Source organism: Poecile atricapillus, chromosome 4 (genome assembly GCF_030490865.1).
Source record: "Poecile atricapillus isolate bPoeAtr1 chromosome 4, bPoeAtr1.hap1, whole genome shotgun sequence".
Lineage (NCBI taxonomy): Eukaryota > Metazoa > Chordata > Aves > Passeriformes > Paridae > Poecile > Poecile atricapillus.
In genome coordinates, this window is record NC_081252.1 from 40,684,764 (window position 1) to 40,756,852 (window position 72,089).

The 72,089-nt window shown below is 35.8% G+C and overlaps 2 protein-coding genes across 6 annotated transcripts; one reads left to right on the forward strand and one right to left on the reverse strand.

The window, feature by feature from the left end:
• Positions 1–2,859: 2,859 nt before the first annotated feature.
• On the reverse strand, positions 2,860–17,497 carry FBXO8 (F-box protein 8). Of its 3 annotated transcripts, none has more exons than XM_058837209.1 (6): positions 17,281–17,497; positions 15,180–15,519; positions 12,865–12,991; positions 5,916–6,034; positions 4,268–4,464; positions 2,860–3,502 (listed from the first exon to the last, which is right to left on the reverse strand). In XM_058837209.1, the coding sequence occupies exons 2-6, from the start codon at positions 15,506–15,508 to the stop codon at positions 3,315–3,317; spliced, it is 960 nt and encodes a 319-aa protein (XP_058693192.1). In that variant the 5' UTR covers positions 15,509–15,519; positions 17,281–17,497; the 3' UTR covers positions 2,860–3,314. The 3 variants fall into 3 exon arrangements, with proteins under 3 accessions (XP_058693192.1, XP_058693191.1, XP_058693193.1); XM_058837208.1 differs by having other exon boundaries at positions 15,180–15,516; positions 17,281–17,457; XM_058837210.1 differs by lacking the exon at positions 17,281–17,497 and adding an exon at positions 17,070–17,247 and having other exon boundaries at positions 15,180–15,516.
• A 30-nt stretch (positions 17,498–17,527) lies between these two features.
• Positions 17,528–31,066, forward strand: CEP44 (centrosomal protein 44). Of its 3 annotated transcripts, none has more exons than XM_058837204.1 (11): positions 17,528–17,661; positions 19,152–19,294; positions 19,890–20,037; positions 20,993–21,139; positions 22,021–22,128; positions 23,460–23,603; positions 23,977–24,186; positions 26,842–26,911; positions 28,802–28,929; positions 29,182–29,219; positions 30,022–30,931. In XM_058837204.1, exons 2-11 carry the CDS (start codon positions 19,206–19,208, stop codon positions 30,128–30,130), a joined length of 1,191 nt encoding a protein of 396 aa, XP_058693187.1. In that variant the 5' UTR covers positions 17,528–17,661; positions 19,152–19,205; the 3' UTR covers positions 30,131–30,931. The 3 variants fall into 3 exon arrangements, with proteins under 3 accessions (XP_058693187.1, XP_058693190.1, XP_058693189.1); XM_058837206.1 differs by having other exon boundaries at positions 17,544–17,661; positions 19,187–19,294; positions 30,022–30,933; XM_058837207.1 differs by lacking the exon at positions 29,182–29,219 and having other exon boundaries at positions 30,022–31,066.
• Positions 31,067–72,089: the final 41,023 nt, after the last annotated feature.

Consider the following 72,089-nt stretch of genomic DNA (forward strand, 5'->3'; position numbering starts at 1 on the left):
ATGAGCTGCATTTGAGTGACACTTTACATGGATACAGGTACACTCATTTTCCCAACACGAACAGAAAAATTTTCGTTCTGCCACATCTGTGTACACTGAAGTTACCAAACTTTCAGAAATGGCCATTCAGAACAATTCCAGTGTCTTTCAGGACAGAACAGTGAATGTTTGCAGGGGATGGGCTGCAGGCTCACCTCTTCCTTCAGTGCTGTGTACAGTGCATACAGTTAAGAGTTAAGGCAACACCACGTGGCCAAAGTTCAAAGGGCATGCAGCAGTGGAATCACAATAGCTTGGGAATCACTTTGCAGCTATAAACATGATCATGCTCATGTAATTTGGCTTGAGATTCTGAGCCTAAGTCTTCTGAAGTGCTTGATCAAGTAGCTTTTTCCACATCACATCGCTTAGTGACACCTGGATCAATGAAGTATCATTATTTTAAAATGTGTGTGGAGACACCGAGTACATTGAAGAAAACACTGCCCAAAACTTTGTTTTTTGAAGTTTTTTGAGGACAACGAAGATAATTTTTGTAATTTTTTTTAAGAGTACTATTACACCTGATTAAGACTCTTTTTCTCCTTTTAAGACAGAAAATTGTTTACCTTCATGTAAAGTCTACATTGCTAAAATGCAAAAAATTACTTCTCAGCCACTTTAGAGCTAGACCCAAACTGGAAAAGAGACAGAAGAAATGTCTGTATTCATTAGTTGTTTTGTGGTTGCCTCTGAGGGAATTCACACGTGGCATGTTGTGACTGCTGTTTTCAGTTCCACTCTGTGTTAGTAACATAATGTACAGCATGAGTTGGGTGTTAATCCTCTAACACTGTTCAAAATACTGTTGTGAAGATCGGATGCTGTTATCTGCATGTCGTTAGGGTTTTGTTTTCCCCTGGACTTGTCTTATGGAAACTTGAACTGTATCATCCTGTTTCTAATTTATCTTCTTGGCTGCGACACTGGCCTTGAAGTTTTCTAAACCCTTGCTAATAGATGTACTCATCTATTCCAGAAAAAAAACATCTTCTGTCTGCCTGAAGGCTTTGTTCTGTATCAGGTAACTGGAAATTAAGAGAAATGCAGAATAAAAATTCATACTCTCTTTCTTATTAGTGCAAAATCGAAACTATCACTAATGTTAAACTAAGTCAGAAGAGAATTAAGCCTTGCTCTGCATTTGTGGTTTGAGGAGAAAATATTTTCTAACACGAAAAGTTCTAATTTCAAAATTCACTGAATTCTTCTTTTAAAGTGTGTAACCTTTGAGGAGTGTTTCTTAGAAGACTAAATTTTGCTGTCTCCAGATCACTTAAAAGAGTCCAGAGACAATTGTCCTTTATAGTTGGTTTTACAAATTACATTTAAAGTTTTCGTTTTTTTTTTTTTTTTCCCTGTAATACAGGAGCAGATACCTGTGCCTTGAACAAAGCTTGCCACTGTACCATATACTCTTAATTTGTGTTTGAGATTAATTGACCACTGCAGAATGCATCCTTGGACTTTCTGCAATACATGAAACAACACTGGGTGAGGAGTAGTTATCCTGAGCAAGGCAGGTGATACTGTAAACCTGTCTGGAACATGGCAACAATACTGCTGGCTCCTGGCTTTGGCTGTGTATGCTACATAAATGCAATGCATTTACACTTGATTAAAGGTAACATAATAAAAATGTACTTCTGCATGAATTTCTGTTTGTGGAGCAGAGCTATAAACACTTGAAATAGCAGTAATAGCTACATCTTTTTCTACCCATCATTTATGTAGCCCTTGTATGGACTGTCCTTCTCACATCTAAAATAAACATAACACTCCCTACGTGCCAAACAGAAAGCAGCAGCATAGGCAAAGTGCATGGCTGTGAGTGGTCATTCCTGAATTAAATTCTTGTCTGCAATAGGCTTTCTACATAAAAACTTAGATTAGTTCTGTTTTACAGATTAAGAATACCTTCCCACCTCACCTCAAGGTATGGTAGGGAAAAAGAATACACTTGTTACCATGATGTATCCAGGTGCTACTGATAGCTGAATATTATGTAAACATACATAATCAGAAACAGCTCTTCAACTTCATTTATGTCAACTTAAGAGAAGCACTGCTCCGTGAGTTGTCTGAACAAAAACTAGGCAAATCCTCATTCAATTCCTGCACATGGAACAGCAGTTCTATTGCTAATCTCCACACTTCAGAAAATGTCAAGACGCAACCTAACTAATTTTTGAAGTATTTCCACAAATTTAGAGCTGTTTAAAATTTAGCTACATGATAGATTTAGAAAGTAATTCAGTATCTGACTCTGAAGAGCAGCTCTCCAATCCTGCAGTCACTGCTCTAATCTTGCACTGTCAGTTTTTAACAGCTTTAGCAACAAGTCATCTGGTATAAATTTGCCAAGGCATTTCCATCACTGACACTTCTCAACCGAGGAAACCAGCTGAAAGCAGCAACATGTTACTCACTCCTACCACTTTCCCTGTTCAGTTTTTTTCTTGCTTACTGCGCTGAATAGGTGATTGTAGTTGCCCAGTTTCCCAAAAAATGGTATCTGCAGAAGAGGTTATGCATGTAAATATGGTAAACCTCTCTGTACACTGCATGATTTGCCCTGGCTACCCCAGTATGGCATCAGGATTCATCTAAAACCTGTAATCCTTAAAATTGAGTGAATAGCAGATTGGCAACATGCTGATTCAAGTTAATAAATATAGTATAAAATACCAGCTTAGATATTTTACAAGTGTTCTATTATCTCCTAGAATAAACTTTATTGTTCAGACCAATGTTCCTCTAACTTAAGTATCTGAGGTAGTCAGCATTGTAAAAAAAATGCAAACGAAAGTCAAACACTAATTTAAGAGATAAAAGGAGAAATTTTAGTTAAAATACTTTACAATAAAATAATTATGATTATAAATCTCTTTAGTTAAATATATACACATTACATGGTATTCTAAAAAGAATGAGCTTATTAAAGTTTCAAGCAGATCTAATGCACAGATTCACCACTTTTTCAGCTTAGACTGTAATGTCAGTTTAACATTCATAAATGGCTGTGTCAGACTAATGGCATTGTTTTGTGCAGAGCTAAAAAAAAAAATCATGAAAAAAAAAATCCTCCTGTTCCCACAGTAAACAGATAGAAAAGGTCGTTTACACATACACACACTTACACACACAACTTTGATTGCATACAGAGGTTAGAATGACCAGCACTAAAATAACCCCCATCTCTACAAAATAATCAATATCTTGAATTGATGTAGTTTTTGAAAATTACAAATTTTAAGTGCTAGCAAATTGTGCTTTTAGGCAGCCACGTGGCCAATAAGGTAGATGTTGTCATAAAGGTGCCCTACAAAATCTTCACTAATATTCTGTGCAGCTCTTCGCGTATTTCGGATGAATTCCCTCTTTGACATTTTGTTCTTCACGTGAGGGCTTGTTAGATCAATCGAAAGTAGAATCAAAGAGTAACACAGTACATAAACTGCATCTAGACAAGAGAGAACAAATAAACAAAGTTTTAAAAAAAAACCTGTAATCATTAAAAGTATTTTTCCCTAAGAACAGTATGGTCTTTATCATCTAGGCTCATATTTTTTTTTATCTATATATACATATATATGCACACATATACATACAACTATTCAGAAGGGTATCTCAGTGAAATAAGTTAAGTACAGCAACTTTAAAAGTAATAATGTCAGCACACTGACAAATGAGAATTCACAAATCTCTTAATATTTCTACATAATCCAAAAGCCACTCAGGGCTTTAAACATTTTCATTAAACAGATTCTTGAAGTTTGTGTAAACTAAAACAAACATCCTGCAAAAGCTTGTCTTTTAAATACGTAAGCAGTTGCACTGCTGAGAACTGCCCTCCCCAACCAATCAGAAATGCTTGTTAACTTGAATGTGGCTCATTATCCCCTTTCATTTCTGTGAGACTATTCACAAGGTAAAATACTAAGTGTGTAAGATTCTGCAAAAGGAACTTCAGAAAAGAAAAAAGCACAAAGTACAGACAAAAATAAAAGAAAGATAACATGGAAATAAACCCAACTAATCAGCTAAAAAGAGAATCTGTACGTTTGGTTTTCTTTTGGTTTTTTTTCAATGCAAGTGGAATGATAAGTCTATACTGAACCATTTTGTACTTTCAGAAATACTTGTTTAGGTGCTGATTTTAAAACTATCAGAAAGAGTAGCATCATCCAGAAGCATAAAGACTGATCCACTGCTCATTTTTGCTTACCAGGGCTAAGGCCAAGCTCTCTCATCAAGTCAGGATTACAAGCACAGAATCTGTGAGAGAACTTTGTTATGAGAGTTTCAAGGTACTCCCCACGCTCCTCAGGAGCGTGAATGTGTCTGAAGAACTCTCTCAGTGCATTTGGCAAGAACTGATTTCTGAAGTTGTGCAGCGTCACAAGGTCATCCAAAACATCTCTCCTGGCAGAACAAAAACCCGTATTATTAGAAAAGTTTATTTTAACTGCTTAAATATGAAAATGTGTAGATTTTGAAATAAAAATTAGAGCTTTAGAATAACATGAGCTTTTGATTTTGCTAAAAGGCAAAATTATCACAAACAGCACAAAGATAATATGAACACATGTTCTTTGCCTATTTGTAGCCAAATACTATAAAAACATACATGAATCAGAACTCAAAGTTTATATGTCCATTCAATAAAGGTCTACATAGAGGCTTTGCTTCCTTTAAAATTTGACAAAACCATTAAAAAAGACAGCAAAGAGAACAGATACAAGTATGTCACACATTTTGATGTCTAAGTAGCTGTTGCAGGAGTGTCTTGTAAAAACCAGGCTTCAGCTAGGCAAAATTTGCCCATGGAAGTCCATCAGGGTGTGCTGTTCTCAAGTGTTTTGCACTGAACACATACACAAATGAAATGTTCAGACCACATCTATATTGCCAGATGTGCAAAAGACAGTTGAAAAAAATTTGGAGGCAAATTTGAAGTGAACCTAAGAATATTTTTTTACCTGATTTTTCCGTTGTTTGTGAGTTTCAACATTTAAAAAATCAGTTTTTACATTTAGTGCCTGATTATACTCTGTTTATGAATCGAAGATAAATGGCAGTAGGAGTCACTAATGCAATCTCATCCGTCAGATGGTTTTTGTATTTTTATTATTGCCTAAAAAATTGATAAATCTCAGGTTTTACAGCACAGGACTGACAGTGGTAATAACACTACAGACTCCTTTTATTCCTTTAGTAGTACAGACTGAAGAAGATGAGAAGCAGGAGAGGATTCCTGCTAGAAGTGCTGTTTGCCGTCTGTTCTTCCTATTCAGGTGCAGTTACTGTTCTCCTTCTCCTTCATGCTACTGCCCTACGCCAACCTGATGGCATGAGAAAGCACTGCGGATATAGAACAGCACGCTACAGCAGGGAGAGTGCTCCCTTCTGCAGCTCCTGATGTCTCCAAGAGGATGGTCCTTTCCATCTCTTGAGGTCTGTGCAACCTTCAATCAATCAGCCAATCCAATCAGACAACCAAGTAATTAGATGATTCAACATTAGTTAAAAAGCTATCATCCCTTAGTAAAGTGAAAACTACTTTTTCTGAATAACACCCATAAGGGAAAAAAAAACATCAAGTCAAAAAAAGCAGCAAAATATCTATGTAATATTTTGTGAGGATGTTAATATTTATTATTTATAGGTGGCATTTTTGAGAATTCATATTAAGTGTTACAGTCACATAAATATTCAAACTGAGTAACTGTTCAGATTTAGCAGAAACATTACCTAGCTGCATTTTCTTGCCTTTTTACATCCTTGAAGTGGCCTATCTCTACATTCAAAGTATTGTTAAATGGGGCTGTACATTGAAAATTAATAGAAAAGGTCTTAAGAGAAGTTTGAATTACCTTTCGTCAAGATAGATTCTCAGCTTCTTCCAATTCAGTGTTCTTGTGCAAAAGATAAACTTAGCTATTTCTTTCGGTGAATCATCTAGTATGCCTTTGGACATAAAGTAGTTGACTCCCTGAGATAAAATACATGTACATATAAATATGTTTAATCCTCATAATGTATTTAGGAACAAGTATTGTACTTCACAATGTAGGAATGAAATCCTACAAATTAACTGGTTTGTTTTTCAGAATGATTCCTCCTTCTCTAAATCACATTTCAACATGCAGAATACACTCTAAAATTATAAATCAAATGCAAAGAAACAATTTATTGTTATGGTTGAGATTTTACATACAGTCATAGTAGAAAATTTTAAATTATGAACCCCATAATAAGCATGATGGTTCTTTGGTAATTTCTTTACAGTGTATATTGGTATTTTGCTTTTTATACTTTTGTAACAGTATTTAAAATGTTGCAGGGACCATAACTAGTAATTTCATAATTTTTGCAAATAAGAAAATCTTAGCCATAATGTGCTTAGTCTTTAACATCTATCATTGAAACAGTAATGTTTTCACATGTATACAATGTATCACATTCAAATAGATGCATTAAATGCATTTGTTTAAATGTGTAATAATGCAAATAAACACAAGCACGCTGATTTCAAAGCATAGGTAAGTATCAACATATATAAATATGCATACACATAAATAAGAACACTATGCCTAACATAAAAATAGTTTAAAAACACAGAATTGCATATAATTTATATTCATATTATGATTTCCAGAGTATTACACTTGGACCAAACACACATCTCTTACAGAATAAACATGATAAATTTAAAATATTTCAGTGATATTCTGGATTCTCTCTGGTCATTGAAATAGCTCAAAAAATAAAACTATTTGCCTTACAATCTCAGAAATCAAAACCCAACTAATGGATTTAAAAAATGTTCACACTTTTCAACAGTGAAAATCTAAACCTGAGTGTAACTAACCAAGTTCTTCCGATTATGTTTGGCAGGAGCAGGGAGCAATTCTCATTTGTTACAAAGAAGTGTTACAATACTTAAGTACAATGTATCTTGACTACACCAAAAGTTGAAATGTAAAATAAGCAGTATAGTGCATTTCTGCACAGAATAATGTACTGAGGCCACAACTTAAATCACCTTTAAAATACTTCTGAAATATTTTTTCAATATCTTTTGATATCAAACTTCACAATATTTTGTAAGTCTGCCCTTTTAGTTTAAATTACAGCGACAAAGATGTAGGATCAACCTGTCATTCAGTGTATAAATATAAGTTCCTAGTGCTCTTGAATTTTGTGTGAAAAAAATAAAAGAGTGCAGGTTTGGAACATTTTGTGAACTGACTTAGTACAGCAAAATTGTAGTTGCATCAAGCAGGAAAATAGTTAGAATATATGTTTAAGAACACAATTTAACGGCCAAGAAACACCTGTAGCATTAACTAGCAATTTTTACCAGTCCATAGTTTTTGCTCAGTTATTTATAGAAAAATTCATAAATTTTATAGAAAAATATATAGCACTTAATCAAGATACATTTATTTTGTTAAAATAGTGGTTTATTAAAATAAAAATATAAAGGTTTTTAGATAGGTAAAACAAAACAAAAAAATCTAGTAGCATTATGCCCTAATTCTAAGAAAAATCGGTATTTAGGATGACAATGAAGTCTACCAGCTTGCATTTCAATTCAAATTAGATCATATTTAAGCTCATAATATGTCCATTATATGGATGAACAACATAATGTTAAGTACTTTCTTGAACCAGAGCTAAATAAGAAATTAAAAATGGGAGATAACAAGGATTTTGGTAATTTATGTAAGATGAGCAGCAGAGTATCTCCTTTACATACATCCTGAGTTAATGAGATTTATGTGTTTGCTTCAGTAAGAAGTCTTAGCTTAAGGTAATACAAACTGAAGCCTGGCCTGAAGAGGAAGTCTTGTGTAGCATTCCTGCTGCAATTAACAAACACTTCTGCAACATATCCAGAAAATACCTGGCATAGTATAGAAGAGGCAGGATGAAAATAACACTTCTTTAAGATAGGCAGGGGGCTTGTTTCTCTGTGACAGTAAATGCTGCAGTTTCTTTCTCATGCACTAGCTCACAACTCAATGTAGGATCTCCATCTGATAAGCTACAGTCTTGCATTATTATTCTCTAGCTCTAATTACTTTTTCCCCCACCACACATAATCCTTGACAATATAGGTCCCTATGAATGCATTTTCCTCAAATCCTTCACAAGTAAACAGGCTATAAATTAAATATAATTCACCACATGCTGTTGTTTTTAGTTGCTTTTTATTTCATCCTAAGCTATCAAAACCAGTTTACAACAGTAGAAGCCTGATTTCTCTTTTAAGTTCTTAAATATTTGGTCACAGCAAATGAAATTTATTTACAAGATTTACAGCACGTCACTGAATCTGCTTTTCATAACACTGTAAATACTACCTCTCAGAACCCTTGCTTCAAATAAATCACTTTTGGTAGCTAAAATGGCTGCTTGTGGCATATATACTAGCTGAAATAAGTAGCCCTACACACTACTAAAACCTATGTTAAGATTATTTATCAGTCAGCTGGTGATTCTCTGAGGAAATATTTGACTGCAGTCAGGTAGGCTGTTCTGTGCCATGATCTACCAGCTCTGAAGGGGTCTTTTTAACACTTGAGAAACACTGCAGAATGAGCACATACAGTAGTTTTAAAATCCTGATTCAGAGCACTGTAATGTTCTTTGCATTAGAGAATTAGAAAAGATGCCTTAAGAATACTTGCCTACCCTGTTCTGTGTGGCTCTATGTTACCTCTGAATTTAAGACAGCTCAGAATAAAATATTAATGTATGGAAGTGTTAATTTAAATTATATATGCAAATAACAATTGTAAGTATAGACTAATAGTAACAACAAAAGTCATTTGTTATATTTTTGTATGTTATTTTCTACAGTTGCTTCTTTTTTTTTTTCCAGGCACACAACGCTTGTTTCATCAGCCTGTTCTGTTACAGCACTGATGCTCCTTGCTTGTTTTATACCTGTTTCCAATAGCCTTTGGATTTGTTTATATCCATACAAGATATCTAAAATGGAAAAGTTTTCCTTTTCACTGTTAGTTCCATTTCTGCATTGATTATCTTCTTTCCTAAGTGTAGTTTCAGAGCACTTCAGTACAGCAGTTAATATTCAAACTTTTGTACTTGTCTTTGACATCTTTGTTCAGACATGCATACAAAACAACCAGACACATCCTAAGTTAATGGTACAGGAATTTTGAGATCAGTATCTAGTACAGCAGGGTCTCAATTTCTGTTGGTGATTCTAGGTAACACTAACATTATTGGTAAATAATTAGATGTGTATGGCATTATTGTTCCCATTTTTCTAGGGAAGTACACTATCTTAATATATCTAATGGTGCATCTTCTGGAACAATGCAGAGTATTGATGAGATATTATATAATCCAAATTTTTATGATCGTTTTACTAAGTATCAAGTAATTTGGTGATAAATGTGGACACAATATGTAACATACATTTCAAACAGTCTCTTTCACTGTAAGTCTAAAATACAGTCTCAGTGATACAAACTTATAATGGCAGAAATCACAAATAGAATGTGGAAATATTTTTCATTTTACACAGAATCCATAATGAATAATTTACAAGATTAAAACTCTCTGGTTTTAATGTAAAATTATCAAAAGGTTTCAGCTCAATGTTCCTTTCCAACTTTTTGATGAATCACACAAAAGAATTTCCTCTACAACATACACATACTATTCTCCAGCCTGATCAATCAATGCATCTCAAAATCAGTTTGCTTAGTAGATCACTATGAAATTGGATAAGTTTCAAAGAACTTTGCTTAGAAATACAGCACAGTAATCATTCCATCATCTACAGACTGTCTATAATTAAATAAAGTCAGGTAGGATAGCTTTATAGAAGTAGCTAACAATTTATTATCAGGAAAAGGTCAGAAAAAGCTGGTGTCCCTGCCAAAAACTAAGGGCAGCTTGTAGAATGAGACAATCAGACGAGTGAAAAGACAGGCTCAGTATAAGGACTGTCTTACTGTACTTCATTATTATGCTATGTAAAGGAAATCCTAACTTCATTGAAGACAGTTTTGCTACAGTACAGATTCCAGAAGGTCCATAAAAATAAATACTATCAAATAGATCAGTTAGAACCAGTAAGGATGAAACAAAAAAACCCAAATCTTCTTTCCTGACCAAAAGATTCTTGTTTGTACCTTCAGTTTCAATTTTAGCTACATAGCATTGATCCAGGTAATAAACTTGAAAAAGTATTTTGTAGAAAGTTAGAAACTGGATACAAAACAATGGGAAATAATTCTGGTTGCCTACAAATTCTGAGTCATAAGCACACAAGATGAAATGCGTGCTGCCTGAGAAACATTTAATATATACCATACACTCTTTAAAATAAAATACAGCAGAAACCAGGTAGGCAGATTAAACAACATACTTATATTCAAGTGCTAATGCTAGCAATAAAGCACCCCTCTCTCTAAAGAGACAAGAAAAACCAGGTTCCAAAATCTTGGCTACAATGGTAGTGCCATATGAAAAAACTCAACAAAACCAATCAACCAAATTAAGAAAAAAATAGAAAAGAAAAAGAAAAAATAAATAAAGGAGAAAAAAAAAAAAAAAGACCACCAAACCAAAAAATCCAACCCAAACATGCACTGAAGGTTTTTTTCAAATTCCATGTCGTGTTTAGGCACATCCTTTCAGCAGAATGTGAGCACCTGCTATGAATTATGCAAGCTCATGCACACAATCAACACGTTATATTACAGCAGATATCACAACACCATGCACACAACAATGGCTAACCAGAGAATCCTACCACAAAGTGTGTAGATGCTCTTCCCTACCCCGTGAGCCACCGCTAGCTCTGGAGCTGTTGCTGTGGAGCCTGGTTACCCATTTTCATGACATGGGCGGTGTCCTTTGGAGAATCTTGCTCCTGTGGCTGTAAGTATTCCTATTTTTATAGTAATTTGATCAGGTCTGTTATCAAATGTAAAGCAGAGTTTGGCAGAAAATTCGGAGACGCAATTTGTAATAGTGGAATGTCATATCATATGTTTCAGTCACAGTGTCCTTATAATAATAACTCTGCCAATATCACAGTTGTAAACAGTAAAAGCAAGAGTATTTGTGAATTCTCCTGAAACGCAGGCCCTGAATGATTCCTACCAGGCTATGGCGCTCCACAGGGAGAGAGGAACAGAGCCCTTAGGAGATACCCTGAGGTTCTCATCTCTCATTGAAGCAAAGTGTTTGTATTTCTATTGTAAAATATAACCATAATGAAGAAGAAAGAGTAGCATAATAAAGTTAGTACCTAATTCAAGTATGCTGTAAATTAGCTCTAATTTGCAGATGTTAATTTCCTTTAAAAATAATGAATCTTCTATTAAGTGCCTTTTCTGAAGGCTCCAAATGCTTTAAACATACCAAGATTACTTTAAATAAGGTTGGAATATAATGGGACATTAAAATCTGAGATAGTTAAGTGAAAAATTATGTTAAAACAAATTCAAATACAAAGAAAAAATTGGACAGACAATACTGCTAGCAATATACTTAATACTGAAAACATCTAAGTTACCTAAATATTGCATCTCACTTAAAAACTTTTACATTTATTACTACATTTATGAAAATTCTGCAGAAAAACAATATTAGTCACTCAAGTGGTCAGGTGCTGATGGCTTCATGCAGTGTATCAGAGTTCAAGGCAGAGTTTTAACAGAGAAATTACAAAATAATCTGTTCGTGACTGATAAAAGTAATGGTCTCTTAATCAAGCAGAATATGAGCTAAAGCAAGAACTTAAACAAAATCACTTTATTGTAGTGATTCATCGAACTGCTTTATTTATTTTACCCCTTGGTAAAAACACAAGTTCACACTTTCTGTATCATATCACCAGAGTGAAATTTGCTTCTAGAAGTGTTTCGTTTCATATCTCAATCCTATTTCTACTTTGGATTTATTCAATTACCACTTCCATGTGTATGTGTAACTATATGCAGGAAGTTAACAGCATTTTTGTTCGGTACTGTGTACACTCTTTTCCTAGGAAACATGAAGCAGGAGCCTGGTTTTATACACAAAAGACTTTCTCTGTCACTTGGGCATTAACTGTCTATCTCCCAGGCAAAAGCTGTCTACTCTCAAACTGTTTTTTTCTTTGAAACGTGACAGACTGAAAGCAGAAACTGACTTTTCCAGTTAGTTACATGAATTTATAGATGGAAACCTTTCAGTTTGACAAGAGATTTTTTTTTTAAGATAAATTTATGTTGTTCTATAAAGAAAAATTATGCACAACAAACACCCACAGAAATTAAATCAAACACCTTCAGGATCGTTCAGCAGTGGATCTTTTTCATATTTTAAGATTTGCCCCTTCATAGTAGAAATAGGTAAAAATCCCCTACAAGAAAATGTGTTTGCCATAGAAGTGATCAGACTTTATACCTCATCCTGTTTTGCCTAAAGTGGAACCAAACTCACACTTTGCATTTTAACATTTTTATTTATGTAAGCCCATTTTTATCCTCTTACAGTTCACCACTGTCTCTTCAGTTAGGATATCTTAGGCTTTGTTCCTAAGTTAGTATGTGGTTATGAATTCCTGGCATCCACAGAAGTGTACAGAGCACTTAACAGGCAAGTCATGTAAATGATGTACACACGTACAATATTCAAAAAAAGACCAGAATATGGCTGTAGCTCAGTATTAATCATCCCTATAGTAAAACAAACACCTATTAGAACTTTGTTTTTATTTGCTATGATTATAAAAAACCAAACACAATTATTGTAACTGTTTATTACTGTCAGCAACAGTTCACTTACCTCATCAGGGTTGGCATTAAAGGTGAGACTGCCCTCATCTAGCTGCATATACAATTTTCTAAAAGAAAATCCTAGAGGCGGATTCTTATTGTATATAGAACAGTGACCCCAAGTGGATTTGCACAACCTATGAAAATAGAATTAATCTATTATAAAAATTCCTTTCTGAATTTAATGTATTTTACAGAAGCAAAATGTAATCAACACTGCAAAGCTAAATACTTAAACTATAGAAAAAGTTAGAAGTAGGTTGCTGTAACAGTTATTAAATATTTTGCCACTTTTTTCCTAAAATCTTCAATTATATGATTAATGTTTTCTTTTCATAGAGGTTTTTGGTGTATTTGAGTGCAACCTCAAAACATATCCCAGTAGGTGGTATTATAGTAAAAACCACATAGCAGAGACCTCTGGCACTCCTAGAACCTCGACATGGGAGACAAGTTATTCTCCTGCGGTACTATGATGGATTAAAACATTTTGTTTCTTTTCTTGTGCCCCAGTTGTGCAGTGAATTGGACACCATATCTGCACAAAATTATGCCATTAATTCAGCACTTTCCCCATCTGTCCTTCTTCACCCAACTCTTCTTCCTCTTGTCCTAACTGGACAGTCCTCTTGACCAGTCCTAATGACTAGATCCAGCCCCATCCTTCTCTAATATAACTTTACAGCTTCTTTCTCTTTTATTCCATCCTGACTCCGTATCTCAGTTTCATCAGTTTCTGTCCCTCATCTCGGTTCCTTTAATGTTACCATCTGCAATTCCCTTTCTATACACTGTAGATTCCTTATTGAACTGGTAGTTCTGCTTCAACACACCTGCCCTGTAACTAATTAGGAAAAATGTTTAGGACCCAACCCGTAGTCACTGGAGACATGGCAAAGATTCTGTTTTTTATTCTGGAACCTGGGTCTTATTTGGACTGAGTCTGGAACTGCAACAACAATACCTGCCAAAACTTAAACACACCCTTACATGTGTGGAATAGCGAAGATTTTTACAGAGATTATGCAAACTTAGATTTTTATTTACCACAGAATAAAGATATTTATTTATAAATCAGGACACATTTTCATTACCAAAAGAAATGTGGTTATGAATGTGAGTATTATTTGGAAAAATTTCACGAAAAATGACTGAACGGTTTTCCAGAATGAACTTCAAGGAAAATACACATTCCCACCCCACATGCTAAGAATATATACTTCATGCAATTAAGAATCTCTAGTATCTTCCAGCTTTGGTCTAGGGAATTTATTTGTATTTAGGGTGGGTTTGACACCAAGAACCAAGCACAGTACAATGCATATTGATACAGTTAGAAGCTTACTGGTATCCTTCACTAGAATTCCTGTTTCCTGTCAATATAACAGTCCCCAACTGCAGAACAATTGTAACTAAGAAGTTATGCTGCATTATCCTTTTGCTAGGTTCAAAAGCATGATAGGAAGGGAAGCTGCTTAATTCAAATGCAGCAGGGCAAGGAAGTAGATGAGAAGAGTTGTAGAGCATCATGAAAGGAAAACAAACAACCTGATCAGCAACCCAACTGTTACACTAGTAATACTGTCTTTTAAAGGAGAAGAAAATGTTGTGAAAGTTCTGTTGACTACCTACTCTAGAGATAAGTATGATTTCATGAGTCTTTCCTATTGCTGTAAAACAAAAATACCAAAGAATATGTTAATTACATTTTGATTACACTATTTTGTCTGAAAGAATGTTCCTTTATTTATTTCCCAGACATACAAATTGTGCATGTTATATATAAACATGTTTTAAGTGTTAGGCTGAAGAAATTTCACTTGAGAAAAATGACCTTTTCTTTCCTCCCTCCATAAACATCTTCCAAAAAAGATATACCTAAGTAGCTACCAAGTGTAGTAGATGAGTTATCATCTCTCCATTTGGAAATTTGGCTGAATAGGTTTGCTTGCTTAAGCTAGACAACTGCTTGAACTTCAGAGAAGTAATGATACAAACACCTGAGATGTACTTTGAACTAATACAAAAAGTGAAGACAAGTCCCAGTTTTTACCCCATGCTATCTCAAACACCAGGTGTATGATAATACCCAGGTATACTTGCGCCAAGCACACTTGTGTATGTAGTGATCTCCAGTAATCTCCCGTACTAATTAGAAATCCAGAATAACACGTTTTTAAATGATATATATATCCTCTATATCAATCTCATTTAACTTAGGAAACCTTTGCTAAGGTTAGAAAGACAAAAAGCACTTACTGAGACAAATTTAATATCTAATATTTTTTACTATGTCCAGGTGAAACTTCTTTTTTTCGTGCTTACCCTTGCCAGAGGAGCTCATCATTAGCAAGATCCTGCCAGACACATGATGCTAGACAGAGATCAGTTGCATTCAGGTATGACAAAATGGTAAAACTAAGCTCTGGTGGCAACATTTCCAGGTTAATGAATCCTTCTTGTTCTTTAGATTTTCTTGTCTTCAGCAGGTGGTAGATGTCAATGCCGCCTTGGGCTTGTTTGCGATGGCTTGTATTGGAAACATTGTTAGCAGGTATCCTCCTACCATGGTCCCTGGTAAGATAGCCTTGTCCACTGTATCCTTGCTGTTGCAATTGCTGGTTTCTAGCAATTCTCCAGAGTCCCTGACCCATCTGCGAGCCTGCTGGACATAAAATTCAAATTAGACTTTGACAGCTATTTGTAAACATTTGAAAGACAGACTCAGCACATAAGTAAAATTTTAGGACCAATCAGAATAAACAGAAAGTGAGTTCTGTCAAAGTTATGCTGACCAGGTAATCAGTCTTTATGAGGCAATACTGAAAACAAAGCCCACTAAAAAAACAAACAAACAGATTTTTTTCAAGTTTCCATGCTTGAAGAGCTACAAAATTAACAATAAGCATATTATCTATATCCCATGCAAGTTAAGAAACCTTAGGCTTCAGAAAATTTTGACTCTTCAGATTTCCTTTAAAATTTAATAAAAAATCCTTACTTAGAGTCAATAAAGTACTATAAAACATAGGGAGAAGCAAAAATGTATTGGGTAGCACAGTGACTGAAACAAAGTTTAATGACTTCAGTGATAATGCAGTAAGGATTTTTAGTGCTCAGAAACAAGAGAATAAGAATCTTTTCAAGCTTTCTTACCTAGCAGTGTAACATAAAGCCTTGATAATAAGATACTCACATACTTATTCACAGAATATCACTGCAAACATAGTATAAAAAGCCTTTCTATAATGTAAAAAAAAATATATATATATATATATATTTGCTATTTTAAGGACCAACTGAAGAAATTTCACAGAAGAAACAAAATGAGACAGAATTTAAACCAGACTAGAACCAGCTGCTGAAAATGCACAAGCTCTGCTATTTGTGTAGCTACTCAACAGCTTATATGCCATTTATTAGAAGACACACAATTTTCCCAATCATGTAATTACTTTCAGCTTTGTAGTAATCCAGGATGAACGCTTTCAGAGCCCATCATAATAAAAGATAAGCAAACCCATTGTTATAAAGCCCTTTAAGTAATGGCGTCAAAAACTGTATTTTTAAATTATTTGAAACATGGATTTCCAATCTGCAGATTCAGTATGCCTCTCAAATGCATGTTTTCAAACTTAAAATATAATTTTATCTAATAATTGAAACCTCTTGACAGCTTGGCTGTAGTAACTACCGCAGTAAAAATAATATCAAGCTTGTTTACAAATCGCTGATCTTCTCTAGCTCTGTCTGCTATCTATCAAAGCCTGATTTAAATTCTAATCGTGTCTTCCTCATGTTACTTTGCTACTGCATAATAAATTCTTTTGCAGCGTTGACAAGCATGATAGGACGCTAAAAGTAATCTATACTAATGCTGCATTAGTGCTAGATTCTACTTCATTAAATAAAAAAACAACATGCACTCTAGATATAAACATTCTCCACTTCATCGTAACTGAGCCCTACAGCCCCAGCTTTGCAGCCACAATTATCCCAACAGGAAAACGTTCCTTCCTTCGACGCAAGTCTATGCAAGCTGAAGCTTCGTTCACAGCAGCTGCATTTCAAGCGAGGCCTGCAGGTCCTCCGCGTAATGTGAAAGCTCTTCAACCTCGACTCGGGGCAAGCAGGCTGGCGGGTGGAGGCACAGCCCGCCCCGCAGGCCCAGAGCCGCTCCAGGGAGCCGCGGGCCGCAGCTGCCTCAGGCCGCACCGCGTCCCGAGAAGCTCCGCAGCCGCGCCGCGCCTCCCCTCGCAGAGCGGCACCGGGACCTGGCCCGGGCACGGCCGCCCCTCTCTCGGGGCACCGGCGACCGCGGCCCGGCGGGTGCCGCCCCCCGGCCGCGTTGGGCCGCTCCCGGAGCCCCGGCTGCCGATTGGCCGCGCCGCCCGTCCGTCCGCTCCGCGCCACCCGCGGGCCCTACCTGTGCCAGCTCGGCTCCAACCGCCGCCGCGACGAGCCCGGCCCGCCTCCGAGCGAGGGCCGCGCCGGGCGGGAGGGGCTGCGCGGGCCGGGCGGCGGGGACAGGCGGACAGGCCCAGGGAAGGAGCCTCGGCAGGGAGGCCGAGCCCGCCGCCGCCGCCGCGACTCCTGCCAGGGCAGCTCTGACGTCTGCTGTTGTTGCTGGAAGTGACGTCCGCGGGGCGGGGCGCGCGGGAAGCGGAAGTGCCCGCCGGGCTCGGCGGCGGCAGATTCGGTCTGAGCCCGCCGCGCTCCCGAGGGAACGGCGGCGATCCGAGAGAACGGCGGCGATCCGAGGGAACGGCGGCGATCCCGAGAGAACGGCGTCGGTCCCGCCGCGCGGGTGAGCGCCAGCATCCCTCTCGGGGCGGGGGTCTGTCCCCGCCGTGCGGGCCGGCTCCCGGCCCGCGGCTCTCCCTCTCCTGGAGACGGCGAGCCCTGGGGAGGTCCCGGTGTCCCGTTGTTGTAGGGGCGAGGAAAGGCGGGTGGGGAGCCGGGCCCCACTCTTGCGAGTTTGCCGCAGCGCTCTGGTTCCGGGCCCGCAGCCAGCCTTGCTTCTCCTGGCTGGGACACGCTTTTTTCCCGCTGGTGCCCAGGGCAACCAGCCTAGGACGCGCAGTGCCTTGTGCCGCTCGCTGGTGTACGAGTGGCCTCTGCGCCAGGGGAGTCGCAGCTGGCAGGACGGCGAGGTCCCTTACTTTGTTGGTGACGTGCGATTTCCCCCAGCTCCCGCCCTGTGCAACAGGAAACTGTAGATCCAATTAGAAGAAATGGAAAATCTAGTTGTTGGGTATTTCAAAGACGATGTTTACAGCGTGAGCATGCTTGGTAACTTACATGGGATAGTTTCTTTAGTTTATCTTTGTTTTGGTATTTTTGTTTAGTATTTAACGCTGGTCCTTTGACTGTCATACGCAGTTTTCAGAGTTGTTCTTTGAGCCACTTGCTCAAATTTCTATATTATTGTATCTTCAAACTTTGTCATACTCGATTTTATTCTTGATAGCCAACGCTCCATAACTTCTGTTATGAATGTCTACGGACAAAACCTGTTTTACTGGGTTGGCCTTCCCAAGATTTGCTTCCAACTTGACTGTTACTTTTATGATTTCTTAAGCTATTTTGTAGTGACAGTAGTTACCAGTTTTTCCATCCAGAGGTCTGATGTAAAAAGAAAGGATTGTTGATACTTTTTGGAAAGAGCCTATATGTTTAGACAAAATCCTGTGAGAGTGACTTCTGTGAGTATTTGCATTGCGGATTAGAGCGTCGATTTTATGTCAGATTCTTTGAGATTTGTCTTAATAGCTATTTAAATTTGCAAAACCATAGAATGGATCGCATTGTAGCATAATGCAGGAAGAATAGCTGCCTCAATTTCCAAATAAGTAATTAAATTCTTCCAACAGTAAGTATTTTGTACTTCTGTTTAGTGCAACTAATAATGCAGAATCTAATGATTAAATTTAAGGAACCTGATGGTTAAGTAGGAAGAAAATTCTCTTAACAAGGGCAGAACACATGGGAAGAGCTTAATCTTGAGGAGTGCTGATTAAACACCATAGAAGCACAAGAAGAAAAACACCCACAGCAAATCCAGCCCATTGTAAATGCAAGCTTTGACTGTCTCTTGAGACCATTGCTTCATTTATAGGCTCTGTGACTGTGCCTCTTCATTGCTTGGATTGGTAGGCTTCAAAATACTTGTTTCATAGAAAGAAAAGAAATTTAGTGAAGATAGTGGCAGGTAATTATCTCCCAGCTTCTAGCAGAAAATTGAATTTAAGTGATTATTGCATTTTGTAATTTTTGTGTACATAATTTTTTGAACAGACATACATTTTAACTTTTATTTCATAATCTGAAAGGAGAATAACATTTGGAATAATGGCAACAGGAGACCTAAATGGAAGTTTAAGAAAAATAGAACAAGGACTTCGCTTGTTAAATTATCCAAGAGGTGTGGATTATACAGTGTAAGTGGCAGCGTGAAAACTTACGCTAATGCATGATGACAGCATGATGTGTAAACAAGATATGTGTAAGTAGCATTGCACCCAGTGAGAAGTGAGCAGAACATAGCTATGGGAAGTTGGGGTGTGGTCTATGTGAACTGGAATATAAAAGTATGAAGTTTTGTTCTTCTGAGCAATCCTGAGCTGTATTACTGTCTTGCTCATCTTATACTGTTCTTGTCTTTGTTTTGGTTAGTCTCAGCTTTCTGATTTCTTCAGAAGTGCTTGCAAAACTTCCTTCAGGAAACTTCATCCTGTAAAGATTAGAAACAAACAAAAAAAAAAAGTCTGGATGTTGAGCTGGAAATGCTGGTGTGCTTTAGACTTGAAAATATTTAGATTATGTGAAGATCACAAAAACATTTTTTTGAGCATTTTACAGGTAGCAGAAAAGATGGCTGAATGAGAGAAGCCTGGGCAAAAAAACCTTAAAATTAAATATATTTGAATATAACATGCTGGCTGTATTTATTCCTTTCAAGTTAAATGTTTGCATTCATGTAATGAAAGGCTTTTGTTACCTTCTGCTGTATAAAATACTTCTGTTTCTTAATAGGTTAATAAAGGGTGATCCAGCTGCATTTTTACCTATCATCAGCTATTGTTTTACATCTTTTTCAACTTGCATAGCAGAGCTTTTGGTAAAGTGTGATGTGGAACTGGCAGCCAAGAGTGACTTGCGTTTTATTGAAGCCGTTTATAAGGTATCTCTTGTTCTTTGCAAAAGACACACGGGTTTGAGTACAATTTCATAAAAATTAAACATTTACTATGAGCTTTACTAGAAAGCAATGAACATGAATTTTAGTTCTATTAGGATTTAAGATGAGTAGTAAGTCACTGTGTGAAAGTTTTTAGATTTTAATGAAAATAAGGGTGGGTGGTGGTAGCCAAATCTCAATTTTGAGACATTTGCAGGAACAGTAATATTGTTAGATGTTAATTTTGAAGAACACAGAAATGTCTATTGGGCAATAAGATTTATAGAAGTGACCTTGGCAAAAAAAATCTTAAGCACCAAAAAAAAAATCACAAGAAACTCAAAAAATTAGCATGTAAGCACAGTTAAGAAATACAGCTATTTTGAAACACTGTGCCATTTTTAATACATAAAGTCAAATACTTAACCTTTTATAAATCAGAGTCAAATTCTTAACTGATTGAAAATAACTCTGAACTATCCTTAAAATATACAAAACCACGTTTTTATGAGAGGTGGATTGATGAATTAACAGTGGCTTATTCAGACTAGTTTTCCATCTGAGAGGCTGCTTTATAGGGTTCTGTGGGAGTCTTATGTAGCCCTCTGATGCATTTGCTGAGATTAAGACAACTTTTTATTGTACATTCACTTTAAAAGCTCTTAGTTTAAGTTTTTTAGTATTAATTTCTATAGTAGTTTATTTCTTGAATCTTAAGACTGAGTTGAAGTTTACAAGAGTGATGTGAATGAAAGAGGAGGTATGTTTAAAATCTAGTTAAAAGAAATAGCTGTATATATATTTTTATATATAAAAAATAATCAAATGAGAAAAGTCTTAACTGCTGAAGTACAGAATGAAAGAAAAGTTTCTAGTAAAATAAGTATATGGGCATGCTATTTCTACAGCAAATTGTGAGGTGATTTTGAAAGTGAAGTAAACTCTTGTTTTGTTGCAGTTCCTTCGTGATCAATTTCAGTATAAACCAATTTTAACAAAAGAGCAGTTTCTTCAGTTTGGCTTTGCGGAAAGAAAAATGCAAATCGTTTGTGACATTATCAATTGTGTGGTGAAGAAACATAAGGAGTTGAGTAACTCTAGTAAGGTACTGATCAAATGGTTACCTTTATTTTAAGTTTCTTTTGATATGTTTGATGCTGCAGATAAACTGGTCTTCAGCTTCTATTTGAAGATGCAGCACTGTTAATGGACTAAATAATGGAAAGTTAGTATGAAGTTCCATTGTAAGATGCTTGAATGCTTTCATTCAAGACATGAAGCTGCCAATATTTTGTAGTATAAAAAAAATAGAATGAAGATAAATTTAGTTGATGTCTTTACAGTAAGTGATATATTTTCTTTTACACTACTTGATACAGTGAACATGTGAATCAATAAACATTTCAGATAACTTTAAAGGCAAAGCAAAATCATCTCATATGTTGAATTTCTGTAACAATTTAAACATGACACTTGTATTTGCTTCAAAAATCTGATTATTTTCAGGAACAATATTTGTAATGGCATTTCTTTTTTTTCAGTGTGTGTTGTGTATCAATCTGCATTAATGAAAGGAATTTCCAGTCTTTATATTTTATAGGATTTTGTTTCCTTTGGTTTTTAACAGGTCTTCAGGACTTCTGTATGCTTAATTTGTCAGTTTTGAAGACATAACTACATTTTTTTGTACTTACTTTACTTTCACCTCTGGTGCAAGTTGTCTTTTCTATTTATAAACAGCTTTGATGCAACCTAGCATAGGCATTAATGAGTGTAAAAGTATGGCATTCACTTCTGGATCTGTGTTATCTATAAATTCTGGTCATATTTAATTTTTTTTAGACACTATTGTACTACAGAGGTTTAAGTGTGTTTGTGTGTGTGTGTGCACTGTGAAATGTTCCTGACTGTCAGTGATGGTGTTAGAAAGTGGGGTGTGGAATCCTAAAAATTTGCCTGTGTTATTTTCTTCTGTTCACTTTGGAGGTTAAATCCCAAATGAGGAAAAAAATCAGACCGTTTAAATTTGAAGTATGGTCAAATTGTGATAAAGGTCTTGCTGATCCTAGTGGCAGTGCTCTGAATTCCAAACAGGTATGAAAGTAATTTTTATGTTTTATATCTAAAAGTTAATCTCATTTGTAGCAAGTCAGGCTCTTGCTGAAATTTTTGCTTTCATTTAGGTTTTAATACTTAATCAAATCAGTTTTGAGGTGGGCGGGTGTATGTTTGTTTTTACCCAAAGTGTGGTTGGTTGAAGTAATAGCTGAAATACGGTGGATGTTGCCTCTCTGTTTTACTGAGTACTTTTTTAGATCTCAAAGTCTTGGTGGTAATGACCTAGTGCTGTTACTTGTGCTATATTTGAATTATATAGAGTGTTAGGGAGACCAGTGGAAAAAGATAGAATGGGACAAGGAAGCTGTATCATGCTTGAAGAGTGAAGTGTGCTTGGCCTAACACATTTTTTCAGCTCACCTTTCAAAACACTGTTTGGTCTTTTGTCTGAGTCTGTTCAGCAAGTTTCTGAAATGGAGTATTCCTCTGGGCTTTGGTTTTACAAAAGTAAAATGATTATGCATTGAGTAAAAATGATTATACATTGTGCCACTCTTGACATGTGAAGGAGGCAGCTTTCCTAATATTTTCTGCTAAAAAGGTGCAAAATAAAATTGTAGAAAACTTTTAGGACTATGACTTCTTGTTAATAGTTGGTGATTTCTGCTTATAAAGAAAATACTGCTTTTATCAAGGCAAGCTTCCCAAAGAAAGTAATTGGAATGGTTTCTCTGTCTCTTCTAGTTGTTTGATAGTATCACTGAACTAGTAATTTTGCATTCTTAATTATGAAGTATTTCATTTTGTTTTGTGCTAGTGTCATAGGATTTAATCCACCTAGAAAGAATTGCAAAATTTCTCCGTTTTCTCTAAGAAAGCCTTTAAAGGAAACTGATAGGTAGCTCATGGGGCTATTTTGCTGACAGTTGTCAAGAAAAAGGAAGAATTCTAATCTTCCTAGTTAAATCTTTTTTGTTCTTAATGTTTTAGTCATGGTTTTGATGTTGGAACTGTCTATACATAGGAATTTCACTGTATGTAATAACATATTTTCCGGTCCACACTTAGAAATCTAACAACCTTTACATTAAGGGAAGACATTCAGGTCTTCCTTACTGTTTGTGGAAAGGAAACAAGGTACCACAGTATATATGGTAAAGTGTGTGCATATTTGTTTTACAGTTCCTTCAAGACTGTATGATTTTCTACAATTTAAGCTGCCTGCTATTGTTTTCTGTAAATTTTGTAAGATAGTTAGATTTAAATAAATATTGAAATAATAGGTCTTACATGTTATTACTTGGCTAATGAATTGAAATGTTCTTGTAACAAATAACGCCTGTTTGTTTGTTTTTTTAACAAAAAAGAAGCCTCAAAAGAAGCCTCTGGTTGAACGGCACTCAGGAAATGAAGTTAGTGGTGACCTTTGTTCACTACCCCTTCCAGCACAGGGAGGGAATGAGGAAGAATTGTGCCTAGATAATGATATTGTGGAAGTTAAATGTGAACAAGTAAGAACTTCTATTTTAAGATGTTGTCTTTTTTTTTTTACAGGATTTTTCTAAGCAGATAAAGATTTTTACATTATCGTTATACCTCAGGAGCATGCAGTTGTTATTTAATAAATGTATTAAAAAATTGGAAAAAGGAAAAGTCAGTTAAATTGTACTATCTCTTTCAACACACAGAGAGCTTCTATCAGCAGCTTCTTTTAAAAGCTGAGTTCCCTGAGTAGGGATATTTTGGTAATTCTGGGTGAAAAATAATTTTCTAATGGAGCAGGATGTGGTTACTGAAATTGAAGGTTGCACTTAATTTGTTTGATCAAATGATGAATTGTTTCTGTTTTGAAGTCAGAGGACATGTTCTTATCAATATTTTCAGGTCATAGAAGAAAATTCACAAATTGAATTTTTAAAGAATCAGCTTGCAGATTTCCAGGAAAAGCTTCATAAGCTAGATTGGATGGAAGATAAGCTACGAGTTTTAGAAGAGAAACTGCAAGGAAAGGTGATCATAGATGAGAAGGACTGGAATAACTTACTGAATCGAGTTTTGCTTCTTGAAACAGGACTGTTGTTACAATCCAAAAAGGTGTGTTAACTTCTCTTTAAATTCTATAACAAAAATTGCTCAAACACAATCTTATTGGTCTGTTTATGCCCTCCCTGCTTCCTGACATGTTTTTTTCACTGGCTTTAAAGTCATGATCTGAATGCAAGTGCTGTTTATGAAGTTGATGGTATTTTTTTTCTTAACTGTTAAATTCTATTCTCTCATACTCTATGAACCAAAGCTCTCCATCTGTTCTCATTAATAATGATTCAGTGTAATTTTATTTACTACTGAAGTTATAGAAGGAAATTTTTGAACATGGAGTCTACATTCTGTACAACTGACAGTAACAAAAATGCAGAGTGGAATGTACAGGGTTAATCAAAAAGTTTTCTTATTTTAGTCCTATGTTTAATTTATGCTTGCTTGAAATTTCTAGCCTAATCAATGGGGTTTTTCTCCTATTCCCACTCCCTTCCTTCACTTCCTATTTCTTGTCAGTGATGTTCATTGCATTTTAGGATGTGTAAAAGCACTACAGTTGTGATGAGGCTACATTTGGCATAGCAAATAAAGCCTCTTGTTGCATTAAGACTCTGGGTTATTTTTTGTGTTGAAAGGTCCTTGTGTGCGCATTATGTAATTTGATATATGTACACATGTAAATATTTTGCAGTGAAACATAGCATCACTTTGAAATTAATCATGTAATTAAAAAAACTTTATTCTCTCATGAATTACATGTATCCTTCAGATACTGTCAGATGCTTTCTGGAAGATAGTTGATCTGTGTTGCATTTTTCTTTGCAGTTGTAAAACTATTGAATTTATTCATAACCAGGAGCTCTGTGCCTGTTGCTGACCCCACAAATTTGAAAATGTTGCTAATACTTGTATACAAGACCTGGTTTACTGTGTGCCTTGGAAATGTGGTGGTTATGCAAAGTCTTGAAATGGACAGGTGTTCATACTGATTACCAGGTCATTTCTAACGGCTGTAGCTCAATAAGTAAGGATGGATATTCTCAATTACTTAATAAAAAGTTCAAGTGACTTACCATCTGAAATCAGATTCTTATGGTTCAGTAGACATATGTCCAAATAATAGCACCAATGATTTTTTTTTTTGCAGCAGTCTCAAGAGGCCTTCAGGTGAACAGCCATAGACAGCTTTTTCTCTTGTTTCAAATATACTCTTTTCAAGAAATTACTGTAGCACATGGGAATGCTCCTGTTTTCAGACTAGACTTGTTCTTTGGTTTATGTAAATTTGGTTTATTACTGCTTCAGTAACGTGTTTATTGCAGTTGTTCATATTGTTGGAATAGTATTTGGAAAATACTCTGAAAAATATTGCTCAGAAATTTCCAGTGAGCTAATTATATTTCTGTACTGCATGTTACTGAAAGAATGCACCTACAGAAACAAGTTCAGCTATAGTTTCTCTGTGGCATTGTATATACAAATATATAAGGCTATATATATATGTATACATAGTCTTCAAAACTGTTTTGCAATAGACATTTGAAAACTGCTAAGAAATAATCCTTTGGGACACAGAATTGCTGCTTTTTTTGTTTAATGAAATCGCATCCAGGACGTGCTTCACACATACAGAAACAATTCAGAATTACTCCTTCCTTACTCTTGCACTTTTCAGGGACTTTTTGGCATCTAGCCAACATAGCAGGAACACTCTAAAATCTGTTTTCTGCTGTTGCCAAAGTAGCAGCAGCTGTGCATTTAGCTCTGGGAAAGTCTGAAAGCTACCAAATCCATTTCAATGAAAGGAATTGACCAGACATAGTCTGTGCAAATTTGATTTTTGTATTTTTTTAAGAGATAGTCATTATTATGTTTTTTTCCAGCTCTTTCCCATACAATACCTACTATTTCTCCTTCATTTGTTTATTTGGGTGCAGTATTCCCCTGTTAGCTGATGTAGTTAGTTACTCCAGTACATAAAGTGATGTATTTTAAAGGCTGAGATGTCAAATCATAATGATAACTCGTTATGTAAAAAAAGTTTAAATGTTTGAGTGTTGCATTTTTTTATTTTGAAATTAGGAAATTGTATTAAAAAAAGTTATTGTTTGCTTGCTTATGAACAACCTTTTTCAAGTTAGATTAAGTTAAACTGACGATGTTTCTTAAGAGAGCCCTCTCATTTAGTAGCCTGGAAAACCAGCTTAAAATAGACTTCTGAGTTCTAAGCATTTAGGTGGAATGAATTTCAGTTAGTCTATAGGCTATTTTTTTAGAACTAAGGACTGTATTTTTGAGTATCAACCAGCGGTAGGAGAAGGCACACTTACTTTAAGCTAATGGCAACCAATGTTGAGATGAAATGATTAGTACAGGCTAAGACCATTCTGCTTGTCCATTCTACTCATCACTAAGTTATATATAACTAAGTTATATGCACTGTATTTTGGCCTGGTTTTGACCTCTTTATGAACAGCAATATTGATATTAAGAAAAAAAGACCCATTAAATAGACTAGTTTTTTAATAAAGTGCATTTATGGAAATGTTGAATTTTTTTAGTCCTGTGAAGATATTTGTGCAGTGCCAACATATCTGCATGGTGTAGCAAGCGAATACATACATACCTAGTACTTAAATATACTTTAGTTCTGTCAGAAGATGATTTAAACAGGGTATATGGCTAACATGCAGTAAACTTGTATTTCAGAGAGACTTATCTAAAGAGTTCAGCAATATAAATCAAGAAAGTGCTTCTAGTAGCATTCCAGTTTCTCTTGGTGAGTATTAATAATTTTCCTCTTAATTAACATAAATATGCTAAATACTTCTTGCTGACCTTGACTAATAATAGTTTAAGTAGGTAACTGAAATTTAGTGACTTGTGAATTTAAAACCATACTGCAGGTTAGAAGTTAACTTCAGCATTTCATGTTTCTAACATTCTTTAGATGATTTAGTTGCTATAACATAGTAATATTAGTTACAAATAGCTACTAAAAATATCAAAGATGGAAATTTAATCAACTTTCTGTTGCTAAAGCTTTGAAAAATAATACTGTCATCTGGACTTCAAGCAGTTATCATCATGTTTTAAAAGTGTGCTGTTCTTAAGCACAAATGGAGTTATTTTTGCTGCCACTAATATCTTTTAGGTTGCTGTTTACTTCTTTTTAATGGGGCTCAGACAAATCATGATTCATAATCTTTGTTGGTTTTCAGCTCACTACTGAATGTTTTCTATATTTCATCTCTGAAGCAGTTAGCAGCTCTCCAGCTGGCATTTTTGATAAACTTTCTTGTTTTGAAGAGAAAGACAAAATCTTTTTCTTCCATTTCCAACTTTGTTTAATTTTGATAACATACAAGAAGTAAACGAAGCAGACTTGAGTGGGAAAGAAGTTAAAAGCACTGCCCAGGCCATGAGTAATTCTGTTTTCCTCAATGGCAGCTCTCTAGCCCTTAGCTCTATTAGCTCCCTTAGCTCCCTCTGTTCCCTTACTTGATTTGGCGTGTTTCCCTTGTGGCAGCTGTTATTCCTACCACCAGTGGTAAGGAGGATATTCTGTTTTCCATTCTCACATATTAGGCTTTTTTGTCCAGTGTTGGGCTCTTGAATTGTAATTAAAAGGGAGTCTCAGTGATCCAGTTTCCATGGAAATTAGGGAGACAGTTCTTGATTATGTCAAAGCTTGTTTTTATCTTGGAGTCTCAGAAATGGGTCCTCCATTTTATAGGGCATAGAAAGCTTGTAATATGTTCAGTTCCTTTGATAAGTTTAGTGGTATGTTACTAACACTTGAGGATTTTGTAGTAAGTAAACAGGCATATGGTTTTTGAAAGAGAATTTTTATATTTTCACACTCCCTAGATTCTTTTGAATGTGTTATTCCTACTTTTCTAAAATTCAGGAAATTTTAGGTGTAAAAGTAACGGGGACAGGATTAATTATTTTATCTGGGAGTTTAATACTTTGAATACTTTCAGGCTCTTTTTGGTTGTAGCACTCTTCAGCAAGTACAGCTCTACCAAATAAACAATTTTTAATTTTAGGTATTTAAAAGCAGTTTAATATGAATTTTAGGTACAAAATAGTGTAGGTAAGTATGTTCTAAAGGTATGATGTATAGATGGTGACATTACTAAGAAATGGGTATGGGAACATGTGTTTTTCAAGATACTAAATTCTTTTCCCTGACAATAATAATCTAAAATTACAAAGAATATCACAGCTTTCCAAATGCAAACAAAAAAGAAAAAAAATTCTGCTACTTATAAGGCAGGTTACTTAGCACAAATTAAAGACATGTTTGAACATGCAGTTTACAATAAAAATAATATAAACTATATGAAATTACTATTAAATATTTGGCACTGTAATCAGATGTTCATAAGCTTTGATTTTACTCTAATCAGGAGAAAATAGTCTTCTTAGTAATCTTTGGAATTTACTTTTTTTATTTTATATATTATACATAGTGTAATATTGCACTTGTTTTTAAAAAAATGAGAAACCTGTTTTGGACTCTCATAGTAGCTTTTTCTTTTCCCTCTCTAAACAATGCATTCTCTTCTGTTATTACCTACTGTAAATCAACTTATTTGATAGCTGACCTTGCAAAAGAGAGCAAAAAGGCAAAGGTGACATAAAACTGAGCATTTCTCTATAGATACAGAGAGGAATGAAGAGATGCCAGAGAGTCATCTTCAGTCGTCTGGATGCAGTTCTCTGTTATCCACAGACCAATCTCCCAAAGACGTGACCATTAATTCTCATGATCTGACAGACATTTCAAAGGTAAGTAAAACTGGTGAACGCTCAGTTGATTTCCTTTGAGGTCAAGAGAACAAGTAAGCATTGGTTTTAGTTGTATATACTGATAGAAAAACAAGGAAACTATGCTAAACTACATCTTGGTCTGTCTCTTAAAAATACTTTTCATATGTAAACAGTGCTTAAAGTCACATTTTCTCTGAATTTAAGTTGAAAGTCCATCTGAAGAATGTCAGCTTTGAAGAGTTCACTAACTTTGTTGCTTTTAAATTGTAGGAGACAATAAGACAAAGAATGGAAAAGATAAGTAAAATGTAAGTAATAGGAAAGGGCAGCAGGAATTTATTTCCCAGGGGGGAGTTGTACTGGACTAAGGCACACAGAGAATGTACATATGTGTTCCAAACCTCAAAGGTCTCTACATCAGGTGTGGCATTTCCTTATGGCTCTACTGGATAGTAAATCTACTTACAGTTTTGTATTTGTGGGATATGTCACTCTTTTGATTTCTAAAAAGCAATAGAAAGCACTCTTAATAGTGTTGACTAAAGATTAAAGAGTGTTTAAAATTTGGTTGATAAGAAATACGAATATTATTTTTTTCCTGGTTGAAATTCCCTGGTACTTGCAACTTTTCTTCCTGAAAAATACCTGTTATTTTAACTGTGTTTTATTATTTAAGGAAAACTAAAACCAATTTCAGCCTTAGCATTATAACGGCTGTATTGAGATGTATTTGATATTAATTCTGTGATCTATAATAAATTTTTTTGTTATATTTTTATTATACTTGAAGAGAAATGTGCTGCTCTACCATGTTTCTCTAGCAAGAGATTTTTATTCTCTAAGTGCATGACCTATAAAATGCTCTAGCTTTTTCTGTGATTTTAATTTTATTGTTTGGGTAACTTCTTTTTTTGTGTACTTAAGGTTTATTGATATATGGTAGGCATTCAAAATAGAAACCAATTGCAGAGGAAAAGGACAGGATGAGAGAAAACTTAATGGGGTCATGCTGCTTGTTGGCATTTTGGATAATTAGGACATTAAAAGCAAGTCAGTCAGTTATTTTGTACCTTATTTTATTAAGTGTATGTAAACAAAATTTATTTTCAGAATTGAAGAAACCTTCAACTTGTTCAAAACACCAAGCCCACCTCTGGGAGTACCTGAAAGCAAAAGTCTTCAGACCTGGTCTCTGCAGACTTACGGATATCAGAAATAATATGTATGTTTGTACAGCATTAAATTTTTAATATATCGAATTTGTAATGATCACCAGTGCTTTTATTGCTTTGAATAAATATTTTACTCATATATCTGTGTATTGATTTCCCTCCTCATGACCACAATTTTTGGTTTTAAAGACTGTTCAAATAGCTTCTTCCCCCCTTGTTGCACTTTTGTAAATTGAAGTCATTACAGCAGTGTATTCTTGTGTTGACATTTGTTAGCAGTGTGCTAAGTAATATGTTTTTTAAAGTGTGGGCTTGAGGACCGTGGTTTACATCCTGTTGGAAACATTCCAGCTGGAACTTGAGTATTACACCCAAGAGGCATTCTTACATACCATCTTACCATCTGTACTGTCGAATAATCTTAATAAAAAACTTACATACACAGTTTCAAATATGTACCTTTTTTGCTGTTGTTTTATTTTGAAATATAAGTTTTCACGCTGAGCTGGAGAGTACCAACACTTTATGGCTTCCATTAACACTGACAAAGTGAGGTTCAGTTTGATCCTAAGCACTAAAATGTGCAAGTAAGTCCACAGACTTTGACTGCAAGAGATGTGTTGAGTGTTTTAGTGCTCTTACCCAACACATTTTAAGACCAGCAGCACAGATGGAGACCAGTCAGTATACAAAGAAACAACATTTTCATTACTTGAAGCCATATTAAGATTTCTGTTTAGAGACATAAGTAGATGTAAGACTTCCATAAACATATGATCAAACCAAAGATGTGTGAGGCTTGATTAGATTTATTTGTTTATTACTCTTTGTAAACTGGTAGCCTATCATATCAAGGTTCCTTTGTGTTTTAATACTTCACTTTAAAGGATATTTGGAGTTTAGTATTACAAACCAGTTGGAATTTTTTTGGAGGCAGAGTTTTCAGATGAAGGCAAAAGCAGCTGTTTGACATGCTGTAAAAAGTGATTTCTATTTTAGCAGTAATTATGATTTATTTCTATAACCATATGGAATATAAATCGATTTTATTTTACATAGAAACAGAAGAGCTTACGGCTATCTGTTATTTTATATAAACTAGTTGTGGGTTTTTTTGACTTTTTCAGTTGTTCAAAAATAAAAGAACCTAGAAAGATTGAAAAATTACATAGTAGGAATGTGTTATGCCCCTTAATTGAAAATAGGCCTTGCAAATTACTGTTCATTATTCTAACAATGAAATGAAATGAGGTTTTCTTCTAAATGTTAGAGCAAGTCATGTCTTAAAATAGGACTACAGCACCATCTTGTGGAAATCTTTATAAAGTCATCAAAGAAGTAAAAATTATTTCTGTCTGCTTTAAGTTGCTATGGTAAAATATTTTGAATTATCTCTTATTTTTCCTCTTTGCCTTGGAGTCAAAGAAGATTTTATGCTCAGTAAGATATTTATTCTCTGTGATATTTGATAATGCTTGTGGCAGAATGAAAGGAATGATTGTTGTTTGTTGATGTCATGGCAAAAATGAGAAGTGTCAGTATACTTTATTCAAGTTACAGAGACTTATCATTGAATGCAGTGAGTTTTAGAAAAAGCTCTTTCTCTGTGTGTGAAATTCAATATTATCTCTAATGCTATTTAATCCTATATATAGTAAAAATCCCAAGTTGTTTAACTATTTCCTTCTTCCAGCAGCTTATATAGTAATGAAAAGCTAAAATAGGGATATGGACAAACTGAGGTTTGAGAAGGGCATTATTGTCTTGTAAAGGTTAATTTTTCTGGAGAAACAGGAAGGTAAGATGATCAAAATATGTTAGAAGCTACTAATTGTGGAATTTACTTAGTTACTTTGTATTACAGATGCTTAAAATTCTTTACTAATCACTAGTGAACATGGTTTGAAAGCAGCATTTTTCTTTCAGCTACTTGTTTTGACATGTCATCATTTCAAACAGTTGCAATTGTAATATATTCTATCTTAAAATAATTTATTTGGTAATTATTTACAGTTATATTTTCAAACACTATGCCGCATATAGTTTGTTCAGGATTTTTATTTTTTAGGGTCTTTTTTAACTCTTTGTGGTGAAAATACATGAATTATAAGTGAATGAATATTTACTTATAATCCTCAGACAGCAAATTGTGCTTCTTCAGGAAAAGTATAACTGCAAAAAATGGTTTAATGATAGTATTTTGCTTTTGTGGTCTGTAGGCAGATTTCTGTGTGGTAGAGATGTGTGTTGTGGTCTTTGTAGGATACTGGGGACAATGCACCCTGTCACCTATGCCAGATGAGCAGTCAATACAATGATGGTGATTAAAGCACTTTTGAGTGTCCCAAATGGGGAAAAGAAGTTGTACCAAAACAATGATATTCCTTCCCCTGAACATCCTATGACTTATTTAATGAGGAGTTAGTTAGTATCTATATTTATATTTAGATATAAAGTTAGTATCTCTGTTTAGGTAATGTGACCTTATCTGAGAGAAAAATGTACTACCAGTCATAGCAAAAATCATTCTCTTTGGATAATGTAGAGCAGATGCTTTATTTGGAAGTGGTGAGGCATTCTGCTCTCTAGGAGTAAACTGCTCTAGTTACAGGTTCACAATTAGCAGTAGTTACAGTCACAGCAGTAGTGTGGAGCACTGATGTTCTAATACAGCATTGTGTGTTGGTTTTCCTCTCCCCTTTCCCTTTGCAGTTATTGTAAAGAAAACTTACGGTGTAAAGCAAAATCACTTGATGATAGATTCAAAATCAACAGAAATATAATTTTGCCAGTGTTAGGTTTATAATGATCAATTTTTAGCATAAGCAATGTCAATATAATATATATAATATAATAATATAATAATATTATGCCTCAGGGTATTTTTATCAAAGGTGCAATTCTATTTCTAAAACATACTGCAAGGTCTTCATAAACTTTCACACTTGTGGGTCTGTTCTCTTACCTGGTGTTGCTGCACTGCATTGAGTGCATGTTGAAATATGAACTGGGATTAAGAGTTGGAGAGCCTTGAATACTTTCCATGAATGCTGAGAATAGTTTCAGAAAGCTGAAGTTTTTGGCAGCTTAAGGGATTTCCTCCCAGCACTGATCATTCCCATCTGTCTATGTTATCAACTGTGTTTCGTAACTGATGTGACTTAAATATACTCTTCTGAAAATAAAGAGAGAGGGGTATTGATTGTATTTTTTGGGTGGTCTTGGTTTTTTTTATATTTTTTCTCATTCACATCAGCTTTGTGATCAACTTATGACATTGCACACAAATGTTTGTGACTGAACTTTCAGTTGGAGCAGCCTGCTGTGCTGTCAACAAATAACTGTGCAACATGAGAGAGAATGGGTCAAGTTGGTGTTTTACTGCTGAAAGATCTCTTTCTCTGAGTGCAGAGAGCTAGAAGTGAAGAAGTTTCTGTACAAAGTCCCAATGTACATATTCATGAAAACTTGTTTAATTTATCTTAATTGATTGAATGAAAGGGCAAATGTGTCAGAGAAAAACATGGAAAATAGGATTAAAGGAAATCTAAATCTACACTTTGAAACTGGGTCACTTTTCAGGAGTTGAAATAGCTGTTTATTACATGTGCTTTTGTTTATTTTTTTTTTCTTGGCCTTTTTTTTTTTTTTATTTAGAGGCATATTTTTCATATCTTCAAAAATATCCAAAAAACTCAACCATTTTTTTGCTGTGTAAAATGACCATAAAATATACAGGCAAATGCAAACTCAATCCTTGGGGAATATTCTTTGTAATCTTTTGTTTTATGGAATAAATATGTATGAATGTGTAACACATTTAAAATATTTCACATAGATAATCACTGTATTATAAAAATAGGAAACATGTTCTCCTTACAACCTTAGTTTAACTGCAGTGGAAAACTAGGCAATATAGTTCATGGACTTTGAATCATTTAATTTCTATCAATATAAGTAAGTTTCAATATGCAGGAAGACTTCAGTTATTTTTAGCAATGCGTGTTCATTTGCTCCATAGGTGATCAAGTAGAAGGCACAATGCCTTTCCTATGATACTCACTGATGGTCTGGCATTGCATAGTCTTTGTCCCTGTATTGTTGCATAAAACACTGATAGTAATTTCTTGCTCCAACTGCAAAATTAAGAGATTCTCCTTGTTTTTCTCTTGAATATGATGTGGTTTGGTTCATTGTTTATGCCCGCTTTAAGAACTACTTAGGAAAAAAACTAATGCAAAAAAAGTATTTTTTTCTTGTAATTGAAAACATCCCATTGGAACCTATTGAAGGAGCTAAGGATAAGTTCATGAACTTACTTGGGCTTATGTATTCATGGTAACAGGGTCCAGCTTATTGTAGTTATAAAAGTGGTTGACAGCTGTGATAACTTCAGTTAAAATAGTTGTGCTTTTGTGTGAACTACAGAAAAATAGGTGCTGATATGGTGTAAGATTACTAACCTGAATACTTTATCAAGCTTCATTTTAAGCTGAGACATAACAATTTAAGAGCAGTGACTCAAATTTTCTGTGGCTTTTTTTCTCGTATCACTGTTGGAACATTTCTGTTTTGTCTATATTATATATAGTCTTTTTCATGAAGATATACCAGCAAACAATATATTGCTCTAAATGTTTTGTGATTGAATGTCATACTCAAAACATAAATCTTTTTGTTTGAAACTGACTTGGACTTGCATAATACTGTGTTGATGCGCTGATCATAAATTGTCTTGAATAGAAAATATACAGCAGGAAAAGGATACAATAATTGCGTTACTGTAGCTTGGAAAGAACAAAAGGCAATTATTCTAGTGACTGAGAACGCACTGAAATTGTTATTTCATTGTTGTTTTAAAGGCGTCAGCCTTGAGTGAAAGTATTTTTGTTACAGGAATGTCTTTGATAAGTGTTTGGATTTTAAGTGAGTTGTCTGTTGGTTTTGCCCTCATATTAAAGATTGACATAAATATGCGCTAATAGTGGTCTAGTAGTACAAGAGCAGCAATGATCTGTAGGTGTTCTGGTAAGGTGTGTGAGCTTTGCTGTACAGGTATAGTTTCACCTTAGCAATAAAGGGAAGTTATCTGTGAACCCCTTTTTGCTTAAGGAGAGAAGCTGTCGAGTAAAGAGCAAACTGAAGTCCTCATAGAAGTGAGGCCTTGAGCTATCAAAACCCAGAATATTGAGGACTTTCCTGGCTATTGAAGTAAGGTCCACAGGAATGCTGTCTGGAGGAGGTAAAAGTGGAACTACAAAGGAAATAGGAAAAAAGCTCTGGGTGATCCAAAAGTGGGTACTAGCAGGACATATTTTATTTAAGTAACACTTTAAAAGTTACTTCTAGAACGTAGCGTGTCTGACAATCAGGCAGCACAAAGTACCAAGGCATTTAATTAAGAATATACTCATGTTGAGAACCATTTGAAATTAGAACAACTCAAGTGAGTAGGAAAAATACGCTGTGGTCATATGCATAAGACGGGGTTAGGCACCATATCCATATGAACAAACCAAACAACCTTGTGACCAGTGGCTCCATACCTAATACACAAGTGCTTAGATCAAAATTGTTTCCAACCTCCCCTGGGTAGATTTGTTTTTATCTCAACTCTTCATGCCCTACATTGGGCACCAATTAAGGTTGTCCTGGTTTAGGAATAGTATTCCCCAATTCAGTGCCTTCACTGTTAACTCTCTAAAACCACACTGCTGCTTGCTCTCTCTGTTTTGCTCTCCCCTTTCCTGCTGGGTGGGGTGCAATTGAGAATTGGAGGCGAAAAAGGCAAAGATCATGGACTGAGACAAGAACAATTTACTAGAAACAACAATGAGATAAGAAAAACAGTAATAGCAACAGGATTAATAACAAAAGGGTTCAAAAGAGAGAGTGATTTCATGCAAAATTCTCACTGAGCCCAGGAGGAACCCATTCTCCTTGGACAAGCATGTCCCTTTCCCCTGCCCTCAGCAAGGAGGTGAGGTGATATAGAATAACCTCCATGTCCTAATCACACCCTCTCCCTGCTACTGCAAAAAGATTAACCCTGTCCTGGCTGGAACCAGGATAGACAGCAATATTGCTTCAGCAAATGGTTTCATAAACCTTTTATCAATAAAAGGAGATGGAATGTGGTGGTATCTTGAATCTTGTACAAATCAGAGACCTGTAAATAAGAGGTGAAAACTTAATTTAGCAGATTATCTAAAACTGCACAGGTGTCAGAGAGGGTTTTTGAGCTTTAAGTAATGTACCTTCAGACCTGTGTTGACAGCAGTACACTTTAGCGGGTAGCTAACTTTAAAATGTCTGCCTAAATTAAGCTGTCTTTAGCTCCTCATTTACAGCGTGTCTTGCATTTTTATCACCATTTGAGTCTCATCAGGCATGCTAACAGTATTTATTTCTGTTATGCTTATGTATTTAATGTCTGGGGGGGAGGGGAGCAGAGAATGATTGGTGGGGTTTTTTCTGTCTACCTGAGTGAGGTTTAATGAGAGCGCTTGAACCCCAGCTGTACTCAGGAGCACAAGGTAGCTCAGGTAATCACTCCAAGTCCATGTAAACAAAATTGTTAACTGTAGCCAGTGCGAGCATTCCTAAGTTATCAGTAACTTGAGGAGCTCAGGTCCTGACTTGTTGCTGGGGCTGGTGTTGGGGTCAGCACAGGCTGCAGGACCCGGGAAGTTTGTGAGTCAGAACACGCCAATCTCTATTGCAGTAACTGCACTCTTACTGATAACCGGGCTAGTTTGGTGACTGCAGGCTTAACATCTTGGACACCAGCACATACATCATTAGCTGAATGTGGGACCTGAAGTTAAATGGTGTTTATGTTGTGCAGATATAATTCATTAATTATCTCATGCATCCCACCATGACTGTTGTATGCATGCTTTTGTGTCTAGCTATGGGAGCTGAAGGGATTAATATGTTTATAAATATCAGTAAAATATTCAAAACATAATTAATACTAGTTTTTAACAGAAATGGTAAAATCAAGTAAGGATAACCTGAACTGAAATTTCAATTTTTAATGGGCTCAATGCTTTCCTGTTAAAAATTGAAGTAGTATTTGGAGTGATTTATGAAATAATATCCTATTTTCATGTAAAGTAAGCTTGTAATTCAGGCAAAAATAATCACAGAATATACTGGGTTGGAAGGGACCCACAAATATTATCATCCTGGCCCTTCAAAGGACCATTCCTAAGACTCAAATGTTTTTAAATCTGAACATTGTCAGACAATTTGGTAAGGGGTCATTATTTTTTGTTGCTACTGTGCTAGTCATTATACAAAATTAAAAGTTGACTCTTACCAAAGAGACCCTAAATGAAGCATATAAAGTCGAATACATATTTTCTATTTTGGTGTATTTTACTGGAAAATATAGACAGACTTGTCTATTATAATATAAACAATTTAGTCTTTAAGCTACATTTTTTTCATAGAAGATTGACATTTGCTGCTTTTTCCAGATAACAGTAGCCAATGTTGTCTTATCAGGAAACAGATTAGCTGCAGTTCTGTAAGTCATGGAGAAGATAAGAACAACTTTGAATAATGGAGCAATGGTGCAACAAGGTCCTTGTATTTGAGAAAGGATTAAACACTAAACTTCCCAATAAGCTGACCATCAGACTTTTTCTCCCACATAAAATTTCTCAGTCACTTAGAAATATGAACTTCAGATATTAAATTATAAAGATTTATATAAAAATCTTAAGATTTTAGTCTTTAAAATTATAAAGCTGCCTGCAATAGAGAGAATGTTTCAAAATTATGTGTTTTTTATAGGAGATATTCAATTTAATATTCATGAACAATAATTTTTATTGTTCATGTGGGCCCTTATTTGTAACATTGAGTCTATGTTTCAGATATAATCCCTCAAATTTAATATTTTACAATGTCTAAGAAAAGATATCTAAGAATATGGTCTTAAAATCTCCACAGAAATTTCTGGGTTACATTTATTGCATCTCTGAATGTATATCTACTCCCTTGCTAGGCAAGATTTTCTTTATGTCAGTGAGAAATGCATGATTGTACATGATTTCAGCTCTCTTGCTATTATTAGCATGTATGCCATTTAGTCCTTATTGTATGTTCATTTAGAACTGGTTTTGTAGCTGAAAGGGAGTTTTACTCCCTTTTCATTTCCCTTCCTTATATCTGGCCTGCTAATCTTTTCCTTCTTTACAAACTGAAGCTATGCTTTTCTGTTTCAGAAACTTCTTCAGTTTAATGTCTGGATTACATATCTAGGAAAGAGAGAAGAGCAAGCTCATTGCTTCTGCTAACAGCGCTAAAGATGATTCTCCTTTCTGGTTTTATCTTCAAATGTTTGTTTTTTGTTGAAAAAGAAAAAGATCAACACTGCCCATACTCTAGTATAAAAATAATTCATTTTGTGATTATGTGAAATAAAAATAAAAAAAATCCCAAAGCAGGAGCTTTTAGAAATGTCAGAAATACCTTTTTGGCTGTATTATTGTAATATGGCTTTTAACATAGCTGTTACTCCAAGTCCTTGTATTATCTTTGTTTGAATAGCATTGCCCTTGAGAAAATTTTCTCTCCTTCAGTAAAGAAGAAATTGTTATTGGTGTTTATTACTGTGTCAGGTCAATCTGTGACTATTTTACTTGCTGATACTTTCTTTTATGCCTTAAATTTCAGAAAGACACAGCTATTGTTGTGGTAGGTTTTGTGTTCCAGTGAATGTAGGAAAAAGGGAGAGAATAAATTAACAGGTTCAGTCAGGTACCATGACAAAAGTTTTGTTCGTGTTACCTCATTCTATTCTATTGGTAGAGATTCTGTATCAATTAGGATAATTTTTCAAAAATGACTGCAGGGGACATTGTGCAGGCTCTTGCAGAATGTGAACCATGAGAGAAGTCATGGTCCAGAAAAGGTAAATCAGGGAAATATTCCATGGAAGCTGTAGATAATCAGAGTAGTAACATTGTGACTACATTTGTATAATTTGCATGATTGGAGGGAAACAGTAGACAAAATACATAAACAGTAAACTTCAACTGTGAGAACAATGTTTGCAGTACAGAAACAGATCAATAGGAAAGGAACCTGAGTATTTCCAGTGTTATTTGCATAGGTAGACGTTAGCTTGAGATTCTGTATAAATCATACAAATACATTCTTGTCTCCTGTTTCCTGTTTGAAACTTAGATTCTTCAAAGCAAAATATAATGTCTCTGATATTTTCCAAGGGGGCTATTTTGCCTCTGTGCAGTGAGATACTGTGCATCCAGTATCTCACTTTTGCATAGGGAGACTCTACTTAGAACTCATTGCAAAGTTAGGTTTGTCATATATCTTGTTTAATGTTTGTCAGCATGGAACTATTTCAGCAAATTATTTTTTCACTCAGTATTTTCAGTAAATATTTTTTAGCATTTATGATCTTAACAGCCTGAATGTTAGCCAAAACACATATCACAAGATAACCATCCTTTCCAGAACATTTGTGAGTAGATTTAGATCTGCTATTTCTACTTTATAACAGTAGGAGCAGTACACATTAAATCTTTGTCCTAACAGACTCTTATAAGTTTTCTTCAGCTTTTTCTTCTCTGACCCTTAACAAAATATAAATTTCAGAGAAATTTCTAGAAATTTCAGAGAACTGTCTGAATGAAAATTCCCCAAATTCAGAAATGTCTATGATCATCAGAACCTCTTTGAAGTCACAGACTTCTATATCCACATATTTCTCTTTCTTTACTTGTTCCTCCTGATTTATCCAAGCAAACCAGTTTTATCTTTTCCCTTTCTTTTTTTACCTTCCTTAGGTCAAACATTGGGTTCTCTTTGGAATGTGATCTGTAATGGAGAATATTGGAAGAATAATATTAAAAGGAAGTTCTCACCTAAAAATCCCATTCAAAGGAAGATGTTGAAGAAGAGTTCTGCTTCTCCTTTTGAGTCCTTTAAGAACAATTAAGCATTGTATACCTAATGTTTATATAACTTTAAGAAAATTACGCATTTGTCACAGAAAAAATGGATGGACTCTAGGGAATGAACATAGCTATCACATAATTGCAGCACAACTTTAAACTGACTGCAGCATCCTTCAAAGGGAATTGAATTTCATACTGTCAGCAGTGTAACATAACTTATTACTTGGTACTTAATAACAACTTTAACTTGGAGGTAATGATGTTACATTTAGACTTCCATTACAAAGATAAACACCTTAAACTGACCGCTCAGCTCACTTAACCACGGTGTCTGTTTAGTATGAAAGACTTCATGAATTGTTTTCCTCTTTCTTTGGGTTTCTGGAGCTCTTTCTGGTACTAAGCTTTAACAACTTTTCTGCCTGAGACCTTAGGGCCACACAGAAAGGTTTGATGAAATTGAGGAAGATTCAAAGCTCCTCACATAGCTAAAATTGCATCAGATGACCTGTGAGAAACAGGTACCACTGCAAATTCTAGTTAATGTTAAGATTCCTGTCATCAAAGGCAATCATTTAAGTCCTTTCTTGCAAAGCAACCAAATAAAGTATTACTCAAACATCTGTCAGCAGAGACTTGAGGTCTAACCCTCAGCTAAGCTAGAAATCCATAATGAGGGACACCTGGTCCAAACTGCTTTTGCTTAGACAAAGCTTCAGCACTTCTTTGATATATTGGTAGGCCACATTTGTGACAATAAAATTTACTAGAAATAATCTGTCCAACCTTATTTATGCAATCTTCTTTATTAGGCCTTGCTATTTATCTTTACATTATTAGAATTTTGTATTGTGCCTTTTTTAAAACTGTTCAAATTGAAAATGCTAGTTTTTACTTGCAAAGCAATTAAGTATTTAATAATTTTGAGATAAGTAGAAGCCTTCTGATCTCCTTTCCATGTCCATGTACTGTAGTGAGCCAGCAGAACCCATTTCCTTCCTTTTCTAAAATGGTCAATATTCCACTGACCATTCCATTATATTCCCTGCGACTTCTTCCTCGGCTTTAATGTGCACATTCTTTTGTTACAGGATGGGTTTATTTCCTCTAGATTCCCCACCTTTTTAGGTACTCAGATACTTCTATAAGTCTTTCAAAGCTCAGGTTTGTCTGAAAGCTGAGAAATAAGGCTTCACATTGCATTTCCAAATAGGGCAGAATGGGTAACGTGAAGGGCTGTTTTTAGCAACACCGTGGATAATCATTGTTGCCTCAACACAGAGTTTAATTGCTACTCTTGACTTGAAATTTACTTGGAAATTGAACTTGAGTTTATTTACTTGGAAAAAGAATAAGAAAGGCCATTAAGAGTTTATAGAGCATGATGGATGACACCTTATAATTACTGATATTCTTCTAATAGTAACCTGAATCTTAGAGTTGTCTTGGGAAATAATAAAGTCAGAGTCCCACAGAAAACATGATCTTTGTCTCATTTATTTTCTTCTATTAAGAGGTGCTACTGTTAAAAAATTTTAAACCAAATACCTGGTTGTTGAAACTATTGCTGAACCAGAAGACATTTTACACTTGTTCATTTTTTATTCAAATTTGAATTTTATGGATTTCTTATCTTGAAAAAAAAAAATCTGTGTTTTCTCTTGTAGCATTTTTGTAAAGATCCCTGCTTCTTTGTTTCAAGCACTATTGAGAGACTCTTGAGAACAATTTAAATTGCCAAATGCGTAAGGAGTGAATCTCTCTTGTGATATCACAAGGCAGGATTTCTTATGAAAAGTGAGTATATACAAAGAGAATTCTTAATTTCTCAACCATGTAGATAGAAATCCTGAGGGACCTTAAAGATCATCTAGATCCAGCCCACCTGCCATGGACAGGGACACCTTCCACTAGACCAGGATTCTCAAAGCCCCATCCAGCCTGACCTTGCAGGGATGGGGCATCCACAGCTTCTCTGGGAAACTTGTGCCAGTGTCTCACCACCCTTAGAGTGAAGAATTCCTTCCTAACATCTAGTCTAAACCTGCCCTTTTCGAATTTGTAGCCATTCCACCTTGTCCTGTCACTACATGCCCTTGTAAAAAGTCCTTCTCCAGCTTTCTTGAAGGCCCCCTTCAGGTACTGGAAGGCTGCTCTAGGGTCTCCTCAGAGCCTCCTCTTCTCCAGACTGACCAACCCTAACTCTCTCAGCCTGTCTCCATAGGAAAGGTGCTCCTGCCCACTGAGCAACCTTGCGATCTCCACTGTACTTGCTCCAACAAATCCATGTCCTTATTTTGGGATCCCAGAGCTGGATGCAGCATTCTAGGTGGGGTGTCACCATAGCAGAGCAGAGGGGCACAATCGCCTCCCTCAGCTTGGTGGTCCCAGTGCTTCTGACGCAAGCCAGGGTGTGTTTGCCTTTCTGGGCTGCAGTGCACATAGTCTGGGTCATGTTGAGCTTCTTGTCAACCAGAGAAGGCAATCTCTGATCAAGGAAGGTCTTGGCAAACAGTTTATCAGCATTATTCAGGAAGTCTAACACAGCACCATTTCTGTAGAGCATTTAAGTTAATTTTCCTTCTAATTAAGTAAACCTGAAGTATATCAGTGAAGGTTTACTTTCCTGGAATTGAAACATAGAACATAATGTAAGTGACTGAGTTGCTCACTAATTGAAGCAATCAGTCAGTATAATGAGGAAGGATTTTCTAGTGAGTGGTAGTGGTAGTTGGGGGATAGGGGAGACATTCAGAAATTCCTTGAAAGGAGAAACATGATTAGTGGGTAAAGACTCAGAAGGATTTGTGTTAGGGTTGGCAGTGAAGAAGTTGTGCACTCTGCACTCAGGAATGATATTTGAAAAGGTTGTTGCTTATGTTTCTTGTACTAAACTGTTTTATTCTCCCACAAAGCAGGTTTTTCTGATATATGAATATATTTTTCTGATATAGAATAACTACTGGCTTAAAATGGAAGAGTAACTGAAATTCTAACTTAAATTTAGCTGTTACTTAAGGGTGGAAACTTTACTTGCTTCCTGTAGTTCTTACAAGTAAGTATGTGATCTGGATGGTGTTCAACACTCATTAATCATGTTTGCATACCCATTTTGCAGCTGGATTTTCAAATCTGGTATTAAAGTTCATTTAACATGCCTTCCCAAAAGTAAATATGTCAGTAAGTTTTGGTTTGTTTTACATATGCATTCTTCAGGTAGTTTAACTTAGTACAAATCTATGCTGCCTTCAAACTTTATTCAGAGTTGGTCAAGACTAGTTTTCATTTCAGATTATGGAGTGATTCAGGAACACCTGGGGCCAAGATTTATGGCCTTACCTAAATTTTAAAAGTACTGTGTTTTTATAGCTCTTTAGAGGAAAGGCAGGAACTGCATTAACACTTGTTAGAGCAACAGTTAATGCAATACTGACTAGAACTTAACCCCCTCAAAAATTAATGTTAAAATGTCAAAAAAAAAAAAAGGGGGAGGGAGAGAGGGAAAATGTTTAAATATTTGCTATTGGGAAATTACTTATTCTCCTTTAGTTAAAAAGTAGTTAAGTTTTAAAGTGTTTGAGAGACATTACAGTAATGTGAACAAGGTTTGCTTCTTTATTTGCTGCTGATCTGGTATAAAAAGTAAAGACCTCAAGTCCCCATAGAAGTTATTTCACTGATATAAGTATGTGAATATTTTAAAGCCTGACAGGTTATGTAAAGTATCACAGACTTTGATATATTTCTCCACTGAAATATCTCATTGAAAATTATCCTTTGGTTATCTTTTTCTTGTGCCAGAGAGATTCAGACCCAGTATGTTGGAAATGTAGATTTCAAGTTGCAAGGTTTTGAAAACATCTAGCTTTGACTGCTTCTGTATAGCAGTGCTATATCATTTAGAAAAATTGTGTCTGTATAAAGTTATACACATATTTAAATCCTTCCCCAGAGATGGTGAAAATTACAGCCTGTAGCCTCAGGTCGCATAATCTACACTGTGTAATTCCCTTGCTTAAAGTAGATAGTAGAAGACCACGAGTTATAGAAGTTATGGCAGGTTTCAGCACTCCAGCCTGCTTTTCCAAACTGCTAAATAGTGAAATGATACCATCTTTTGCTTTCTTTAGAAAATTTCCATCAGCTGAAATTGAAATTCATCACTGACAGCACTCCATTCAGTATCATTTCACTTGAGTCAGGGTGATAAATCATACTCTGCAATTTCTCCCAAGAATATAAAACCATTCCAACACTACATCTGTTAAGAATATAATGCTTGTCTTTCTATGCAGCAGAATGTAGATTTAATCACATCAGCACCATTTAGAGGCATCCATTCATTTATTTGAATATTTTGACTGAGCAAGATGGGTTACTTTCTGACCAAGAAACAAATATATTTTGGGATAATCTCTTCTATTCAAGATCTTTTCTCTCTGAAAAGAGAGTCTGAGATATACTTTTTTAAAAATACCTTCAGGAACTTGAAAACAAGTGTTTCCAGTGTTTCTGCAGCTGTGGGAAATGTTTTGCACATCAAAATGAAGGTGATGAATTATGGTAACACAAAAGGGGCAAGAAAATTCTTTTAAGACAGTCAGCAAAAGTTGGTTTTATAACTTCCTTGAAAATGATAAAACTTTTCATGTTAAAAATCACCACAAAATAAAAGAAAAGGATGTATTTGAATTTTCATTTATTTTTATGACAGTACTATGATGCATTATTTTTGTCTGTCTGAATAAGTATGTTCTGGTGAAAAAAAGCTTTTTCTGATATTACAGCGACCTGACAAAAGTTGACAAATATTATCTAAACAGACTAAACACTCTTCTTTTCTTGCCTAAATTCCCGTGACTCATTCATGCATTATCTTGTCTCCTTAACTGATATTCTTTCTGCCCCTATCCTAGTATGTGCTCTGGACAGGTGTTACTCCTTTGCAGCCAGTGTGACCCTACAGTGTATAGTCTGCATGCTCTGATTTGGGCTAGACCAAATCTGTCCAAATAGACTGAATGTCTGTCAGTAGTTTGAAGATTTTAGCACCCCAACATCCAGCAGCCGGCAGCAGCTGGCAAACTGTTGTTTTTGTTAAATCTGACCCATTTAATGTTTCAGAGATATCTGTAAATTTGCCAAATAAGTGACAAAGAATGAAAACAAATCTAGTTCCATTTGTGAGACTAGCATGCAGTTAGTGCAAAATTAATTTGATAGTACACATTATAATGTTATAATTATTTTTACTTTTAATTATACATTGTGACTGTAGTTGGAACAAAATTTCGATCAACTGAAATAAGGATGCCTAAGCACAAAGCTGTCTCTCAAGAGCCACCAGAATTCAAAAGAAATATTAAAATATAAATTCATATAATCTAAAGCTCCATAAACGTGAACATCTCTTTTTGTCCAGCTCTAACCAGTACTGAGAAGCTTATCACCCTGTCAGTATCCACAACCAACCAGCTTATTTACACACGTTTCCTTGGGGACTGGTCTGATAGATGTCCTCGGAGCCCACTTACTGCACTGGTGAAGCAAGACTGATGGCTGGATTACATGAGGGAAAGGCTGTGGATGTTGTCCACCTGGACTTCAGCAAAGCCTTTGATATTGTCTTCCACAGCATTCTCCTGGGAAAAAGTTGGCATCCCACAGATTGGACTGGTGCTACATCCAGCTTTCAGCCAGTCACCAGTGGTGTCTCTGCTGAGGCCTGGCCTGGCCTGTATCTATCTGGATGAGGGCATTGGGTGACACTGATTTGTGAGGGGATATTGATCTGCTGGGGGATAGGTATCTGGGATACAGAGGGATCTGAACAGACTGGGTCATGGGCCAATTGTCCAAAATTCACTAAGGCCAAGTGCCAGGTTATGCCGTAGGGTCACAATGATGCCCTGCGGCGCTACAGGCTGGGGCAGACCGGCTGGGAAGCTGCCCAGAGGAAAAGAACCTGGAAGTGCTGGTTGCCAGCATCTGAACGTAAGTCAGCTGTGCCCAGGTGGCCAAGAAGGCAATGGCATCCTGGCCTGTATCAGCAGTAGTGTGGCCAGCAGGAGCAGGGCAGGGACTGTCCCCCTTTGCTGGGGAGGACTGGTGAGGCTGCACCTCACGTGCTGTGTCCAGATCCAGTCTTCTCACAACACAAGGGACACTGAGGGGCTGGAGCATGTCCAGAGAAAGGCAACGGAGCTGGTGAAGGGTCTGGAGGACAAGTCTTGTAAGGAGTGGCTGAGGGAGTGGGGTTGTTTAGCCTGGAGAAAAGGAAGCTGGGGCAAACCTTATTGCTCTCTAGGACTCCTGGGAAGGAGGGTTTAGCCATGTGGGAGTTGGCCTCTTCTCCCAAGCAAAAAGTGGCAGGACAAGAGGAAATAACCTCAAGCTGCATAATCAGGGGTTAATGTGAGGCTTCAGAAGGAATTTCTTCATGGAAAAGGTTGTAGAGCGTTGGACCATTTAACACCACCAGAGAGGTGGTGAGTGTTCAAGAAGTAACTGGATGTGGCACTTAGTGCTCTGGTCTAGTTGACAAGGTGGTGATTGGTCAAAGGTTAAACATGATGATCCTGGAGGTCGTTTGCAACTTAAATGATTCTGATTCTGTGACTTGCCTGTTGTGTTATGGCTTTGGGCATGTAGTAGTTTTCTCAGTGGTGGGAATGCAAATATGCCTCTCTACTTTCAGGAGTTGTTTTAACCACCAGTCTGGAGAATAGTTCTTATAAGAAATGTGGTTTGGTGTTTTTTTTCCTGCTTCACAAAACTTTTCACTTCTTATTGCATTATATGTACAGCTACAAGGTAAGCAGTCTTGGGAAAAGCAAATGGAATGTAAACTGTCTCTCTGAGAGCTTCCTGATGACTAGACCAGAATTTCATGGATTTTTTTTTTTGTCATTGTGGCCCAGACAATTTCCTCTGGATTACTTTATAGATGTCATCACCACATATGTTTTAAGAGAAAAATATCTTCTTTCCAATAATAAGTAGATACTTGTAACTCTTTCTTCTGTGATCACAAGTAGAGAGAAGCATTTAAGTGTAGGTAAAATACCAAAGCACCAAAGGTGGTTTTTTTTTTTTTTTTTTTGCAAGGGTTTTCTATAATTGGCTTATTTCAGGGAGCAGCTTCAAGGAAGCAAGGAATGGCTGGGGTCAGGGAGGAAATGCATGGGAACATCTTAAACTGGCTTTTCTGTCTGAAGACATGACAATGAATCATGTAACTACACTCTAATACAGATGTTTGTATTCCTTTGAGGGAGGAGCTGGTTAAGTGCTTAAGTGGTTCTGCAGCACCTCTAAGCTTTTTAGATGTGAAATGACAATTTATTGGACTGTGGAGTGCTTCACAGTCCCTATCAGAATTATGTAGTCTCAGCAGTACAAAAAATTTAATCATTATTATTTAATACCTTTGCATATAGTTCCAAATGTAAAGCTGCATATTTTCATAACCAGCAATTAAGGTACTAAAATATAGATAATATAGATAAAAAACCACAAACAAACAAGCAAACAGTCTCTACAAAACCCAATTTACATATAACCCAAGAGATAAGAAGCACTTTGGATACAAGTCTGTAGGTTATTTTTTTTCTTTTTTTCCTTTTCCCTCCAATAACAGTTTTAAAACAAAAGCATAAATTCATTACCCTTGGCCAAAGAGTTCATATGCAGGGAAGACATTTTGTGGGAATGAACTTTTCTCCAAGTGCCACTATGCACTTGGATCTCAAATGCTTTCCTGACTTGGGACCTCTGTCAACACATAAATACAGAGGAAAATGGGCAAGATTATCAAGCGAATTGTAAGTAATTGCTTAAAGGAGAAGGATGGGAAAATGGGGAAAATTACTTAAGGAATATAATTTTATGATAGATACTAGCAGGTGGCAAGTGTATATATTTGCTGTTCTTCTTCTTGAGCAGTCCTTGCCAAGGGAGATTATATGCATCAACTACTTTCCCTGATTTAATTTTAATTTAAACTGTTTTACTAATTTTGTCTCTGTTCAAATGGCACAGAATTCAAATGAGGATACCTTTATTGGCAAAGAGCACACTTTGTTCTGCTTTTCTCTGAACTGTTTCATGTTTTCTTTCTAATGTCTTACTTTTTTTTTCAGTTGTCTTTTTAACACATGCTCACCTGTTTTAGAGGATCCAAAGCTACTAATAAAAACACCCCATAATATATAACAGATGCAGAAGTGAATATAAGTGGAAACAGTTGAATAAGGGGAGCAGACCCAGAGCTGTCATCAAGCTCTTCACAGTCACTAGATTTTTTTTCACCTGCTCATGCAGTGCTTGCTCAAGACCTGTTGGCAGTGACTATGTGTTCCATCTCTCACCATTCTTTTCCCCCTCCACCTCACAGGCTTTTTCTGAGAGTTTGTGAGTATATTAAATTCATCTTTAAATCCTGCTAAATGTGCTAAACAATGTAAAGTGGTTGCCATTAAAAGGGCAAATTTATGTGCTGCCAATATTTTAACTAAGACCTCCTTTTAAAATTTGTCCTTGGAGATTTTCTGGAATCCTTCCAGCTTGTGCGAAGCTGGTGTGGAAGGGTATATGTCAGCTTGGTGAGGAGACCATTGGAGGGCTAGGAGATATTTTGATTATTTTTCTCTATAAACAAAATGCATTTTGGGAGAAAATTTGGAAATGCCATTTGACAACATTTTATGAAGTACTTTGAATCTATGGCCTATGATCATGGTAGACATACATGACCTATTGAAAATACCATGGTTCTGTGTGTAAACTTGAGAGTAAAGTAAAATTTATCTTTCTTCAAAAATGTTTTTGAAAGCAATTGATGTTTGCTGTTCTCTAGCCACATGTGAAAGGTGTGTTTATAGAATTTTTTTCTAGATGTGTGAAGAAAGTTTTGGGAAAGATGGCTTTAAACATGATGCAGGAAGCTTTGATTTGGATACAAAATTAAGTACTCCAGAAACTAATTTCATGTTCATTCCTTTCCTTCCAAGAGTGCTTCCAGATTCTGTTAAACACACCAGGCTATGTTGTCTTATATTTTTTGTGGATACAAAAACTCAAAGAAAATAGAGGCTATTAAAACAAGCTTAGAATCTAACAGCTGATACGTAATAATAAAGTCAGTCACATTTTTCATTGTGGACTTTATCTTCATTTGTTGGTTGTAGTAATGTAGTTGGACAGTAAACTTATGGAAGAAGGACATTCTTGGTGGCAAACCAGCATAATTCTCTTGTGTTAAACCGGAACATTTAAAAGGGATTTGTCAATTTGGTTTCATTTAAGTTCTGCTTACATATCCTACAGTACTTGGCAGTACAATGCTGGAGTGTGAAATAAACTACAGAGGCAAATATCTTTTTAGAGGACATGTGATCTGACTATCTCTGTTGGCTGCACAGAGAACACATCCCCAGTTCCACACCAGAGAGTACAGAGAAAAATAGTTTTGGTCTCCTTCCCTTTCTCTGTCCTCTTTCCATTATCCCATATGAAATGAAATGCAGTGCTCCTAACAAAAAGTTATAGCTTTTTTTTCCAGCTAAATTAAACAATAGCATTTCTGTGATTGATTGTTGCATATTCAAAGGAGTTTTGTGGTGTTTATTGATTTGATCTATCTGTGTCCAATATGACTGTTGGATTTTCTTCCTAGAACTGAGCTACTGGGTCTTCTGCTTTCTATTCCACAGACCTCTTGAAATCACACATCTTTCTTTGTTATGCAATCTAGTGTCACTTGCCTGTTCAGCAGGCCAGCAGTGAAAGCCAGTTTGTCATTTTGTGTTATACTGTGCATTTCCTTTCTCCCTGCTCAGTATATGCCTTTAAATATAAAATTCAAACTTGCTCTTCTGTAGAGAGACTTGTCTCTCTGTTTGTTCACAGATGCTTTGTATTGGACATACAGACAAATTATAAGTGGAAATTCATTCTCTTTTGTTTGCAGCCTCTTTAGTTCTATGTGGTTGATAGTTTTAAGTATGCATGGAAATAAGCATGCACTAAAACATATGGATCCAAGTGCTGACCTCAGTTACATCACTGTAAATCTGGACAGGAACTGTTATCATTCAGTTTTATGTTGGTGCTATTAAGATAAAGAAAGGGAGTGATTTATTAGTGATGAACAGAATTTTTATAGCCATCTCAGTCTTGCACAAGTTTATAAGGTTGTTTAAGTACCAATACTCACAGATTTAACTCCTTCTTTTATTATGTGTAAAAAGCTCTAAGGCAGGTCATTCCTTGCATAGTAAGTGAATGGTATGTAAAGGTATATTAATTAAAAGTCCTGTTTTTCGAGGAAATTACTTGTTGGATTTTCTTTAAAGTCTCAGAGGTCTTGTACAATCCTTAATTCAACTAGTTTTTTATTTTTTACATAATGTTTTTGTTTGATATGTATCACTATTGCATGAGCATATCCTTGGCCAAAAAGAGGACCATTAACAAGACAGTGGCTGTGTCTCTAATTTCTTTCAGGGACACAGACATATAAATGTGTTGTGAGACATTTTCTGGACACCTCAAGAAATTTTAACCAAAATTCAAAAACAAGGGAGGCAGGCACTAGGAAAACTTTTTTCAGGGGTATTGATTGTGATTAGAATTATCACTGCTGCTTGGTCTCTTTTTGTCTTTTCATTCACAGCTCTCTGTATTTTTCCAAGCTGTACGTGGAAAGAATAAAGAATAATGTATGTGAAGAAAAAAACTTCAGTCTAAAAGCTTTTGTCTTGGCTACTTTAAATATTTAATGAGCATAAAATACTGTGATCTTATGTATTTTGAATGGTGTCAAATTAACATAGTGGGATATACTTAATTATTTTATTGATGAATGTTTTGAACATTTTAAACATTTTTTAATGCGCAGAAATGAAACTTTTGTGAGACTACCAATAAAATAATTATAAAGTCACAGAAAAGGCAGGAATGACTGCTGTTTTAAGGCCTGATACTGCGCCAGTGAAATCTGTGCTGATATTATCTTGTTCACTAATCACTGACTCTGAATAAACTTCTCTTTACAATTTCTCTTTAAAAGGGCACCACAGTCATTTAATATTTAAGGGAATTGGCAGACTGAAGATATATTTATCAACCTCATCAAAACAAAAATAAACTTTTAGGAGGAATGCTTAAAAAATAAATATTTTAAAGAAGGTTTCTGGTTTCTGCATTCTGAAAAACTGTTCAATGTCCAAGAGTATAGCGCTGAAGATATTGAGTGTATCATTTTTCCATTAATATAAACAACACATAGGAATTTTCCTGAGCTGCACATATAAATAAATGCAACGTCAAGCCCAGAAATGCTTAGCTCTCTTGATGTCTGCAGCTTTTCAGAGCAGGCACTACTTTTACTTACCTGAACGTGGTTATTGTCTTGACATGCATATATAAAACTTTTATGAGTTCCCAAGAATCTATGAGAAATTATGTGAGTATACTCTGGGGGTAAGGGACACAAAATCCCCTAAAGTTGGATGTTTAAATAATACAGAGAAATTGTGAACTAACATCAAATTGAACAGCACATGGAGATGTGGTCCTTTCAAACACACTGAGTTGAGAGCTCTAAAATATTAAAGTGATTTCTGATGTCCAGCTTTAAGGCAATAAAAATAGATCTTCAAATTTTTATGTATGAATACTGGGTTTATGCAGTAATAATGGCCATCAGGAGGATGCTGCACATTTGCAGACTTACCACTTTCAGTGCTGGTATGCTACACATATGTTTCTTACTTATAATAGTGCCAAGTCCTGTGTTTGAAGTGAAAATTATTTGATGAAGATTTTTTATGTATACTACTAAAGTATGTTATACATTGGTCAAGAAAGAGAGATAGCTGGCCTGTTAAGGTACAGAAAGTATATTTGGTCTTAGACCAAATATACAGATATACATTTATGGGTATGCATTGTTTCAAAAGATTGGCAGTTTCTATTAAGTAATTATTTTAATGCTTGCTACCATCTATTAAAATTTAATAAACAGGTGAATTTCTCCCATTTCTACCTGGATTTGTTCTATCTTCACTTGAAACTCCTCTATAATCTAGTTCCCCTTGACTTTACTCTCTTCTGCCAAAAATCCCAGGCTGTTTTGGGTATTGACCTGTCTTGGAAAACAGTACATTCCCCAAAGTGTCTCTGAGAAAATAACTTCATGCTATATATATTCAATTAATATAATTAATTGAATAATATTTATTTAAACAAGTATACCTATTGCAGAAAACTTTCCTATGATTTTATTATTGTTTCTCACAACTCGATCTGTTGCGGGGGGAATGAGGATTTCTGACTTGGGCCAGATTGTGGTGCTGCAGCTGCCCTTGTAGAAGAGCCTGAGGAGAGAGGAGGGAAGAAGACCAGGATGTGTACAGACTAATTCACATCCTTAGATAAGTAACCATTTAGAGTTATTTCTTATAATCAGAAACATTTAAGCAGCTTTGCAGTTTTTAGAAACTTTAATGTAGTACTTATCTTTCAAAGCATAAGTTTAACCTTTCCATTGGTTTTAAAGTACATCAACTTCCCCATTTTAACAGACATGCAAATTTAACAGGCAGGCCAACTTAACAGGCTATGCAGAAGATGATCTTATATTTGCAGGATAAAACCAGCGTATTTTTGATAGAACTGTGCTTGTTGCTAATACAAGCTCCAGCTCAGCCCAGCAGCTGTAAAATAAATTAATTCACTGAAGTTCCCTATTGAACCAGCAACTTGTGGATAGAGAACTACTTGGGTATTTCTTGGGTTTTGTTTTTGGTTTTTAAAGGTGTGATTGAAATAAAAAATAGCTGGATTTCTTAATTGGGAATTTCACCTCTCTCCAGGCATGTGGTCCTCCTATATGTCACAAAGATGATTCTAACTTTAATTTTACATTAAATTCTGTCTGTAAAATCCTTGAAAGCTTTCAGTCAGAAAATTTGTTGCTGTTTTTCTCATTCTGAAGTCTACCACACTGAGGTGGGCAGAGTTTCATTAAGATTTTAAGGTTTCTTTATCACTGTTAATATAAAATACTGCGTCATAGCAGCTAATTGTTATGCTACATTCTTGAATTCCCTGCTTACTGACATAGATTTCTTTGCTCTTCCAGTAGTAAATATTTTTTTTTGTCTGGGTAGGCCTATTAATTGACTCTCTTATGGCTCATCATAATTAAGGAGGGTCCTATTAGTTATTGCAATTTTCACTCAAGTAAAACATCTTCCATGATTCCCACCCCACTTTGGCCGGTAATCTTCTTTGCCCCATACATGACGAACAAATATTGGCTTGATTGTGTTTTGGGGGCAAACACAACCAAAATTGTCTCTTTTGTGGCATTCAGGATATTATAATTCAATAGTCCTCCTGCTGAGGACAACAGAGGAACATTCTCTTAATAAAATGCTATATAATCTTCGTGAGATCAAGAACGTCAATATATTTTTATGCCTGTTTGGGGAATATAATGTGCACCAAGACATATTCATATTCATAGTGGCCTGTGGAAGTGTGGTAGAGAGGGATAAGAGAGAAGATTTAGGAAGATTGGCTTGAAGATGGAAAAGGTCCAGGTAAAAATGTGGAAGATTGGAATACATGTCTGTTAAATATATCAAATCAGCCCAAAAAAAGAGGCATCAGAGCACATTTGCAAAACTTCAGACTTGATCCCAGCTGTGGTTTTGCTGCAGTTATTGTTCATGCTGCAGAATTTTGTACCCTGTGTTATGATATTTTGATTTTTTAACTTTTATGAGTGGTCCCTTTAAGATCATCAACCTCAGTATAAAAAAAATCATGAAAATAAAAAATTAAGCAAGTTGTTTTACTTTTGCTGAATCTATCTGATACAAAACCATTTGGAACTGACTAATGTTTATTTACCAGCCCTGAGTCCTGAGTAGGTCCTTACAGCCTACAGTGGAATGGAAGTGGGTATTAAGTTGTAAAGAGTGATGAAGTGCTTCCTTCATGTTTGCAGTGGAGCTATTCCCACTCTGAGCATGAATTCTGCTCAGTGACAGCTCCTCCAAGGGTGAGAAATGTTGTACAGGTGTTATTTGGGGCATTATTTGAGATGCTGAGCAGGTGCTGTTTAAATTGAAGGTGAGAGGATGTGTTTGAAAGGGGGATTTTATAAATATTGTTCTTGAAAATGAGAACATTCCAATTGGTCACAGCTGCATTCAGTGCAATATGACTCTTTCTCTCTGAGTTGCTGGTTTAATCTGAGTTGATCTTTGAAGTACTAATTTGGTACAGAGTCTGTCTCATCATTTTTATGTTACATAGAAAAATTAGTTGAAGTTAAATTGATACTGTCCTATTTGAAACAAAATAAAAACGTTTACCTGTTTGATAGGTAAGAGCAGTGTACTAAAAGAAAAGGAAATTTCTTTTTGCGTGCGTGTTTCATCCGGGAAAGCTAATCAATGGAGAATGGATGCTTTCCACAAGATGGCAGTGTAGGTGCATGTTTTTCTAAGTTTCCCGAGCTAAAATAAATTGTTCTGCAAAATCCAAGAGAGGATGAGTGGCAAATTCGCCATTTATGACTACAAAATAATTAAAAAATGTTGTGTTGGTATAATTATTAGTATCAGATCCTGGGTGATACAGAATTTCAGTAACTTCCATTACCACTGGGTTTTAGTATCATTTATTTAAAATACATGTAACTGTTTTCTTGCCAAAATCAAATCGTGCAAGCTGAAGAGTTAATGCTAATTTTGGGCTGAATTTTATTCACTACATGTTTAAAAACAGACTTCTGTGCATTACTTTATAGTCATATAAAGTAACTATACATATACTAAACATATACTGTTTGTATAGACCTGTACTCCTTTCCTTGGATACCCATTTATCTGTGTGTGAATTCTTAAAGGCCTCAGAATGCATTCAGTGCTCTACTTGTTATTAATTGTAACTATGTAACAAGCTTAGAAGCAAGGTAGGATGCTCTTAAATAATAGAACTGTGATTTGAAACTGCTCCCTGCATGTTTCTTGGGCTTTTTTTTTTTGTTGGTTTTTTTTTGTTTGTTTGTTTTTTGTTTTTTTTTTTTTTAACTAAATGCATGGAGTTAACTTGGTGCTATCTTTCTTTATTCAGTATAATAAATTTTTTTTGCTGATAAGTGCTCCAACTGGCTTTTGGGCACAGTGCTTAAGCATTTTCTCTTAAATGATCTTATTTGTAAAATGTAAGTTATTTGATTTTATGGAATTTAAATAACATAAGTGCCCCCCACCTGTTTTCCCAAATATTTGATAATGCTGGAAAAGAAAAAATGTCAAACCATGGTCAGTGTTCCTTGCCCAAATAGGGAATTGAGAGGGTACTGAATCTCTAGTGTACAATTTCTGTTGATTCCAGTTTGTAAAATTATCGTTGAAGTAGAAGTGATAGAAAGTTTATTGGATTTTTTTTTTTTTGAGGAATGTATGGGTATGCAATCTGACAGTGTAACAAACTCAATTAATTTGCTGTTAAGCTGGTTTACTCCAAGTTGAGGGTAGCAATGATGAAAAGCCAGAATGTGAAGACTTAGGCTTCCTACAACTTGATTTGATTACAGCCATGGGAAAGTGGAAAAAATTGAGAGGTTCTTCAGTAAGAAGGACTTTTCATCACCATGTAAAATGTAATGGTGTTTATCTCTGCTGAATACCTTGCCATGTTGTAGGTGTGCACAAAATCTATTCTACAGGAGGCCTAACAAGTTTATCTTTGTCCTTTTGGCCCATTTCTTATCTGGCTGGCACAGCCAAATCTGTGTGAGTTTCAGGGAAGTGTTGAGGCTTTTAGTGCTTCACACAGGTGTGTTAGTGATTAGCAATACAGCTGTTTTGTGTATTATATGTCTCCACAAGTGTAGTAAGGATGGAAAGAACAACTTGACACCATATGGAAGATAGAATATGTTTGATTAATCCCAACACCCAGTGACTTTGTGCAAAAATGTTTATTATTTTTGTGCCTAATAGGATTTGTGTTATGTTACCTAGGTTAGCATACAGTTTCAATATGCTTCTTCCATTTATATCAGCTTCTGATGTTCAGAAATTTCACTAGTTAGCTGACAATTATTGTACTGAAAAGTATTTGGTGATGTGTTTGTCAGTGAAGTCATGGAAATTTACTGTACAGGTTAACTACTGGTGTTTGTTTAATAAATTTCAGTGCCTTGTTGAGGTCTCAGTCACTGCCCTGAGGAATTTACAATAAAAGATAGGTAGAGATAACAAACCCACATTGAGTTTACTTGGTGAAAATTATTAGCCAAACCAAACATGACACATCACGCATGACAGATAGCATATACCTTGCATTCCAGCTTTAGTGAGCCAATGAAAATAATCCAAATTTATAAATTAAATTCAGGAAAAATTAAATTGGAATTAGGACTGGAGGAATATTTTGGAAAATGAGGTTGCTTTCATTGCCCAGTGAAAGTTTTAAAAGGAGCAGATTTTTATATTCAAAAATGATATAAAAGTTGGAGACAGGATTATTTATTATTCAGAGCAAATTGTTTACATAGAGAAGTGGCCCAGAAAGGGTTGAGCTTCAGTATTGTGTATAAAAGTCAGGATGAGAGAATTAATGTTTAATACAGAGATCTTCAGTTATTACTCAGCATTTTGATGAAAGAACTGATAGGAACTTTGTGTGGGAAATTACTTTTTTGGTTGTATTCAGAATAGATCTTTTTTTCCTGAAAGCAATTTGTCTCATTTAGTTTACTGGGTTAATGAGGCCCAGTCCTGAAGCTGAGTCACAAAGTGTGCCAATTTCTTGGCAAGCTCAATGCCAGCCTACTTGATTCTCAGTTTTCTCTGTTCCAGAACACACTACCTCATCACATCAGTGTCAGTACTTCACAGAGCATTCAAGTGCAAGTCCCTCATAGTTATATGTGTGCTGAAATAGGCCATTGAATTTTCATCAGACTTAAAGCTGTCCTTTCGTATCTCATCCTCCCCTGAGAGTGATGTATTTTATCACTTACAGAGAATTACAGTACATAAATTGAATGTCTTGTCAGTAAAACCATTGCTACCTATGTAACAAAATTGTTACAAATGCATTTTCAAGGTCACCTCAATTCTTTCTCAGTTTTACTGAGCAGATTTATATTGGTTTTGTGCAGTTAGGTAGAAAAGATAAACAAAACTCAAGAAATGATTTGTTTCTTTTCAAATTTGAAGATTAATAAGGTAGATGAATTGAGTAAATCCAGATTTACCTCATTCATCTTCAAATGTTCTCTTTTGTTCAGATGACAAAAGCTTCATCAGGAGAGAGGAAAAAAATTGAAGGGAAAAGCTATGTGCTGTAAGGAAAGAATCTTTTCAGTCTCAAGAGCTTGTAAAAAGAATTTTGGATTACAAAACCCAGACAAGTAGCTCCAGGAGCTTTGATGACATGAATTTCAAAGGGGAAAAGCAAACCACTTTTAAATGCTGAGAAGTAGAAGGAAAAGCCATCAGAATAGTGAAAAAAAGGAGGCATTGGTACAAAATGATAAGAAGGAAGGCTTAGAGAGCCTTTTCAAAAAGAGGACATGGTGTATGGGGTAGAGGAAAAATACACCTCTACAATTACCTGAAGGGAGGCTGTAGCCAGGTGGGGGTCAGTCTCTTCTCCCAGGTAACCAGCTATAGTACAAGAAGAAATGGCCTCAGGTTGTGCCAGGGGAGGTTTAGATTGGATATGAAGAAAAAATTCCTCACCAAAAAGCCTGTCAAGCACTGGAACAGGCTGCCCAGGGAAATGGGTGAGTCACCATCCCCAGAGGTATTTAAAAGAGGTGTAATGTGGTGCTCGGGGTCATGGTTTAGTGGTGGACCTGGAAGAGCTACGTTAAGGATTGGGGTAGATATTCTTAAAGGTCTTTTCCAGCCTAAATGATTCCATGGTTATTGGGTGATCCAGAGCATGAGAGAATATGCATATGGTCCTTGCACAGAACAGGACATCAGACTTGAAGGTAATTGCTCAGAATAAAATAAAGTCTGCTTTTCACCGTGAGAGGGAAGGCAGATAATTACTAGCAATTAGGTTTATCCTCTATAATAGCTGTGTTTGTGACTATTGAATGTATTAATGCAAGCAAACCATCAGGTCTGGTAATCACACTAGATCTTATATTCAGTAGCAAATTTTTGACTTTTCATTTCCTAAAGGAGATATGAGGAGCAGTGAAAAGTATCTGACTTTTTTTTTTAAGAATTAGAAATAAGATATTTCTTCACTTTTTCTTATCGTTTCCAGCTGCATGTCCAATAGAATAATGTTATTTTATTTAATTATTATTTGTATTCAGGTCACTTCAATTAGAATAATGCTTCCAAGGGTTTTTTTGCATTGCAGTCTAGACAAGATGAGGAGTATGTTTTAATTCAGATGACCTCCCCAGTTTGTGGGTTGATGGACCCACATATTATTCTCCTCTTCAGTTTGCTAGTGGCAAAATTTTGTGTGAGGAACACTAAATATAAATGTCACTTGAATAAAAAAAAAAAAAAGAAAAAAAAAAGAAAAAAAGAAAAAATCCCAACGCAATAAGTATCAACAAACCCAAGAAATCAGCTCTGCAGGAGTGGGATGCTAGTTTACAGCAGAGGCAGTAGACCATGTAATTATTAGAGTTGGATAGGGGTTGTAGCTGTATTATCTGTGCCATGGATATTTTGTACCTGTTGAGAGTATTGTACTTTGACGGGAGTCACAGCAGGAGATTTGTAACCTGAAGCTAAATAGTCCATTAAGGGATCATGCTACTGCATTTTTTGCTTCTGTGGTTCCTGAAATCCTAAGCAAAGGGGTGTTTAACTAATAGGTGTAAGGAATAGCACCCTTTATTTTACATGGTTCTAGTAAAGTAGTTCTGGAGTTGTAAAGACTCATGCGTGGAGCCCTGACAATTCTGACTTGTTCGGATCTTATTATAAGCACCTCTTGTATGAGGTAGAGTAGGCTCATAGCATCATCCTTTATTACCAGATCTGCACATACTAACAACACATCCTTCAAAATTCTGGAGAAAACTCAGTGATGAAAAGGATCTCTAAAGGTCACAGTGCTTTTCCCCTTTCTTTTCTTAAAGCAAGAGAGGAGATGAGGAAGCTCCTGGCTGATAATGTCCTGCTTGCAAGTGAATGATTTCCTTCTCTGTTTCCTTAGAACTTTGTAGGGCTCTCCTTTTCCAATTCAATCCCAATCACTCAAAAGCAATATATTGTTGAGAGCTACCAAGTGTCTTGTCTGGTTGTTAATATTTTAACAAATATATTTCATATCTCTGATTTTATGTTTCCATTTTTCCACACATTCTGGCATGATACAGTGTTCACAAGCAATATGCTCTTTGGGATGAATCACATGTGTTACAGCACTAGTAATATGGACTGGAGTATCTCACTAGGCTAATAATAATAATAATAATAATAATAATAATAATAATAATAGTGAGTATGAGTCAGTGCAGGAGTGGCTAAGATTAACTCAGAGTTTCGGGGAGCCAAGAGATGATTCATCCTTTGAAATAGAGAGAAGCTGCTAATAAACATTAGTAGACATTTTCAGTTTTGTTTGCAGCATACCAGCACTCGCTGTAGATACTGAAGAGGCAGCATGAGGAGCTGAGAATGTCATACTAGCAGCAGTTTTATAATCAGTGACTTGTGCATGTGGATTTGTCACTGCTGTAGATATTGGCATTCTCTACTGTCAAGATACAGCAAAAAACCTCACTGGTTTTGCTACTGCGGCAGATTTTTTCCACAGCCCTTAGTGCTGTTCTTTTGCACTTGAGATTTACTGGGTGTTTCCTCGAATTTCTGAATGCTAAGTGCATATCAAAAACAGCTACACTAATTTATAGTATTTAAAGTTGGCAAATGGCTCAAATAACAGGAAAGTCATTCTGATGTAGATTCACTGGACAGCAGAATGAATTTGTTCTCCACAGAATGTGTTTGTTCCTCCTCTTGCATCTCTGCCAAATCATTTTAGTTGGGACCTCATACTACTCTGCTTTCTGTGACAGTCACTCTGAACCCCCTACTCCCTTGCTGTGACAGTCACTCTGAACCCCCACTGCCCTGAAGCCATCTTCACAGTAAAATGCAGAACTGTACCCGACTGCTGACCACATGCTCCCAGCTCATGGAGAACTTCCCTGCTTCAGGTGAAAAACAGTGTGATGCTTACTTTGCTCAGCTGTCAGGCAATGTCTTTGACTTCCTTGCTGGTGTGGCCACTTGCAAGACAGCTTTTATGTTTTCTAGTCACTGCATGTGTTTGGACTGGTTTTATCTGGTCAAAGGAAAGACACAGGTTGGAGTCAGGCTTGAGAGTATTGTGATAAACTCCAATTGGTATCCAATGTGATAGAGAGCTTTCTGCCCTCAGGAATTTCGTTCCTCCCTACACATTGCTCAGAGTGGGAGCTAGTCTGATGTGTCACAAGCAGTCATCTTTCCCTGTTATATTTAATGAATGTACAACTGCAGCTTTTGTTGCCTATGCAGTGCCTCAGACCATGGTGGCCGCTGCTCTTTGTCCAAACAAAATAGTTTCCTCTTGTAAACTACTAACTTATCTTTCTTTTAGAAACAGAAACAGGAGAGAAAACACCAATGATACTTTTACTGGTTGTGCTTGTTCATGCCCTTGATTTTTTGAAAATTATTTATTAAATTTTATTTTTTAGTATCAGGCATTTAAGGTGGCCAACACCTTCTGCACAAAAGAAGATATGACAGGCGCCTTCCTTAACAAAATACACTCCTGTCATCTGTGTGTCTGTAAAATTAATCTTTTCAATACATGCGCTTAAGCTATGGTTTTGGTGGTTTTTTAATCAAGAGCAAAAAAACCTGCAATTTTCACTCTAATTCCTCTTCTGCGTTATTGGTTTTCTCACTGACCTTGTACCTCCTTTGTGACTACCATTCACACACAAAAATTCCAAACATTTTTCTCAGCTTTCCTATTTGTCTTCTTGAACAGAATTCTCCTGTACAAAGGTGAAAATACTCAGAAATAACTTTGCAATTTGTCATCTCTTTAAGTGCTCAAATATCTCAAATTCAACATTTGCACTGTTAAATGTTCATTAGTTCTCTCAAAAATAAAAAGATTGGCTTGGAACCTTGAGATAACTGTTTGGGTTATGTCTGTATATGCCTGCTTCCACATGAAAAATTCATTAAAAAAATTCTGTGAAGTCCATGCCTGCCTTTAGAATTTGATAATGTTTTACTTTCTTTAAGTGAAAAATGTTGAATAGATAGTGATTTCAGAGACTGCCTCTACCCCTCCTCTTAGATTTTTTTCTCTTTTCATGGCTTATAACAACCTTATTTATAAATGGATTTGAGCTGGCTCTGTTGCATATTTGACCTCTATCTTGTTAAATATTTTTTATATGTTGTGATCACTTTTTTGTTGGTGCTTCTGGGTGTGCTGGTTTTGGCTGGAATAGAGTTAACGCTCTTCACAGTGGCTTGCATGGTGCTATGTTTAGTGTTTGTGACCAGAAGAGTGTTGATAACACAGGACTGTTTTCATTATTGCTGAGCAGTGCTCATGCAGAGTCAAGGTCTTTTCTATTTCTGTCCTAATGAACTTGAGAGTATTGTGCTGCATGTGAAGAGTTTATAGACCTGCCCTTCCTACCTATTCAAAAGTGGGTACTCCTTGGCTTCAGTGAATAACCTGTTTGCATGGGAAATATTCAGTGTATGAGTAGCTACCACATAATAGCCCAGGGGAGTTATCTGTGAGACAGCTGGAATTAAGAATATGTAAATCTTACTTTTTTTAAAAAAAAGAAATGTAAAACAATAATTTTGTGATCAGTGATTGCTACCTCTTTGTTCTGCTGCAGGTTTTATGTAATCAACACTTTTGTCCTGTCGAACAACTCTTCAGAAAAGGGAGTTGTATAATATTAGTGAATTTCTATCCACCACAGGCACTAGGAATCCTTCTACCTTGGAAGCTGAGTTACTTTGTACAAGTATTTTGTTTTTATTTCTCACACTATCTACTTATTACACATTACTTCAGTGGCATTCAAGCAGATTAACTTTCTTTCCCTTTCAGATTTGAATACTCATGTGTAACACTTCTCTTTTTCCCAGGTAGAACCGGTAAAGTTTGTATAAATCAGATACTTCCTAAAACTCTGTTACTCAAGAAAAGTATGCAGTTTTCCCAGGTTGAGGCATCTTTCTACATACCTTCTTACAAAATAACTCAACTCTATTTAATTAGCATTGACGTGATATCCACTGATGAATGTACAGAGTGTTCAGAGACCTTTGTGTTGCAATGTGGTGTTTCTTTTCATTGCGGGATGACTCTGCACTACTGGCCTCCATCACAACAAATTAAAGTTTAACCCATTCATGTTCTGGAAATAACGGGGTTTGCCATACCTCCTACTTCTGTCTAGGGGTAGAAACCTTCCTTTGTGGAAAGGTTGCAGCTTGAATAATTTAATGGGAAAAACTGTAACCATTTCAGGATTTCTGGATAAATAGTTCTCAGGCAATAATTAACAACATCTATATACACACAACAAAGTTCACATTGTTGAACATGGAGTGGGACTAAGGGAAAGAAGAACAGGTGAAAAAAATGAGAATCCAGTTTTCTCTATGCTGAAAATATATCAGATTCTTAGTAAGGTATCAGAAAAGAAAAGATCAGAAAATTGCAAGACAATTTATTATTGAGCTCCCAGGCAGATGGAGTTTATTGTGTTTTTTCTCTACTCTAAACAGTAGACTAATACCTTCCAATTAAATGTACATTTCAGAGCGGGAACATTCCTGTGGCCTTGTGAAAGCCAGGCTTGGGGTGATTCATAGTAAGACTCTCCTTTGTGGGAATTCTGAATTAATCAAAATACTTAAGGAGAAAATAATGTAGATATCCAACATCCTGTAAAGCTGAACTGTGCTGCTCAAATTCTTTTCATATAATCTATTTTTATTCATCTAGTTCCGCATAAAATGACACTGCCAGATGAAAAGGATGTAAACATTATTCTCCCCCTCCTGTTGTAAAGTAAGTCTTCACATTGCTCTTAGTTTGTAAATTTAAAGTACATTGTTCATTTACTAATTATTTATTAAACAGAAGAGTTGGCAGTGTCAGTTATTTTGGAAGTTTGCATTGCTGTGCTGGTTCCCAGAGTATCTCACACTAACAGTGAGAAGTTTTCCTTCACTTTTAGAGCACTTGGTGGCCACTCTCTTTTCATTCTCTGTTTTTTTACACTTGGCTGTGACATGGCCTGCATCTCAGTCCCAATACTATTAGTTCACATGCAACAGTGAGGAATTATTTAGTATAATCCCCTGAGATGGAATCCAGTACAACAGGATGAAGTCTGTAAAATAAAATTCAGATTTGAATATATGAAATCTTCTTGAGAGCAAAATCTATGAAGAAAAGGACATTTAATAGGAGTTGTGGAAATCCCAACACGGTAGATTTTTGTAGAACAAGCAATCTTGTCTAAAAAGTCCAGTCTGTATGGAGATATGCTGGATGATCTAACCCAGCAGGGTCTGTCTAGGTTTGTTTTTGGAATGGTGTGGAAGGACTGGATGCAAAAGATAAAGATAAAATTTACCTTTGAAATCCTGTATTACTATTCTAATCATCTGATATAATACCCAGCAACAAGAGAAACATTAACTAATATTAAGGTGAACTGCTAAATTAAAACTGTCTCTAAAGTTTCACCTAAATCTTTCTACTAGGTTGCTTATTTCTCACTCAATTCAAGAACACTTTTTCACTGTAACGTTTCCTAACCTTTTTTGAAAACTGTGACTTTTTCACCAGAAATTTTATATCTGTTTTTTATCTATTTATCTATCATATTATAGATCTATTATATCTATTATATAATAGAATCTATTTATTCTATTTTATATCTGATATTTTATATCAATATCAAATATTGGTGAACAACATTTTTGAAGCTTTTGATGGAGAAAATTACATGAGTTTGCAAAGGGTGATGTAATGCTTATTTAAACTTATTTTATGCTTAATTTTCTTTTCAGTTTTCCAGTGGAAATATTCAATATTCACATTGAAAAAGCTCCTTTTTCAATTTTCATTTTAAAATCACTTTTGAGATTACTTTGAAGAAGTCATGACTTCTTACAGGTAAGCAGGGTACTAAGGTTGTGGAAAAAGTTCTTTTGGTTGGTTTCACACCATGCCTTAAGAATTATATGCATTTTCAGAAGCTCTCAATGACTTTTCCAAATTATGTTGTTTGATGCTGGGAAGGAACACCAGCTTCACTAATAAAGTAGAGAGTGTGAGGGAATCTACTTTGATACTGCTAGTACATTTCCATAGAAAGTTGTGTAATAATATCTAATAAATTCTGAATTTTTTGATGGCTAAATGCATTGCATAATTTGAACATATTGAAAGGGTGGTAGTAGAGTAGAAACTTGGTACATTTGTTTCTGTATGCTTCCACTGGCAATCCTGCACTAGAAGTGTGTCTTTTTCCTGGGAAAAAGATCAGTCTTCTGTCGTTAGGCAAAAAAATTGAGTAAGAGATGGGATCTTGTGGTGTGATGGAGAAATAAGATGTTCTCTAGGAAATACACTGCAAGGTCCAGGATTTTCATGTAAAATCAAAGCCAAAGAACTAAAGGACAGGCTGATGCTTTGTAGAGGTAACAAGATTATTTGTATTCTTTTACAGTTGTTTTGATGTTAGTTATCTTCTAGACGTGAACCAGTTTCAGAGGGTGGGAACAGCTGTCCATGTTGATAGGAGTATCTTGTTACTGTTTCCTGCTTTCTTCTGACAGTGATAGTGACTGCTATCAGAAACAGGATATGGAAGTTTGACAATTCCTGTGTACTCTCATACATCCACTGTTTACGTAAGTCAGAAGGAAATACTTTCACTCTGCCTTGCTTGTAGTTTTAATAAAGAAAAGATCCAAAGAGACTAAATGAAAAGCCTGTGTTCCAGAAAATCGCTTCATTAAACATGCAGGAGAAGCCGCATGCATTTCAGACGTGTAACTTTTTTACTAATTTTTTTCTTTCCTCACTCTGTAGGAGAATAGAGCACAAAAAAATTTGCCGTCCCAATTTCAGGGATTTCAAAACAATTTTGATCCCTGTTTTTCTGTTTAAAAAAAATCCAGACACTGCTGAATATTCCCACTATTATACTTTGCCCAAGTGAAGTCAGTTTTGGTGATTAGGATCTGCCCTGTTTACAGTGACTGAAATGGATAGATTTTCCAGGTTTATTTGATTTGTTTCAGTATAACAAATTGCATTGCAATTGCACTTATTTTTTTTTATTTTTTTTATGTGGAAGTGTTTTAGGAAAAAGCACAAGACTAGAGTAACTACTATACAGAGTGTTCCCAAAAAGCCCAGCATACAAAAGGAAGCCAAGATTGCGACAGATAAGGAATGTCATTACGAACATAGCTTGGGGCTATTCTGACTTGTGGCCATAAATGCAGGAAGCAATTTTCCTCTTGGGTCCTTTTTAAATATAGGAACAAAATAAAATCTGATGATTGCAGGTATAGTGTGTGGGAGATACTGAAAGGTCATATATCTGGGCAGTAGGATGAAGGTGCATGTATATGAATTTGTAACTCCTAACTGTTATATATTTTAGGATACTACTAATCCACCAGCATCTGTGATGAAATTACATAACAATAGTACTTCCTTTCTAAACAGTCAAATAATGTGGTAGGATGTCCCTGTTCTTATGCTCTGAACAGTATGTTCACAAAATTGCTTAGAAAAATTCTTCAATTCTGTTTCCATTATATCAGCTACAAGAACTACATGCAGAAGCTTTAGGCATATTAATAATTAACTGAAGAACTGTCAGGATTGATTAAAAATCCCAGACAAACGCCATGTATATGAAACAAATTAACCCTGCTGGGATAATAAATAAAAAAAAAATAATTCCAGAACACTACAGTTTTTATTTACAGCAAAACCAGCAATACTCTCACTGCTTTCTTATGAGCACTTGTTAATACTTATGTTTGTATATTAAAAGCATTCTCTTTAACCTCTATATAAATATGTTCTTTAGAAGGACATTTTTGGTGCTAAAATTTAGTTGCAAGTCTTGCTATTGTGTTTTTGACTTAAGTACATTTTCCAGTTGTATTTCACAGTTAATTCTTGCAAATTAAAATTGGCATCATGTTCAGCAAAAAAATACAGTTTATTGCTTATCTCATTTTCCAGTTGCATATTTCCTGCAGTTCACTGATTTTTCCTGATTTTTTTAAAAAAAATATCTGTAAACATTTTGTCCTTACTGTTTATTCTGCATTTTAAATTAATTATTTCCCACATCTTTGTTTGTTGGAAATAATTAATTTAATAACTAAACCCTGAGGGCAAACCAATTGCCTTCCTTTTAGATTCCAACAACCATCTTAAAAAACAAGCAGGAGTGGAATTCTGGTGACATAAACAGTTTGCACATTACAGGAACTCTTCCTGTAAAATTCAGTCTGAAAATGGAAGTTCTTAGAATATGAAATCACAACACTTAAGAGTGAAATAATCTTCTGTATAACTGGGAAAGGGGTTGATGTTGGTGGTAATCTTGCAGGAAGTTTAATTTCTGTTTCCTAAAGAAAGTGCTATTTTGCTTTCCTCTGCTAATTAAATGCTTGCTAGGTGCAAAGAGCAGCACTGGTTTGTGTAAAAGGGAGAGTTAAAGTGGTTAAAGAGCTACCCAGGAGTTTTTTACAACGCTCCATAGCCACCAGGTGCCCATATGAATTTGTCCATACAAAATACTATCTGCTTTAAAGAAAATTGTAAAAGCTCATTGACTTCTTGAAGGTGGGACTTAATATTTAATGCCTTCCTGTTGCATGTGAGAGTAAGTACTGTAGTAAAACACAACATAGCAGTGCAGAATGTGATTGCAAGACTGGGCTTTCTCCAACGTATTTAATTTTGCTTAAATTTCTCTCTGTCTGCATCCCCAACAAAATTATGGATAGTAAAAAGAAAAATTATGAAGTAATTAGCATTCCAGAAATCACACAGTGACTCTGGGGGAAAGCATGCAAGCAAATTAAGTAATGCATATTTCATTTCATTAGGAGTTAGAAATTGTGTTGTTCAGTATATAAACAAAAGCTGGCAGTTAATTTTTATCTGAAGTGAAGAAAAATGTTTAAGTTGAATCAGTTGAATTAAAAAATAAAATTAATATGGTCAATTTACTTAACAGTTTGACTCGGTCATCTCCCTGGGTCCCTTCTAACTCAGACAATTCTGTGGTTTGATGCACATTAGAAGGATGGAAGGTTGGCTTCAGTGGCTCTAACTCTAGGCTGCTTTTCCTAGAAGAGGCTCACCTACATAACCCATATTCAGCAAAAAGTATTTTTCTGGAAGAGGGGTTCTTGGTAAGTGTTTTCTTGTTAAGAGAAAGAGTTTTGTTGGTTTTTTTTGTGATATTCGTCATGTAAAGCTTTAGGGGTTATGTCAAAACATGAGCTGAGTAAGAGACGAAACCAGAAAACATTGTGTAATATTTCTATTGTAACTTCTGGTGTTATTTGGAATTTCAGTTTTATTTATTTTGACCTCCATTCCTCACTCTGTTTTCTAGTTAGATTTTTAAGTTCTTCTATCAATCCGAGAGAGAAGCTGCTGGTACAAACTTGTGCAAGTTCCTCCTCTTCATTAAGGGCATTTTGAAAAAGCAGTTTAGGATCAATGCCAGTGGTTTGATAGACTCAAGGACAGAGTAAAAGGCTCCAACAAGTTCCTGGATGAGAGAGGCACTTGAGTGTGGTGTAGCAAAAAAAATAGGAGAAGGAAAGAGGTTGCCTGCTCCTGTAAACACAAACCATTTTTCATGTTCTAGTTCTGTCTTTGGCTGAGAAGAACTTGTTGGTAGAAGACAAAGAGAGGACAGTCTGTCACTGCCTAAAGACCACATAGTACTTCATCAGTTTTCCCTGGTTTTCCATACACACTCTAAGAAGGTAATTTCTGCCAGTCTTATAACAGGAAGTCAGGATAAATCATTATAAATAATGAATGCAATTTTTCTGAAGCAAACTTTTTTTTACTCAAACTAGGGCTACTGGTTTTATACTGTACTATTTCTTCTGAGAGTAAATTTCACATGGAAATGTGCCTGACAGTAAAGAATTCACAAGGCATTTTACTTGCAGTGCTTCTCTCCATATTTTCTTTTTAGTTGGTTCATAGATCTTTCATATTCTTCTGTAGCACTGGCTAGTGCAAGGTTTCTAATGAGAGAGATTTTAACAATTATGACAATTTTAATAAATTGTCATTTGTTAAAAAATGGTTTCATAGTGTACCAGAAATCACAATTGTTTTGGAAATGAATGATACATGGAATCCTCTGATTCAGAACATGCAAGTGCAGAGAAATGAAAGATTTTTTTTTTTTTATAACAAGGTAGCAACTAAAAGGCAGAGAAAAAAAATCAGAAACTAAAGAAAAAATAATGATAAATGTACAATTTAATTCCCTCAAAACTCCAGCAGCCATAAATCAGCAAATGTCATCTATGGTTTGGAAATGAAATATTTAGTTAATCCAATAGGCTTTTCTCCTCAGGCCAACTATATGAAAGAAAAGCAGAACTTTCAAGCCTCGTCATGTACTTACAAACATCTTTCTGCAAGATCAGGATGTGGGTTTGCTAGTCATCCTTGTGCCTCCATGATCCACACCAGTGCTGATGTCAGTGTTCCCTAGTGATATGAACTGGCTCAGCCCTCTGAAAGCTGTCACACATGTTGTGAGGTACAAAGACTGTAGGACTTCTGTGGCCCTTTGCCAGCAGCTGGTGTTTTTAGAGGAGCAACTCATGGAGGAAGCCTGTAACAGGACCAAATGGGATGAGCACCTGGTAGTGAAGGAACAGGGGCAGCATGGCTGCAGGCAGGTTCTTGATTCCACCATCTTTTCCTTTTTGACCTGTCATCCTAAATTTCAGTATTACCTGTGTATTTAAGCATGTCCTCCAAAGCTGTGACTTTTCACTATGCCCACTTTTGTTGTTTTTTTTCTTTTTTTTTTACACAAAAAACTGAAGGTGGTGTACTTTTGCTGCATTTTTTCTCATGGAGCCTATGTAATGACTATCTGTGACCTGGAAAAAACCTCAAATGAACATGCACACATACTGCTCTAGCTGATGTTTCTTTGTGCAAAAACTTAGGAATCACAGGTGCTACAGATCACATGTTTATTACTACATATTGCCACAAATGATAGCAGAAACATTCAGGCTTTTTATGAAGCTTCATTCATAGTAATACGTGACCTTCAAAAACCTGTCTGGCCACTTCAACTGTTTACAAGAGAGCAGGGAAGGTATGCAATGCTATTACATAGGTGTTTGTAAATATTAATAGAAAGAAAGTATCTTTCAAGTCTTTACCCAATACTTTATTTCCTTCTAAAATGTATTGTACTTTGAAGCATAATCTGTTTACAGATTATGTAATTACATAATGTACATAATACATAATGTATGTAATTACATACAATGTAGTATGATATCTGTATGACTACCAGTGTTCACAAAAAAACAAAGAGATTGCATTTGAGTATCACTTACTAGTTAAAAAATAAAATTGCTACCACTGCACAATAGGTTAGTTATGCAGTGTCAAAGTGTGTTTTAGTTCCAAAGAGGTCATGGATTCTTGAGAAAAAACAATATGAGTTCAGGTCAATAGTGGTAGAAATGCTTTCTGTGGTGAACCAGCATTCATTACCATTGAAATAGAAGTATTTTGGCCTGAGCTCCCTACCTGCAAAAAAAAAAAAAAATAAAAAAAATACAGGACTGTGTCTATCACTGAAAATAAAATTTTCATATGAAGCGGTTCTGAGTTTCCCCTTAATGATGAAATATTTTTAAAAGCCTTTTCAACATGGTGCTAGCACAGAAAACAATATTTTCTTAGAAATCACAGGGAAATCAGAGGTATGAAAATTTATAATTTATTATAATAATTTATAATTTGGTGTTTTAGTGTGAGGAGTCCTGTCTTAATAATGTTGCCTCATATAATTTCTTCACTGAAAGGATTGTTAAGCACTGGAACAGGGTTCCCAGGAATGTGGTGGAGTCATCATCCCTGGAAGTGCTCAAAAAACATGTGGATATGGCATCCGAGGACATGATTTAATGATGAATATGGTGGTGTAGCTGGGTTGACAGTTAGACTTGGTGATCTTAATAGACTTTTCCAACCTTAATAATTTTTTGATTCTATAATTTGCCTTACGTTTTGAATATTGTCTGCTTTTGCAAAGACAAAAAATGCTGTATCTCCGTAAATTCTGCAACAGTGTCCTCTGAGTGTAAGTTCCTTCCTTAGCTTTTCAGTCCATTTTTCCCACTTGCTTTCCAAGCTTGGAAATGTGTTTTTTTTTAATACAGTTTGCAAGCTGTATAATTAGTACCACCTAGGGATGCATTTGCTTCATAGTCCAGATCAGCTGAACAATTCCTGGTGGTACATAGGCCAAGAAAGGGGATGAGGAAGGCAGGTACAGTAAAATCCTCAAACCTCCTTCTGGGCAGAATTGATGCTGAGGGATACATAAGCATTCAGATTATTCTCTTCCATCCCTGTCTGCCATATCTAGAGTTTCCTCAATGTAGCAGCATATCATGAAGTAGGAAGCCCTCTGATATTTTGGATACCTCCTCTCCACAACCATTTCCAGGCCAGTGTAGGACAAACCCCTTATCTCAGACTAGACTAGATGTGTTTTTCTGTTCACCAAGGGTAGCTCAGAAGCAGTGAAAAAATTGTGTGTGGTGCCCTCGTGCTGCTAACAGCACTGGTTTTTTTCCTACCATAAACAGAAATTACCCTTCTTTGGTCAGGATGTACACATGGAAGTAGAACCTCTGCTTCAGGCAGTTTATTATCAGTTACTTGTTAAAAGATAAAATCCTGCAGCCCATTCTTCTGTGCAAAGTTTCTAAACCTCTGGATCTGGTCATGGAAAATAGAACTATGCAGCCACTCAGTGATTACTGATTACTGATTAAGAGAAATAAAAAAAAAAAACAAAACCAAAAACAAAACCAAAAGAAACCAAACTTGATTTCTCTTAAGGAAGGAAATTCCTAACCACACACTGTCCCTGTATGGTGGATCTTTATACCATTGCTTGCCACCGTTTGACATGAGCTATTTGTCAACAGATTAGAGTTCAGCCTGGTTGTGGGGTGTTGTGGTCTGAAAATGAGCAGTCCCAGAAGGACTGTAGTATAGCCCATGTAGAGGGTATTAAAAAAGCAATGTGCAGAACCACACAACAAGTTGGAAGGGACAAAACCATCTGGTCCAACCTTTAATCAGAAATGGAGCATAGGTGAGGTTATCAGATACTCTAGAACATCAGAGAGCTCTTTGTCCCAGAGGAGACACCCTTTAGAAGGTTTTCCTGCAGCATGTAAGGATTCTTGCCTGTCTCCTTATCCTTTATTCCTGTGACTGGTACTGGCTTATGTACCTCACTAGAATTTTGACACTTCACCTCTCAGGCTGTGGACTAATCTACAGCCAGTGCGTGACAAATTTCAAATTCTTCTCTGTTATCTGATGAATGTGTTTCACCAGAATTCAAGTGAAACTTACCCAATACCAGTCTGATTCTAAGGAGCAGAGGAAACATGCTCTGGTTCTGTGTCCTCTAAGGTGATCTCAGTCTCTACAGTCTCTTCCTTGATGGCTTCCTTTACTTCACCTTTTCATCCTTGACCGTCAGACACCCTACCTCGAAATGTAAAAAGATGAAGATTTAGGTGTGGAAAGGTCAAATATGAAAAAATAGTGTAATTTCATTTCAGCATGGCACTAACAGAACATTAAATTAAAAACAATGCTTTACTTGATAAGGAAGAACTTACTGCATGTAGAGAGGCCCCAGTCCTCAACTATC

Excerpts from the sequence above, each read along its gene's own strand:
- FBXO8 (XM_058837209.1), bottom strand. The coding sequence starts at position 15,508 with ATGGGTCAGGGACTCTGGAGAATTGCTAGAAACCAGCAATTGCAACAG. Across the intron at positions 12,992-15,179 it reads GATGAGCTCCTCTGGCAAGG|GTTGTGCAAATCCACTTGGG; the intron begins GTAAGCACGAAA and ends CTATTTTCATAG. Across the intron at positions 6,035-12,864 it reads TTAATGCCAACCCTGATGAG|GGAGTCAACTACTTTATGTC; the intron begins GTAAGTGAACTG and ends ATTTTATCTCAG.
- CEP44 (XM_058837204.1), top strand. The coding sequence starts at position 19,206 with ATGGCAACAGGAGACCTAAATGGAAGTTTAAGAAAAATAGAACAAGGA. Across the intron at positions 21,140-22,020 it reads AGTTGAGTAACTCTAGTAAG|GTTAAATCCCAAATGAGGAA; the intron begins GTACTGATCAAA and ends TTCACTTTGGAG. Across the intron at positions 28,930-29,181 it reads ATCTGACAGACATTTCAAAG|GAGACAATAAGACAAAGAAT; the intron begins GTAAGTAAAACT and ends TTTAAATTGTAG.